The sequence below is a fragment of the Pezoporus occidentalis genome, unplaced genomic scaffold, assembly GCF_034315485.1.
Source record: "Pezoporus occidentalis ecotype Australia unplaced genomic scaffold, CSIRO_AGI_Poc_V1 ctg83, whole genome shotgun sequence".
NCBI lineage: Eukaryota > Metazoa > Chordata > Aves > Psittaciformes > Psittacidae > Pezoporus > Pezoporus occidentalis.
The window spans coordinates 30998-91945 of record NW_026916192.1 but is presented as its reverse complement, the minus strand read 5'-3'; the positions used below and the strand labels follow the sequence as shown (position 1 = coordinate 91945).

Genomic DNA, 60948 nt, shown 5'->3' with positions numbered 1-60948 from the left:
AGGAAGGACCTGGTTTGGTTTGGATTTATTTACACATAAATCAAATTTATCTGTTGCTAAGCCAGACACGTTCCTGCAGAACTCCCTCCCTTGATTTGTCACGCTGCCATTTCAAGCCTCATTGCTGGGAAATGAGCATCTTGCAAGTCTGTGAAACTGCTCTGAAACCTGAGATTTACCAGATGTACTCAACTGGGGAAGCACAGAACAGCCCCCAGCCTTGGATCTGTCTGGAACATGAGCAGAGAGCAACCCTATCTGCTGAGGAACCCAAAGTCAGCACAAACACACATCTAAAGAGGGAGAAAAGATCAGCTTCCATTATGCCGTGGGGCATCCCGGAGACTGCTGAGGCCCTGGGAGCCTCCAAACTGCAGCACAGCACATGGCCAGGGACATCCCATGGGACACCCGAGTGCTCTCAACACCGGGAACAAAGGGGACTGCCTCATGCTAGACTGCATCCAGTTACCCCTGGCCACCCTGTCCCCAGGTCCTGCTGGTACAGCACAGCAAAGGGATGTGGGCAATGACGATGTTGAAGGAATGGAAAACGTGAAGATGTTTCCAACAGCAGTTCAGTTTGGGCTCTTTATTTCCAACTCCAGGCTTAGTAGAGCTTCTGTCTTTCCCTGATTGCAAAGGGCAAATTTCAGCTCCTGCAAAGGCAAGGATGGCACAGCTTCAGTACAGAAGGAAGTGCCAATGAGTTAACATGGAACCATAGACTCCCAGACAGGTTCATGTTGAAAGGGACCTTAAAGCTCATCCAGCTCCAACCCCTGCCACGGGCAGGGACCCCTTCCACTAGAGCAGCTTGCTCCAAGCCCCTGTGTCCAACCTGCCCTTGAGCACTGCCAGGGATGGGGCAGCCACAGCTTCTCTGGGCACCCTGTGCCAGAGCCTCACCACCCTAACAGGAAAGAATTTCCTCCTTATATCCAATCTAAACTTCCCCTGTTTAAGTTTTAACCCGTTACCCCTTGTCCTGTCACTACAGTCCCTAATGAAGAGTCCCTCTCCAGCATCCCTATAGGCCCCCTTCAGATACTGAAAACTGCTATGAGGTCTCCACGCAGCCTTCTCTTCTCCAGGCTGAACAGCCCCAACTTTCTCAGCCTGTCTTCATACAGGAGGTGCTCCAGCCCCTGATCATCCTCGTGGCCTCCTCTGGACTTGTTCCAACAGTTCCATGTCCTTTTTATGTTGAGGACACCAGAACTGCACACAATACTCCAGGTGAGGTCTCACAAGAGCCAAGTAGAGGGGCAGGATCACCTCCTTTGACCTGCTGGTCACGCTCCTTTTGATGCAGCCCAGGATACGGTTGCTTTCTGGGCTGCGAGTGCACACTGCAGCCGGGTCATGTTCATTTTCTCATCCACCAACACCCCCAGGTCCTTCTCCGCAGGGCTGTAGCTGTGCCTGGTTTGGGCAGAGAAGAGATTCAGAGCACCCGATGGCTGATCGATGCCAGGTGACTGGTTAACACCAGATAACTCACCTCAGGCCAGCTGCCGAGCAGCACACGGAGCGCGGCTGCACTGCGCTCCCCTCCGCGGGGCGGGGCAGGCAGAGCCGTTAATGAAGACAGCGCTGATCACCTCGGGGACACGCTGCACGCCAGCACCCGCGGGGCGGGACGGCACAGCATGACGTCGCGACAAGACGTCACAACATGACGTCGCGACATGACGTCACAACATGACGTCGCAACATGACTTCACGCCTCCCCTTGACGCCGCTCCCGCCACTCAGCACCGCCCGTAGCGCCTTTTCCCCGCCCCCGCCCGTGCCGCTCTCCCACGCTCATTGGTCAGGTGAGATGCCAATCGGCACCCGGGGCGGGGCGAGTGGGGAGCGCTGTCCAATCGCGTGGCGCGGCGGCAGCCCGCAGCGGCTGGGACAGGTGAGGAGCCGGCGGGGGCTGCTCCGGGCCGGGGTCGGGTGCTGGGATCGGGGCCCGCTCCCTGCGGCGGGTGCTGCTCGGCCGGGGCCCGCCTGGAGCAGGGCGGGAGGTGGCGGCGGCGCGGCCCGGCCCGGCCCTGCGCAGGCCGCGGGGGTGCCGCATGGGCCTCCCTGAGGGGGCCGCGGCCTCGGGCTCTGGTGAGCCCGCGGTGCCGGTCCTGAGGCGGGGCCGGGTGCCGGGGCTGCGGCCCGGGTGTGTGACTGTGCTGTGCCCCCGCAGCGCCGGGCATGGCTGCGCCCTGGGAGGACGTGCTGCGGGACGGAGCGGCCATCCGGGAGGCCGCGGCCGTGGCTGTGGACGCGGCGCTGCTGCAGGGAGTGTTGATGCGGACCGAGGGGCAGCCCAACGCCTCCGATGTAAGTGCCAGAGCGCAGGCACGGGACGGGGTCGGTCCCGCCGCGGTGTGAGTCAGCAAAGCCGGGGGAGGGCGGGGGGAGCCGGCTGTCATCCTGGGGGCTGGAGCCCGACGACCTGGGGCTTGACTCACCGCCATGGTGGTGAGCGCGTCTCCCTGAGACACAGCCCTGCAATACAGTTCCAAGGAGAGGGGTAGGTCCGGGATTGGAGGGATTGCCAGGAGCCTGAATGTGGGTGGTGGTGCGAGTTCATCCCTCACCCAGCCTCTGAGCACCCCAATGAGCCTTTGAACGAGGGCTTGCAGAGAGTGCTCCCTGCTGCAAGTCAGCCTTCACCCCATACGTGGGATGAGGTGACAGGGATGGGGGTGGCTGATGTGTGGGGTTACTTCTGGTGAATCCCTGGCAACTGGCTGGGGTGAAGGTGCTGATGGGGGTCTTGGCCTGCTGGAGATGGATCTGGTGAAGGGTCTCAGAGGAAGATGTAACCCTGTGCAGGAGAGGTGGGACACTGTCAGGGATGGGTCCCTGAGGAGCTTGGGGGCAAGCAGGGAGCTATACTGGGACCTGGCAGGGTGCAAGGAGGGAGGTCTCCACCATGAGGATTGCTCCTTGATGTCAACCCCATAGTCAGAACTCTGAAGGAACCCAAAAGAGTGAGAGGAAGAGGGAGCTTGGAGAGGCCAAACACATTGCCAGCGTCCCTTGTGTAAAAGTCAAGGGGTGTTGGGAGCTTCTCTCTCGTGTCATATTTTGGCTTTGAGGGTGGGCCTGTGCCTGAGCTGTGGGTTTGGAATCTCCCCTGGGACTCGGAGATCAAAGGCAGTGACTCTGATGGCTGAAACCCAGGACTGGCAAATTCCCCTTTGCTCTGACCCAGAGGCGTTGTGGAGACAGTGCTCTCCAGCTCTAGAAACAGGGCATCCTCCACCGGGAAGCACTCACCCTGCTCGAGCTGTGGAGCAGCTGCTCCTGCAGTCCCTGTGGATGCTCTTCAAGCAAAGCCCTCAAAAGCCAGGGGTCAGCAGGGTTGAGCCATGTGTCTGTCAGGGTGCACCCGGGAGGGCTGGGGGTGGCTTCAGCCTTCACACAAGCAGAGGCAGCCCCTCTTCAGGCCTGCTTAGGCTGCACAGACCTGACCTCTCTGCTGCTGCATCTTTGCAGGTGGTGAATTTCGCTCCCTTCACGCTCCTCCCATCTGCAGTACCCAGTGCCCTGTTTGAACAAGCATATGCTGTTCAGCAAGATTTTAACATGCTGGTGGATGCTATTAGTCAAAACAAGGAATTTCTGGAGCACACTCTGGCCAGGTAACACGCTTTCACGGTGCATTTTAATTACTATTTTAAATGCAAAGCATTTACCACCTCTCAGCATTCCCACCTTCCGTCCATTCATGTCCTTCACCTGAGGCAGGCACTCCTGTCCTCTGCAGAAAGTGTATCCTTTCTTGCATTATTTGTCCTAAGATTAATTCCCATCAAGTCTCTGTGTTTTGAGGTCTTCTTGGGCCTCAGGAGATGGGACATCTGGCCAAGAGGTGACTTGCTGCAGTGATCTTCAGTTTTGCCAGTGCTTCAGGGCTGTGAATTCTTATTGTGAGCTTGATAGCCCCTGGGCCTTAAATTCAAATTGCTGGGTCCAATAACCACCAGCTCTGCCTGCTGTTATGAAGAGGTATTTGTCCTCCTGCCACCCTTCTCTCTGCTCTGACACCCAGTGTCTTCTGCTCTCCCAGCCATGCTGGGAAGGTGACCCACAAGGTGGTGGAGGAACCAATCCCTCACTGTGGAACCCATAATCTGTAGGGCTGATGCTTCCACAAAATGTGTTTCCCTTCCTGCTATCTGTGGGGGTGCTGCTGGTGTGGGGGATGCTGCTGGCTCTCTGGCACTGGAACAGAGCAAAGGAGACTTTTCCAGCATCCTTCTTGTTCTGGCCCCTCAGAGCTGTTAAATGCTTGTGCCTGTTCCAGAGCTGGCTGCAGCCAGAGCTTGTGGGGACATGCTTATACCTGTGGTGAAGGAATGCAGCGCCTGGGGCTTGGGTGCACTTGGGTGCCTGCCTTATCCTGCCTCCTCTGCATTGTCTCAGGGCAGCTCCTTGGAGGTGCTGCTCACCCCTGGCTCAGGGATTTGGGATCCTGAAGAAAAGCCAGACCTTCTCTAGCAGGGCCACTTGGTACCATGGTGTGTGGGATTTGGAACCCAGCAGGATGGGGGTTCAGTGAAGCTTGTGAAGCTTCCTCTATGAGCTGTGCGTGCAGGCCCAGAGGGGCTTCGCATTCCTTTCCTGTGTGCAGAATTCTGCTGCATTCCTTTGCTTTTGCTTGTCTCTTGCCCTGCAAACGAGTCACCTCTGCACATGGTGGTGCTTTTTGTAGAGTGCAGTGCTGAGCAAAGCGGGCTTGTGTTGTGGTTGTACACCCTTGATGAGGAGTGCTTTCATGGTGAGATGCTTAAGAGTGCTGCAGGACCTGGTTTAGGCACAGCCCTGCTGTTGGTGCTGGGGAGTGTCCCAGGGAAGGTTTTCTTTGTGGAGAAGTGATTCAGAGAAATCTCCAGGAACTCTCCAACAAGGTTGAAGTTGACAAGCAGGAATTCTTTACTGCGGCGCCGGGAGACACGGGGGATAGCTCCTCCTAGTGTGTCTGAGCCGAACCTCAAAACAGACTGTGATTATATGGTTGCTTAATGTGCATATTCATTAAACGTCATACATATTCATTAACCATCTGAGAACCGCTTTACAACATTCCACGCCCATTTTCACATGCGCACAACAACGTGGTAGTGATCTTTTGGGGGTCGTTTACTTCTTCCAACAATCTTCATCACTTCTGTCAGTCTGAAGCACACGCAGTAAATAATGCTTACAGCAGCTTAATTGGTTCAGTAACACTGCAGACATAATCATCCTGTCTTACTTATCAGTTAGCTTAGCTGCAGCCCATCCTGGACATCTGCTAGGTTCAGATACTCTTTATCTACATGTCCTGTTTTTCTGTCCTGTTTTTCTTACACTTATTTTTGTACTAAGGTCATAAGGACCTAAAACTATGTCAGCTACAATGGTTTATCTTATACAAGGATTCTCATTATGTTCTCTAGCTGCACTCTGCTATTTTTTCTGTGAAACATGTACCTCAGTTATTTTCCATTGCTCCTGTTACAAAGCCACCAAACTTAACATTACTTAGAACTGATTTTCTTATTTGTGAAGGTTTGTATTTCATTTTATGCCTCCTTGTCTCAAGAGTTAACTTCCTCGCTCCCCTGTGACAGTGTAAGGAGCTGATGTGATGTGTGTTCCTCTCTAGCACCATCAAGGTGGATGACTTCACAGCTCGACTCTTCAGGATCTACACACAAGTTCTGGAGGAAGGCTTGGCTCAGGTACCTGCCAGGAGACCTCAGTGCTCAGTGTCCCTCTGCACTGTGATGGCCTTGCCTGGGCTCTGTCTGCAGGCTTGCTGCTGCTTGGGACTGTGCCCTGATCACTCCTGCAGCACAATGTTGTGTGTACAGCCTGTGAGCTTGGGACTTTGCCCTGTTTGGTGGTTGTTCCCTTTGGGTAGTGTTGCTGGAAGCAGCCAGGCCTTGACTGGGGGGGGTTAATATGTCCTTGTCCTCTGGGAGCCTAAGGAGAGTGCAGGGATGTATTCCACATCAGGACCTGTGCTGGCAGGCTCTCCCTGCAGAACCTCCTTTACTCTAACAATTGTTAACTCCTTGGAGTGCTAAGGAGGGCAGTGGGTCCTAAGCAAGGGCCAAAGCACCCATGGGCATGGCTTGTAGAGGTTTGTATCAGTGTGAAGGTGTCTGGATCTGTCCCAGGAATATTCTGAAGCAAGGTCATCAAAGGGATTTGCAATTAAAAGCATCAGGAGCCCCCACTTCACCTCCCCTTTGTTCCAGTCTGTGTTTTTAGGCATAAATCGCTCTGATTACATGTTTGACTCTGGGGTGGAAGGGCCACCAGCTCTGAAGCAGATAGAAATAAACACCATTGCTGCCAGCTTTGGAGGCCTCACCTCCCGCACTGTGGCAGTCCATGGGTAAGGCAGCATCTCTGGCCTGTGCTGCAGCAGCTGTATGCATGGCCTGCTGCACAGCCTGCCTCTGCATGCTCCCAACCTCCTGCTCCCTGTGACTGGCCAGGGGCTGTCGTGGCATTGATAGGGTTCTTTGTTCCACAGGCAGGTGTTGAAAGTGCTGGGAAAGCCTCAGGAGGCATCACGTCTGCTGCCCAACAACCCATCCAAAGGCCTTGCCTTGGGTATTGCCAAAGCCTGGGAGCTCTATGGCTCTCCAAGGTAAGGAGAGATGAGGTGCTGGAGGCTGCTCTTATCTTGTCTGCCCTGAGGATGCAGGAGTTTGGGTTTGAAACTGTGCTTTCTGTTTGCAAGACAAGCTGCTCTCAAAGCCTGGAACACCCTGGGAAGAGCACTGGATTGTCTTAGTGCACAAAGCTGCTGTGTTCCAGAGGCAAGGAGGGGCAGAGGAACCCTGGAGGAGTTGTGGGGTTCAGTAACCCTGCACAGAGGTTGCTTCTCCTCCTGCCCTTGGGCTCATGCCCTGCACTGTTTTGGTTGTTACACAGGAGCAGTGCTGCCCTCTGTTTGCATGCTGACCCATAGAGGCTGGTGAAAATGAGCAGGAGCAATGCAGGAAGCTCACAGAGGTCAAAAGTTGCCATTCTTGGGTGCACATGGAGTGTTTCTGGGTTCAGTGATGTCCTTGGTGTTTCTTCCAGTGCTGTGGTGATGTTTCTGGTGGAAGAAGTCCAGAGGAACATTTTTGATCAGCGATGTGTAGAAAATGAGCTTTGGAACAGGTAAAGGTTGGATTTTCCTTGGATGGGAAAGGAAGGAGGTGGTACAGGCTTGGAAAAGGGAAGCAGAGTGAGCTGCTGCCAGATAATGGTGTTTCCCTCGAAGCAGCTTTTGGGGTGTCTCCAGGCTCTCCAGCAGGCGCTAGGAGTGTAGGAGCAGGACAGGCAAAGATGGAGGTGCGCAAAATCCATTTGCTTTTAACTTTGTCACCTAATCATGGATAAAGTCAAAACACTTGTAGTTTCTGGGGCTGTGAGAGGCCATGTCTTGGTATGTAACAGGGCAGCCTTTATTTGGACTTAATCTCTGTTCTGTTATGCAGCTCTCTGAGTGTTCCTTCAGTGGCCTCCTGACCAGCCTCAGCACCCACCTTCATCTTCTCACCAGCTTCCTAAAGCCTCTCACCAGCTCTTTACTGGAAATACCAGCAGCATCAAAGCCTCTGGTCTCCAGGGCTGATTCCTTGCTGATACTGAGCCTGTGTAGTCCTCAGAGCTGCACCAGTGGTAGCTTTGCTGTGTGCCCAGTCTCTTAGATGAGACAGTAAGGAGCAGAGCAGGTTAACGAGGGTCCCGCTTGCCTCTGACTCGGGGTTTGGCACAGGGCATTTCATAAAAGCTTAAATAATGAAGCTCCAAAGCAAAAGGAAGCAACGTGGCCGTGGAGCAAAGCACTGGGGAGAAGGAGGTGCTCAAAGGTCTAGCCCCGGAGCCGTGCTGGAGTGGTGGGCGGTGTATCCCGTATCGTGCAGTGTCTCCACATCAGCAGCTCCACACTGCCGCTGTGTGGAGGAAAGCAGGAAGGAGATAGATAAAGCATGGGGGGAGTCGCGGTCTGCAGCTCTTGGCTTGGAGGGCAGCAGTGGGTGAATCTGTTGTGTAGGGATAAAAACCCCAGGATAGCAACTTCTCTTAGAAACGCTTTAGGAGATGAAAGGAGAGATGGAGAAAGCCAGGGGTTCAGGGACACGTTCTGCTTCCTGTAGTATCTGGGTGGGAAACACAGGAGAGAGGTGCTAAAACCTGGGACTGTTTTGCCCTGTAGGATTCCTCTGGCTCTAGCATGAAGCCTGTGAAGGAGCCACCAGCTCCTACTTGCTGGAGCCACTGCCTCCACCTCTGATTCCCAGCTCAGTGCCCTGCTGGTGACTTTCCCACTCCTCTCTTGACAGGGATATCCGGGTCATCAGGAAGCGCTTCAGGGATGTGTTTGAGAAGGGCTCTCTGGATGAGGCCAGGAGGCTGTATATGTGAGTATGAGCCAAGGTGTGCATCCCGGCTCTGTGTTGGGCACACAGGGCTGCAATGGGAATGTTCAACCAAAGCTGGTGGGATATTCTGAGTGTCAGTAGTGCCTTTCTGAGAGTACTTCTCCATACTCCAGGCTGCTGCTGCCCCTTAGGTCTGGAATGATTGTTTGCATACACGCACCAGTCCCTTACAGCTGGAAACATAATTTCCCTCCTTCAAGCAACAGCCATTAGAACTCTGTGGGATCTTCAGTTCCTTCACATACATCTGCTAGGAGAAGTCCTGGCTGTTCCAGAGGCTTCCCCAAAGCTGTTTCCTGTTTGCTGCTCACGTGAGGCTCTGTCAGTGGGGGCTAGGGTGCTGGAGGAGGAAGTATCCCACGTCCTCATGCTGTCTGTTGGATAAATACACACTCAGCATCTTGCTCTCTGCCTATGGAGGCCTGTGCAGGTCACGGGCTCCAAGTGCTGGCCATTGGTCCCAAGTGGGACATTTGTCCTGTTTCCATGTACTGTGCTTGGAGCTGTACAAGCCCAGAGGAAGCTCTGGTTCCATGGCAGTGTCTTTAGGCTGTTTTTCCCTTGGTTTGACCTTTGGTGCTCTGCTGTGTTTAATTAACAAACACATTTGTCATTGCCATACAGTTAAAGTGTATCCACTGCACTTCCTCAGAGCATCCTCTCCTCTTCCTGCTCAATGCCTTTACATTACACTGCCAGCAGGTTCTGTGCTGCTTTCCCTGAGCACATGCTGGGTGGCCCAAGTTTGGGTGTGTGGTGCTGCAGGGGTGCTGGTGGCCCTGCCCTGGTGGGGTGATGTGGTGCCTGGGCAGGTGGTTGAGTTGATGTCCTGCCTCGAATTGCCACTGGAGAAGGACCCTGTTCCCTCCCAGCTTCCAGCATGTCGCAGGCCTGGCTCCTGGTGGCAAAAGCTGTTGAAAAGTAAGGGTCTTCCCTCCGTGCTGGCTGGAGCCTCGGAGGCTGTGGCTGGTCATGGGCAGAGGTGAGGTGTCAGCTCCCTGTGTCTCAGGCAAGCGGCTGGGGCGCAGTGGAGAGGAGCCAGGGCTGGCAACTTCCTCTGGCAGAGCCAGGCAGGAGCAGAGCAGCCTGGGAGAAGGGGCAAATGCTGGAATGTTGCCTCCTGACTCCACTGCAGCCCCCTTGGTGCTGGGGTGTGGGCAGGGGTGGCCTGGTTCTGTGAGTGCCTCTGGTTTGTGTTCCAGGGACGGGCAGGAGGTAGCAGTGGTGTACTACAGAGAGGGTTATGTGCCAAGCAACTACAACGAGCAGGTCAGTGCTGGCCCCTCTGCTCCAGAAAGCCACCCATGCTCTGGCCTTGTCCAGTGAGTGTGAAGTGCCCTGTGATCCCAGGGGCATGTGTGCTGTCCAGGAGGGTTGGGGTCAGTCCTCTCCCACGTGGCTAATGGCATCGGGAAGCTGTGATGCTGCAGTGATATGGGTGTCCCTGGCATACAGTAAGCAAAACGAGTGGCTTTCTTACCGCAGCACTGAACTGCTTCTGTACAATAGGGGTTAGCACAGGTATTAGCACCAGCTTGAAGGGTTTAGGCTTGATCTACAGACCGCGCTGTCCTCTGCTATAGGGCTGTGAGGCTGCGTGATACGGACCGGGTCTCGCTGTAGCCTGCAGGTGGCAGCACTGGACAAGCTGGGAAGGGGGTGATGGCAGAGGAGGTGGACCAGGGGTGGGGGGAATCCGTGTGTGCATCTCCAGGGTGCTGTTCGCATCCCGGGCAGGCAGGCAGGGAGCGGGCAACTCGTGTCCATAACTGAACAGAAAGGAGTGAAGCGTTAAACCTTTGCTCATGGGATGGTCGCTCTTTTTCTGCCTTAGAACTGGGAGGCTCGGCTGCTGCTGGAGAGGTCCCGGGCAGTGAAGTGCCCTGACATTGCCACCCAGCTGGCGGGCACCAAGAAGGTGCAGCAGGAGCTGAGCCGCCCGGGCACTCTGGAGAGGCTGCTGCCCGGGCACGCTGAGGCAGTCAGGAGGATCAGAGCAACCTTTGCTGGGCTCTACTCCCTGGACATGGTGAGTGGGGCTGTGCAGGGACAGAGAGGCGGGCAGGCATGCGCTTGGCCTGTGGGATGTTTCTCTCTGGTTAAGGAGATGCTGTGGTCCCCAAGGGACCCTGTTGATCCTGCTCACAGGGGGGTTCCTGGGGAGCCCCTGCTCCTCCCTCATGCTTTGCTGTTCCATCCTCCCTGACAGGGTGCAGATGGGGACAAGGCGGCTGCTATGGCAATTGCCGACCCCGACTGCTTCGTGCTGAAGCCACAGCGAGAAGGTGGAGGTATGAGCTGAGCCCATGTGGGGCTTCACTGCTGCTCATGCTGGAGCAGGAGGGGTGGTAGCTCTGTGGTGGCTCCTGGTCCTCTGCCAAGGGGGTTGCAACTGGATGATCTTTAAGGTCCCTTCCAACCCAAACCAGTCTGGGATTGTGTATTAGGCACAAGTTCTTCCCTGTGAGGGTGCTGAGGCACTGGCACAGGGTGCCCAGAGAAGCTGTGGCTGCCCCATCCCTGGGAGTGTTCAAGGGCAGGTTGGACACAGGGGCTTGGAGCAAGCTGCTCTAGTGGAAGGTGTCCCTGCCTGTGGCAGGGGTTGGAGCTGGAGGAGCTTTAAGGTCCCAGCCAGCACAAAGCTGTCTATAAAAGATGGGTGGAGGAGCTGGGCTTTGGGGAGCCCCAGGCTGGGTCTCTGGCTGCTGGGGCTGCATAGCTGGGGCCAGGGGTTTCTGCTGTGCTGGGCAGTCCTTGACTTGCTGGTTTTGTTGTCAGGGAACAACCTCTATGGTGAAGAGCTCAGGCAGGTTCTGGAGAAGATCAGAGACAGCCCTCAGAGAACCTCCTACATCCTGATGGATAAGATCAAGCCACGGCCAGCCATGAATTACCTGCTGAGGGCTCACAGCCCCCTGCAAGTGTCTGAGTGCATCTCAGAGCTGGGGATTTTCGGTGTCTATGTCAGGTGAGAACGTGCTTCTACTGCAGGGTGGTTTCCTGCCCCAGCCAGCACTGGGGTTGGGAGCATTCTCCCCTCTGCAGTGTGAGCACAGCAGCAGGGCTGATGTCTGCAGGGTGCAGGAGGTGCAGGAACATCCCTGCCCTGGCAGCAGCTCTGAGCACTGCTCAGACCCTGCACTGCTGCTCTGGCCCCGCTGCCAGTGAGCCGGTGCTGGCAGTGATGGGTGTAACAGGCACATGGAGCTGGTGTGTCCATCCCTGCTCTGGGAACACTGCTCAGGTCCCTGGTGCAGCCACGTGATTCTCCAAAGCCCTGGCTAGTGCAGGAGTACCTGAAGGCTGAATTTTCAACCCTAAGTAGCTGCTGCTTTTGTTTAAAACCCTCATAGGCCCATTGAAATGGTTCCAGAGCTTCTCAGTTCAAGTCTTTCTGGTATAATTTTAGACACAAATGTACTCTGGCAGCATTCAGAACCTGGCACTGTGTGTGCAGTCACCCAAAGCACTGCTGAGGGAAGGCACAGAGAGGGCAGGGCACAGCTCTGCTGTGTGCAGACACCTGCATCAGCCCTAGGGGTTTTACCTGCCCTGCAGTGGGTTGGGGAACACGAATCCCACCGTCCAAGCTGAAATTAGACCAGGTTGGATATAAGAAAGCAGTTCTTCCCTGAGAGGGTGCTGAGGTGCTGGCACAGGGTGCCCAGAGAAGCTGTGGCTGCCCCATCCCTGGCAGTGTTCAAGGCCAGGTTGGACACAGGGGCTTGGAGCAAGCTCTGTGCTGTGCGGTGCTCACCTGCCCTTCCCTTTGCAGACGGGGCTCGGAGCTGGTGCTGAACGAGGCCGCTGGGCACCTCCTGCGCACAAAGGCGGTGGAGCACGCGGATGGGGGGGTGGCAGCGGGGGTGGCCGTGCTGGACACCCCTTACCTGGTGTGAGGAGGTGACCCCGTCCCGCTGCTGCCTCAGGAGCTGAGCTGCCCCAGGCTGTTCTTGGGGTGCGCTTGCCAAGGCCTGACCTGCTGGGGACAGTGAGGAAGGGCTGGGAGGACACCGCTGCTCAGTCGCCCCATGGACCAGCCCCAGCTTCTCTGCAGGACAAAGGGGCTCCCCTGCACATGTCCCTGCCCCTGCATATCCCACCCGTGGCCTCCCAGGACAGCACGGCTCTGGCTGTCCCTTGGGAGCCACAGCAGGCACTTGTGCTGCTCCTGCCTGTGTGCTCCGTGATGCTGTTTCTGGAGACACAAACCCAAAGCGTGCCCCTGTGCCGCACGAGGCAGGCAGCAGGCGGGCTGCATCCGAGACCCCCCAGTGCTGATGAGGAATTGGAGTCTTTATCACTGTGCCCATAAACCCCAAATCTCCAGTGCCTCCCACTGCAAGTCCTGCACTGAGCAGCTCCTGCCCGGGCTGCTGCAGCACTTGCAGCACAAAGGGGTGTCAGGGAGCCCCAGCCTCAGTGAATGGCTCTGTGGGACCTGGGAGCTTTGTGCTGAGGAAGCAAAGGAACTACAGGAGAGGCTGAGCAGGTGCAGCCTTGCTGCCGATGCTTCCCTCTGGGACCAGCATGGGGCACAACGTGTCACCCTCCAGGTTTCATGGGCTGGGAACAGCAGCAGTGCAGGGATGTGAGCCCAGCCTCTCCTTCCCAAAGTCTTACTCTTCCTCCAGCCCCTCTTCCTCCTCAGCTGAGCAGTTCGAGGGGAAGCAATCACAATGCACCTTTCCAGCAGTGCCTTGGTTAAAGCAGCCTCAGCTCTACCCTTGTGGTGACACCAGAGGAGCAGATTAAAGCCACTACTCCTGAAGCCTGACTGTGCTGAGTGCCAGTGCAGCACTGCTGCTGTCCCTGTGCACCTCAGTGGTCACTCCTGTCTGAGGGGGAGCGGTTCGACATTCCTGGGGGTTGTGGCACTGGGGGGGTGATTGCCCCCAGCCACACATTAAAACATGATGTGCAATCTGAGCACTGCTCCTGTGCCTGTTCTGTGTGATGCTGGGTGCAGAGAGCCAGGGGCTTCCTCCTGGGTGCCCGGGCTGCTTTGGGCAGGGGTCCATGTGTGCACAGTCCTTCTGTGTACCTTGAGCTGGGGACGGCTGAAGCCAGCCCATCCCTTTGTGCTGTGGGTGCACCGTGGTGGAGGTGGGTCCTGGCACTGCAGCTGGTGTGAGGGCTGCCTGGCAGGACACATCTCCAGGAGGAGATGCTGAGCCCGGAGCTGGGATGCTGTGAGCTGGAGCAGCAGGGGAAGGGGCAAGGTTGCACCAGTTGTGAGGAGCAGGAGCGCAGCGATGGAGCGTGGCCCTGGAGCTGACACGGGACCAGAGCATGGAGGCAGAGGCTGGTACCCAGTGCTGTGCCCGCATGAGGACCAGGCCTGGTGTAGAAGTGAGCCTTGAGCTCCTGTGGTGCTCAACTGCATCAGTGTCCTGTGGTGTTGGTGTGAGATGGGTGTCACAGTCTTGTGCTTTCTGTGAGCCTCAATGGAATAACGTTGGCTGGAGCCCAGGGAGAAACTGAATCTCTGCCCTTGCCCCAGTGCCCAGCAGCAGCACAGGCAGTCACAGCCTCTAACTCTAGCCCACACACTGAGCCCATTTCCATTTTGTTTCCTTGAACTTTATTCCATAAAACTCGAGCTGTTTCCAGCCAACATGACACAGTGAACAGTAACTGAGGACAGTAACTGAGTGAACAGGAACAAGGTGGCACAATCCAGTGGTAGAGAGTTGTGGGGGACTGCACACGCAGGTTATGGATCACAGACAAGGGCTGTGCCAGCAGGAGCAGCAGGTAAGGAGTCAGCCATAGGCTTTGGACTACAGCAACCAGCCCCAGAGGCAGCTGCCTCACCCACCACACTCTGCTCAGCTGCAGGTAAAGCCTCTACGACTGCTGCAGCACGTTTTAAAGCCCGTTTCTCCTTTGGTTTAAGTGCAAAATCAAACAGCTCACATGCAGTGTTTATACAGACATTACAGAGGAGGTAGCTCAACACAGGGCTGGAGTTAAATGTACTTCACTGGAAGAAGAATGGCTTTGGCAGTGCCCTTGTGATGTTCAGGCTCTTGGGCTATGGGTTTTGGGGTTATTTTTCCGTCTCAACATCTTAAATCCCTGACACGTTTAAACAAAAGCCAACTTTAAACATCTTCCACAATGATCTTCCTCTTGATGAAACACCAGCACTAACTGCCCTGCCTGCCTCGGTGGCCTCTGCATGGGCTCCCTGCCTTGGGTACCACAGCACCCATTCCCACCCCAGGACACAAGAGGAGCATCAGCCCAAGCTCAGCTGTGAGCTCTGCAGAGCACATCACACCAAGGCTTCTCCTTGACCATCCGTGGCTCTGTCGTGTCCACAGCCAATGCAGGACCTTGGGTTGGGTAAAACACAGCCCCCGGCACCGTGCACTTGGGAAGCAGCAGATCTTGGTACCCCATTGCTCTAAGCAAGCTGTTTAAAGCACAGTGCCCCCTCAGCCTTGCCCCACTCCCTCTCAGGCTCAAGGACCTCTGCTAACAGCAGGCTTGGACAGTGGATGCAAGACGGAGGCTCAGCTGCACAGCTGTAATGTGCTTTGCAGTGCTCCAAGGAGAAAGAGGGAGCTCAGCTGGGCCTGTGGGGGCTGCAACTCCCTTCCCTGCCTGCATCGAGTAACTCCAGCTCCACCTCCCCTCCAAACCCCAGTGTTCCTTCCCACTGTGCACAAGGTGCCAGCCCCCCTCAATTACGTAAAGTTAACCAACAACCCCAGCCCCAACTAACTGAAACATCAAGAAGGAGGTGCTGGAAAGGGAGGAGGAGGAGTGCCCCTGTGCGTGAGGCTCAGCCTCACGTGTACAGCTCCCATGCGGAACCGGATGCACTCACTCTGAGGCAGGGACACACCAGTGAGAAGTGGCCTCTCCAGAACCTGTCCCTTCTTCAAACACTTGTACATTCAACTCAATGGGTGAAGGTCCATACCCCGGGGCAGGCAGCTGGGACCTGCTCACAGGACACTGTGCTGCCACAGCAGGGCCGATGCTACTGGCCAGTGTCACATCTGTTGTTGAAGAGTTGGTCTATGATGCTCGGGTCTGCCAAGGTGGACATGTCCCCCAGGTCATGGTCATTCCTGGCAATCTTCCTTAAGATCCGCCTGGTAATCTTCCCTGTAACAACAGCCAGGAGAGGGGAGCAGAGTCAGCATCTCCTCAGCATCCTCAGCACGAGTGGGGAGTGCCCAGGCCTGCAGCATCCTCTTTGCCCTGAGGTTGCTCCCCCCTGACTTTGGGTGGCCCTGGACAAGCAGTTGAGGGCTGGTTTCCCTACCTGAGCGGGTCTTGGGCAGCCCGGGGGCATACTGGATGTAATCAGGTGTTGCGATCGGTCCAATCTTGTCTCTGACTACAAAGAAGGGAGAGATGTTAAGTGCAGGTAGGAGGCACCACACAGCTCCCTTTTGCGGCAGGAAGACCATGACATGCACAGCCCAGCCACGGGGCAGGGCTTAGAGCTGCTGCACCCATGCCTCCAGGCTGCAGGCGGCCATAAGCCCATCCTGCCAAAGGCAGCAGCACATCTTTTCATCCTCTCCATCCTCAGGAGACCTCTCCAATGGCTACAGCCAGCACTAAACATCGTTTTGACAGAGCAAGGGCTGATTTGCTGTTGGGTTCCTCCAGACAGGAGACTGCCAAGGGTCCATTTTCATGTCTGATGTGGCCATGAAAGAAGGGCTGCCTTGAGACCAGAGCACAACCACCCCAGAGCACCCAACAACCCTCTCAGCAAGTCAGGATGTGCCCAGGGGAGCCACTGGGAGCTGTGCCCACAGAGAAGAGCTTAACAAGGCTCTGGGCACCCCAGTCCTTCACAGAGCTGCCAACTCCCCTCCCAGGAGGTCCAGAGGGCATCACATGTGCAGCCAAAGGCTCAAGAACTAATTTTAGTGCTTGCCAGCCGTGCTCTGTGCTCAGAGGGGCACCTTGTCACACTTGTCCTCACTGCATTCCCCACACTCCCAAACCCTGCAGCACCCATCCCGCACCTCCCCGGGCCTGGCTGGTGGTACCTTGCTTTTTGAGCTCATCCTCCAGGCTCTTGGTGAACTCGTAGCCAACCCTCAGGGTGACGAAGCAGTAGAGGCACTCTCCCTTCAGGGAGTGGGGGTGACTGACCACTGCAGACTCCGCGACAGCCGGGTGCTCCAGCAAGGCTGACTCCACCTCTGACGTGCTCAGCAAGTGGCCTGGGAGCAAAGAGAGGCCGAGTTTTAGACCTGCATGGGTGAGGTGAGGTCCTGCAGCCTCCAGCTGCTGGAAGGAGGGGGGAGAAGGCCCGAAACTATGGGTTTGAGAGCAACAATTCCACGTGCTTGAGAAAAGACAACGGCTGGAGAGAGAAACCCCAAAGGCTGCCAGGTATCAGCCACCTGCAGAGCAAGGCCAGCTCCCTTGGCTGTCCCCACTCCCACCTCTGGGCTTCTTGACCAGCCCAGGAACTGCTCACAGCCATGGGAGCACAGAGCACAGGCTGAGGAGGAGCAGGATGCGGTAAGAGACCGGCCCACATGGGGAGCTGGAAGGTGCAGAGGAGGAAGAGGCTGCAATGCACTGCTCAGCTCATGGCTGTGTGGGGATGATGTGATGCTTCACACCTCGGGGCAGGGGCGCAACTCCCTCCTGTAGCCCAGCTCCTGCACTCTGACATTCCACCCTGGAAATGCTGCCACAGAAAACCACTGGAAGGAGATTGACCCCCAGAATGATCAGGTGGAGGATGAAGCACTGCTGGTCAGATAAAAGGATTTAGTTTACTGCAGGGACAAGTATAGCAGCATCTCACAGCCAGCAGCAAGTACCTACAGGCTACAGCCTCCAGGGAAGAAGCTATTAAATGCAGTATATGGATAATGATGGGCTGAGAAGCAGCTGAATCTCAGACTCCCTCAAGAGAGGTGGGACAATCTCTTCCCTCTGTAGAAACAGCTCCAAGCAGCCTGATTCAGCTTCAAGATTGGCCCTGTGGTCTTGCCCAACCTCTGTGATTCCCTGTGCCCCAAAACGCTTCAGCACAGAGGCACTTGGCTGGTTTAAGGATCTCCTCTGAGTGGTTACAGAAGGTTCCTTCCGTGCAGTGCACTGTCTCCAGAGGAAATGGTGCAGAAAGCCACCAAGTCACAGACACGTGTCTCAGAAAGATGACCCAGCAGTCAGATCCACTTGAGGGCAGGTTGCTGGGCAGAGTCATGATGCAGAACCAGCCCCCATAAACCAAGGTGTATTTATAACTAGTGTCAGAATGGACACTAGTTATAAACGGACTAGTGTCAGGATGGATGCGCAAGTGTCCCCCCAAGGTGTCTCTCAAGCAGTGTCAGAAAGCATGTTGAAGACAAAACTTCTTACCAGAAATATTCAGCATGTCATCCATTCGCCCTGTGATCCAGTAATAACCATCTCTGTCTCTCCTGCAACCTAAAAATAGCCAGAAATGCCAGGGTGAGGAGCAGTGCCAGCACCCAGCCACTGCCTGCCAGGACTGAGGCTGCTGTCCCCAGGCCTCTGCAGCTGTGTGCTCCCCAACCTACCATCGCCTGTCACATAGTACCCAGGGAACTTCTTGAAGTAGGTCGCTTCGAAGTGCAAGTGGTTCCCATAGAGCGTGCGCATGATCCCTGGCCAGGGCTGCTTGAACACCTGAGAACACACCTGAGTCAGAGAGAGCAACACCAGCAGCCCAAGCTCTGCCATGCTGAGATGGACACAGGCTTTGCATAGGATGAAACACAGAATCCCAACCTGGTTTGGGTGGAAGAGACCTTAAAGCTCATTCAGCTCCAATCCCTGCCACGGGCAGGGACACCTTCCACTAGAGCAGCTTGCTCCAAGCCCCTGTGTCCAACCTGCCCTTGAACACTGCCAGGGATGGGGCAGCCACAGCTTCTCTGGGCACCCTGTGCCAGCGCCTCAGCACCCTCCCAGGGAACAGCTTCTGCCTAAGAGCTCATCTCAGTCTCCCCTCTGGCAGCTTAAAGCCATTCCCCTTGGCCTGTCCCTACAGGCCCTTGTCCAAAGCCCCTCTCCAGCTTTCCTGCAGCCCCTTTAGGCACTGGAGCTGCTCTAAAGTCTCCCCTTCAGGAGCCTTCTCTTCTCCAGGCTGACCCAGCCCAGCTCTCTCATCCTGCCAATGAACATGCAGTGGTAAAAGATGCCAGAGACAGCCAGGAGCGATGACACCTGGGCACCTGCTGCCCAGTGTAGATCTACTGGGAAAGCCTCACCAGGCACAGGGGAAGGAGCTTGGCTGAAATGTTTTTCCCCTCCTGCATTTAACCATCAGCTGAACAGTTTACTTACAGCAGAAATCTCCCAGCAAGTTATGGCAGTGAAGTTCCTACCACCCAAGAAGTGGGTCCCTTGTGTGGACCCAGAGTAAACAGAAACGTGTGTATGCTACCAGGAAGGCCCAGGGAAGGGACAAGAGAAGGGTGAGATCATCTTTACCAGGTAGCCTTCTGCTTCTCCTTCCAGCTCTTCCCCTGACTCGTTCAAGACAGCAGGGACCACACCGAAGAAAGGTAACGTCTGCCATGGGGACCAGAGAGAAAGGAGACATGGAGGTGAGCCATGAGCCACCCCTGGGAGGCAGAGCAAGGGCAGCTCTGCAGAGGCTGTGGCACATGGGGCCACCTCCCTGCATGTACCATGGTCCCACAACCACCCTGAGAGGCTGGAAACCACCAGGCCATGGTACAGGCAGTGCCAACTGCTGCTGCAGTGCCCTGGGGAGCCCCCCTGCCCCTCGGCGGGGAGAGCAGCAGTACTCACAGCAGAGCCTGGCTTCAAGGGGGTGGCACCAGGGAGCGGTGTCAGCATGTGGCCACCCTGCAAAGAGAGGGAAAACTGAGTGAGTCTGGGCCATGCCAGCCTGTCCCACGCTGTCTGCATCAGCTCTGATCACACCACATCAGACACAGGCTGCTCAGGGTAGTTGTGGAGACAGGGCCTTGCCAAGGATAAAGTAGGGGATGTGGGCCTGTGTCTGGGCACAAAGTTTTGGAGCTGTTGAGGGAGAGAAAAAAGGGCAAGACAGCAGGGTCCAGAACAGACCTTGGCAGGGACCCTATGGAGAAGAAGGTTTCCCCTTGGAGCCTGCGTGAGGTCCAGGAAAGAAAGAGGAGAAGGGGAACCAACACTTGCACTCCAAGCCTGGAGTCTCCTGGGCAAGCAGAACAACCAGTGCCCATAGAACCAAAGAAACAGCATGGCAAAGCTGCCAGCACCCTGCAGGGGGCACAAGGGAAAGAGAGGCCCCAGGGGCACTAAGGTGAGCACTCACTGTCTCTGTCTGCCAGAACGTGTCCACAATGGGACACCTCTCTTCTCCCACCACGCGGTAGTACCAGAGCCAGGCCTCAGGGTTGATGGGCTCACCAACGCTCCCCAGCACCTTCAGAGACTTCCTGCTGTGCCTGCAGAGAGGAGGGGGCTGGCAGGGGCTCAGCAGGCCATGGAGGGCAGCAGCTCTGAGCCTGCTGCACAGCAGAGCCTACAGGAGCCCCTGGGGTACCCCCAGACTGTACTTGAAGCTTCCAGGCATGGTTCAGACCCTTCTCAGCCCTCTTCCATGGGGGAAGAATGGAGACATCTGTGATTCTGGTGTCTCCCACTCCAAGCTCCCACTTGGCTCTGCTCATCCCTGGGCCAAGGAGCAGCTCTCTGCCCAGCACACCTCTGTGAGCTTTGGGTCAGGAGTAAGGAGAACCTACAATGTCTGAACTTAACTGCAGGTTACATTGGAAGAGGACATGCTCAGAAGTGCCATGATGAAGTCAGTGCTGGGGGTACAGAAATATGGCCTGCATATTGCTGTAAGGCAGAAGATCCTGATCTGCTCAGAAAATCTGCTGGGGAATCATAGAATGGTTTGTGTTGGAAGGGACCTTAAAGCTCATCCAGCTCCAACCCCTGACACGGGCAGGGACACCTTCCACTAGAGCAGCTTGCGCCAAGCCCCTGTGTCCAACCTGCCCTTGAACACTGCGAGGGATGGGGCAGCCACAGCTTCTCTGGGCACCCTGTGCCAGCGCCTCAGCACCCTCACAGGGAAGAGCTTCTGCCTAAGAGCTCATCTCAGTCTCCCCTCTGGCAGGTTAAAGCCATTCCCCTTGGCCTGTCCCTACAGGCCCTTGTCCCAAGCCCCTCCACGTTTCCTGCAGCCCCTTTAGGCACTGGAGCTGCTCTCAGGTCTCCCCTTCAGGAGCCTTCTCTTGTCCAGGCTGCCCCAGCCCAGCTCTCTCAGCCTGGCTCCAGAGCAGAGCTGCTCCAGCCCTCGCAGCATCTCCGTGGCCTCCTCTGGCCTCGCTCCAACAGCTCCACGTCCCTCTTGTGCTGCTGCCCCAGAGCTTCTGTTCAGAGCAACCTGGGGCTCCTTCCCCCCACTGCTGTCTCTGGCTGTGCAGGAATCCCTGTGCTCTGGGGACTGGCACTCACTTTCTGACGGGCTCGTCCCCGTACTTCATGAGCAGCCGGATGGCCGTGGGTGCTGTGTAGAACTTGGTCACCTTGTACTTGTCAACGACGCTCCACATCCGCCCGACGTCAGGGTAGGTGGGGACACCTTCAAACTGAGAGGGGACAGGGCAGTGACAGGGGCACCATGCATGGAATCAACCCAGCCCAGGGACCTCTCCTACTGCTTCTTTGGGGTGGATCTGGCATCACCCACCCCAGGTGTCCTAGCAAATGTCACCCAAACCACCCAGCAGCACAGGCACTGTGTTACCACTCACCAGCCCAAATGACCCATGCCCACACGGTAAGTGGCAAGAGGTCTAAACACAGTGACAGAAACACAACCAGAAGTACCAAGAACCCCAAGAAGGACTCCCTCAACAGGACAGTGATTTTCCTGCTCACATTTCCCCAGGGAGCCTAGGACACAGGCCTCTGCCCCCCTGATACAAGTTACAGTAGCACACTGCCACAGGAGATGTTAAATGCAGGGTGTGCCATCAGCGTCAGCAGGGAAAACATCATTCCCTGCTCCTGGTCCAGCTTTCCCATTACCTCACAGCAGCCCTAGCTCCCCTGGCTCCCCAAGGCTTGTACTTCTAAGGGAAAACAACCAGGGAGCACTTGAAAAGTTAACCCCCCAAAAGCACACAATGGCTGTCCCCGAGCTGTCACCATGTCCTCCTTGGGGACCACCACCCTTCCTTGCACATCCCAAGGCACTGCAGGCAAGTGAGAAGCATGTTCATCACAGAGCAATGCAGGGATGCAGCTCAGCACCACCCTCTCCACTTTCTTGGAGTAAAAGCATCCAGCTACCAGTCAGCACTTACTATCACACTGGTTGCCCCGTTGGCCAAGGGTCCATAGGTGATGTAGGAATGACCCGTTATCCATCCAATGTCAGCTGTGCACCAGTAGACATCCTCAGGCTGGTAATCAAACACGTATTTAAACGAGGTGGCAGCATAAAGCATGTATCCACCCACTGTATGCAGCACACCCTGCAAAAAGAAGGCCCACAACTGTCAGGGTTAGCTCCCTGCAGGGCCCTCACCCTCCCAGGCCAAGCTGAGCATCACTGGTCCACTGAGTGATGGAATGACCAGCACAGCTCCTTTCTAAGATTTCTGTGGCTCCTCTTACTGGGGCCTCCCAGCGTGGCCTGGCCACTTCCTACATGTTACTGCAGGCCAGCTCTGGGGGTGAGCTGGGAAAAGCATACCTTGGGTTTCCCAGTTGAGCCACTGGTGTAGAGGATGAAGAGCTTGTCCTCCGAGTCGCACCACTCGGGCTCGCAGTCTGTGCTGGCGCCGCTCATCAGCTCGTGCCACCACATGTCTCTACCTGGGGTCCAGGGGATCTGAGGAGAGCAGAAGAGTAGAAACAGACCCCAAAGCCATTGAGGGTGCAGCCCCAGCTTAATTCCTCTCATGGACCACTGAGACAGATATTCACAGCACAGCTTCTGTCCGAGAGCTGCCTCCTGCAAACCATGCACCAGAGCTGCAGCTCTCACTCCAGAAGCTCCTTTTCTCAGGCACAGCCACAAGGAAAACCAAACAGTGTCTGCACATACCTGAAGCACTGGCACTGCTGCTAAATCCCTCTCAGCAGCCAGGAGAGGGCTGCCCTGTGCTCTCACAGCACAGGCTCCTCCTGGGCTGCAGTGAAGCAGCCAAGCAGCAAACACAGCACAGTCACACACACTGCAGGGGCTCCGATGGCAGCATGGCCCAGACAAACAGGAACACATTGGGCTCACACTGCAGACCCCCCAAAACCTGTTATTTGGATTTTAAGGCAATTACCCTGATAAGAAGTGACTGCTCCATCACTGAACCGTCACCCAGCACTGGCTGCCAAAGGCTGCTGCTTGAAGATGCCAGAGGTGTACCAGAGCCACCGAGGCTTGTGGCTGATGGTTACAGGTCAACCCCAGAGCTGTGCTGGCTGCTACCCCTCCAGGGTGGCACAGGGCAGTGCAAGACCCAGCTCTACCATCTCACCTTCCCTCAGAGCAGTCTGGGGGCAGCAGCTCCCCAGCACAGAGCTCCACTTCCCACACTGACCCTGGGCCTTGCAGCTCCCACATGGGGCACATCTCGTCCTAAAAGAGCTACAGCCTGCTCAGTTGGGTTGTGGGGCATGGAAAGCAGCCATGGGCCACACAGTGACTCTCTGCAGCCCTAAAGATATTCATGGGCCATCTGGAGGCACCAGGATCCCATGGTCCAGCACATGTGGTGCCGGGGATACCAGACGCTTCACAGCCCAGCATATCAGAGCCTGCCTGGAAAGCTCTCACAAATCCCCAGGGCTTTACCTGGGAAAGCAGTTTCCACAAGGCTGTCCCCACCAGCAAGCTCCCAGCAAGGCACCAGGTCAAAGAAGCCCAAGGTAGGCTCCCACCAGCCCATCCAACTGTTGCTTTCTTGCATCCCTCCTTGAAGGATCCCTCCATTTTAGCACCCAAATTCCACTGCCCCAGGGAGGAGGTGAGATCCACAACACAGCACCCAGCCCTGGAGGCCAGGCCTGCCTCTGCCTGCTGCTCCTGGGGTCCTGAGGCTGCAGCTCCTTGGATGGGATGGGCAGAGTCCAGAGGTTGGGTCTGGAGCTCCAGCTTTGCTGCTGCAGCCAGGGAGCTGTGGGTGATCCCACCAGCATCACCACAAAGGGGAGTCTGCTGCAAGAGCTGCTTCAGAAGGCAGAGAGATGAGCATCATGGACACACTGGCAGCACACCCCAGGAACTGTGCATCTCCCCTCCTCAGCACCCTGACGTGCACTCAGGGGGGTTCATGGATGCAGATTTATCTCTGGCAGCGAAGTTGGTGCCACCGCATTCACCCTGAAACCGTGAGCAGCTCTGGCCAAGCAGTGAGTGGTGTCTATCACTAACATGCAACCGCTGGTAGCCTGGTTAGGAAGGCACGTGTGGCTGTGCAGTCAGAGCAGTTAGGAAGGGGGTGCAGAGGGAGATGCCACAAGGAAGAAGGCAGTGCTGGGTGTAAATACCTTAGGATGGAGTCTCTGTGAGCTCTCCGTCTTTTTTCCCTGTTAAAAATCCACAGAGAGGGTGTGAAAGTGGAGAAGTGCAGGATCTACACCAGGAATTGCAGGCAGAGATGCTGGGAAACTATCCCAGCAGCTTGGAGAGCACTTGGATCCTGGGCAGGCCAGGAGAAGCCTCTGAGCAAAGTGCTGCCTGTTGCTATCACCTTCCCTGGGCACCCAGAGACCACCCCTGCACATTGGCCAGCTGGGTGCAGAGCACAGAGCCAGAATATGGCCCACAGAGTGACCTTCAGCATTACACAGGCCAACTGCATGGTGAGAGTGTGCTCACCAGGGAAAGCAACCTTTGATAACCAGGAAAATTAACTCAAAGACACAGGATCTGCTGGACTTGCTGTTCCAGGGACAGACACAGACCACCCCTTTGGAAAGCAGAGCCCTAAGCTCAAATGCACTCCCCAGATACAACCCATTTCTGAAGAAGCAGCAGTCTGGGGATGACCCAGTGCTAATCGTCACCTAACACAGATGGGCAGAAGACACGGAGCTGTGAGGCAGTTGGAAGCAACCTGCCTGTCATGTGGATGGAGGCAGCAGGACTGCACCCCAGGCTCAGGAGCTGAGCAGGCAGCCAGAGCTGCAGGACACCTTCTCCTCCTTCCACCCCCATCTCACAACATGCCTCTGGCCTACATCCTTTTATCTGGTTTCAATTGCAAAGGAAAGCCCCAGCCCTGACAGCTGACACAGTTGCTGTGCCAGCTACAGAGACTGCACTGTTCTCAGTGCACGACTGTTGGGAGGGCTGTTGGACCCACACCACGAGCACAGATGGGTTTTAACTCTCCTAATGTCACTGTCACAGCTACAGTGCAGGAGGGAAGTGGTCTTTGCACAAAAGGGGAGAGAGACACAGGGGTAGGAAGGAAAAGTTCTTCATTAGGTGGAGGAAAACCAGCATCTTGTCCTTGTCCTAGTGGCTTCAGAAGTTCATAGAATCCCAGCCTGGTTTGTGTTGGAAAGGACCTTAAAGCTCATCCAGTTCCAACCCCTGCCATGGGCAGGGACACCTTCCACTAGAGCAGCTTGCTCCAAGCCCCTGTGTCCAACCTGGCCTTGAACACTGCCAGGGCACCCTGTGCCAGCTTCTCTGGGCACCCTGTGCCAGCGCCTCAGCACCCTCACAGTGAGGATGGACCTGCTGTGCTCTCAGGGGTCCTGCAGCTGGCAGCTATTGATGGTGTTAAAGGAAGAAGCAGGGAGAGGATCTGGTTAAGACAAAGGAACCATTTCCAGACCATTCTCAATGCAACAGCCAGGAAGGAGAAAACAGGAACAGGAGTCAGAGAACAGAAGCATCCAGGGAAGCAGTGTGGTGGTTTTACACTGATTGATTTTCTGGGCTCAGGCCCATAGCAATAAAATCTCCCCTCCCAGCCCCAGGAGCATACCTGTACATCCTGGCACACCCTTTTGAGAGGGGGAGACTTGCTGCATGTCCCAGCCACCGCTATCTCTTCCCTCCCCAGATGCTTCACCACAATGCACTTCTTCAAAGGGCAGCCCCTGTTAAAAGGCAGGAGCTGTCAGATCAGGCTGGTCAAGAGCTAAGTCTGCCCTTCACAGGCAGCACTGGAGGCAGAGCAGGGGCTCTGAGCAGCTTTTGTTGAGCTACAGCATGTGCTGCCATGCAGGCTCCAGGCACCATGAACTGCCAAGGGACAGCAGGCACAGGAGCAGGACTTGGAGAAAAGGAAAGGTCTGTGCACCTCACTGGGGATGTATCAGGAAACGGGATCCCACAAGCACCTCTCACAGGTCAGTGCTGGGGAAATTCCGTGCAGATCCCAAATTTGCCCATCTGTGACCATGAATAAGACCTCCCACAGCACCCAGGAGATAGGAGGTGGCTGCTCCCATCCCTAAGCATGATGGACTGAGTCAGAAGGAGGAAATGCTTCCAAAGCCACATTATACATCAAGGAAAAGGGCAGACATTTGTCCCCTCAGGAGGGCAAACAGCCTACCTATAATGCAAACAAAATGCCCTTATCTCCCTCCAGCCCTTTCAACGTACCATCATCCTGTCCCCATCAGGTAACTGGCAACTTCAAAATCACCCCTGTCTTCCCAGGTCCCTACTTTTACAGACATACAAACTTAGGTTTTAGTGTTTTAAATGCTTTAAGAGTTTGAATTTCTAACATGCACAGACTATTTGGCATAGATGTCCATGGTTGATCTAACTTACCAGACCACATTCAGTCTCATACACGCTATGCAGATACTGTCTATAAGCACGGCAAAGTCATTTCACCATGATCATTTCCCTTTCTGTAAGATCTGATGGTAGATGTGTCTATCTCTGTATGGTTACAGGAGCTCAGTGAAGATGTTCAATAAAATAAAGCAGCTTCACCATAGGCAGGCACAGCCAGGCCCAGATCCTGCACACACATTGTGCATGAGCCACTGGAGTGCCTGTTCCTGTTCACACAGTCAGTTCCCAAACTTGCTTTATTATATTATTATTGAATTAGTGGCTTTGGAGCAAGATTTAAGCCTCATCTTGACATGCCCCAAGGCACTGTGTCCATCTGTTCACAACTGGCACTGCATTATTCCCTCCACTCCAAGAGCTGCTGCTGCACAACTGGGCAATCTGCCATAGTATCATAGAAGGGTATTGGATGGAAAGGACCTTAAGATCATAAAGTTCCAAACCCCTGCCAAGGGCAGGGCTGTCTCACAGTAGACCAGGCTGCTGAAGGCCCTGTCCTACCTGGCCTTGAATACTGCCAGGGATGGGGTATTCACAAAGGTGAATAAAAGTCAGGAAGTTGAACAATGTTCTCTTGGCCTCCCTGATAAAGGAAGGCAGGTGAGGCCATAGGCTGTAATGACAGTGGATCAGTTTGTCTTCAGCACATCCCCTCATCCAATATGTGGGCCTTGAGGTCAGAATGAACAAGAGGAAAGTTAAAAGATGGTAATTTTAAGATGAGGGAGTTAAAGCATTGTATTGCTTTCAAAAGACTCATGAATGTAGCGCAGCTCGTGTCTGAACTGCTGCAGAGTCTGCCCTCTGCCCATGGTGAAGGAGCAGATTCCACAGCAGCAATGCCCTTCTTAGAAGGGAATCATAGAACCAGAGAATAGTTTGGGTTGGAAAGGACCTTAAGATCATCCAGTTCCAATCTCCCTGCCATGGGCAGGGACACCTCACACTAAACCATGGCACCCAAGGCTCTGTCCAATCTGGCCTTGAACACTGCCAGGGATGGAGCATTCACAACTTCCCTGGGCAACCCATTCCAGTGCCTCACCACCCTTACAGTAAAGAATTTCTTCTCTATATCCAATCTAAACTTCCCCTGTTTAAGTTTTAACCTGTTACTCTTCCTATCCCTACAGTCCCTAATGAAAGTCCCTCCCCAGCATCCCTAAACCCCAGAGTCCAAACTTACTTGTCTTTACATTTCTGGAGGGCTTCATCTGCAATTTGCTTCAAGCTGATCAACTTTTCCCCTCGATAGAAGGCATCTGCAAAATGGAAAGGAGAACATTAAAGGGGCTTCAGCGCCAAGGCAGCCTAGGACAGCTGGAAGCAACAGGCAGCTCCAGGAGGTCAGAGCAGAGTTCATGTACTGAAGTGAGGAAAGCAGACAGGCAGCTGAAGGGAAAGGTTTCTAACATTCCCTTTTAGCCTAGAAAACAAATGGCAAGAGTAATGGTGGAAACTCCTTCCCTGAGAGAGGTTCCTATTTAACCAAACAAGTCTGCTGGGAATATTCTGTGGGAAATAATCCAACACAGCCAGAACACAGACTGCATCTTAGTGGGTCCTTTCCATGCCATGGATCTATTAATAAAACCACTATTTCTTGCAGTATTGCAAAAACCAGTTGGGAAATGCAGTTGGGCTTACATGCAAAACTCCCATTTTCTTAATCCCTTGCTTTACAAGATTGAGAAGTGCAGCATAAATATCCCTGAAATTGGGAAGGGAGGGAATTCTCACATAAGGACTGCTCCATAAAAGATACATCTTGCAAACATCTGGCTGGTTTTGCGAGGCACATGGATGAGAAGCATTTGGAAACACGTTATTAGCAGCTGGTGACATCATGCTCTACAGGCCCAAGTGGGCGGGCTGCTCAGTGCTTCCCTGTGTGTTCAGGGAGGAAAGCAGCCCTTGAGCAGAGCTACAAGCAGCACATCCGCCCTGTGGTGGCTCAGCCACATCGCTGCCCCTTCCTCTGCCAGTTCCACAGCATCTGGCTTTAAAGTCAAGTCCTTTCAGACAAGCAATGGTAGAATCACAGAATGAGCCAGGCTAGAAAAGCCCTTTAAGCTCATCCAGTCCAATCCTTACCCCAGCACTGCCAAGGCTACCACTGACCCATGGCACTGAGGCCTCGTCTCCATGGTGTGTGAACACTTGCAGGGACGGTGACTCCAGCCCTGCCCTGGGCAGCCTGTTCCAATGCCTGAGCACCCTCTGGGGAAGCATTTGTTCCTCAGCTCCACCTAAACCTCCCCTGGTGCAGCTTGAGGCTGTTTCTTCTTGTCCTTTGTTAGGAGCAGAACCCAGCCCCTCCTGGCTCCATCCTCCTCTCAGGCAGTTGTAGGGAGCCATCAGGTCCCCTCTGAGCCTTCTCTTCTCCAGACTGACCCCCCCAGGTCCCTCAGCCCTTCCCCATCACACTTGTGCTCCAGGCCCTGCACCAGCTCCATTGCCCTTCTCTGTACCTCAACAACAGTGGCTCAGGGGCACAAATGAATGTTTTACCTGCTGTGATGAGGAGACAACAACTGCCGTCAATAATCCGCTCGCAAAGGGAGTCTGCTGAGAAACCTGCAAACTGACAGAGAACACAACCAAGTCAGCAAGGACACACAAAACCCCCAACCCAGAACACCCAGCAGCAGCTTTGCATTTCGTCCATGGTAAATGATACCACCGGCATGGACAGAGAGAGCTGAAGGAACTTATTCCACAGTTAATGCAGAAAAAGGCTAAGAAACAGCAGCACCTTAACCTAGTTTCCATGCATCTATCTCATGGTCAGCACCCATCCCTGCAGCTCCTCTCCCTAAAACAAGAGCTGGTGCCCCCTCAGAGAGCTCAGCACCGAGATGAATGCAAAGGGCTGGTTCCTACCACAATGGTGTGCAGAGCTCCAATCCTAGCACAGCCGAGCATGGCTATAACCAGCTCCAGGATCATTGGCATGTAGATGGAAACTCGGTCTTCTTTCTTCACACCTGGGAAGGCAAAAGGAACGTGGCTTTTGTCAAAATGAACATGTCACGTCAAAAGAACAGGGTATAGAAAGAAACTGATGATTTAAACTCAACAGTTATATGCACACAATAAAGCTTCAAGTTCTAGAGCTAGCCACCCTTGGGTTCTGCCTTTCAAATCTAATGGTTGTTGTAAGAGCCATTGTAAGAGCTCAGTGAAGCTCTTGTAAGAGCCATTAGAGGTAACACCTTTAAACTTAAACAGGGGATGTTCAGGTTAGATATAAGGAAGAAGTTCTTTACTGTGAGGGTGGTGAGGCACTGGAACAGGCTGCCCAGTGAAGGGGTGAATGCTCCATCCCTGGCAGTGTTCAAGGCCAGGTTGGACAGAGCCTTGGGTGACATGGTCTGGTATGAGGCAACCCTGCCCATGGCAGGGGGTTGGAACTGGATGATCTTAAGGTCCTTTTCAACCCAAACTATTCTGTGATTCCTGTGATTCTATGATTCTACGACGACTGCAATGACTCCATGTTCTCCCTGGACACAGCCCCTTGAAGAAGGCAGAAATGTAACCAGTGCCTGCTGCTCACTGGAAATCCCAGAGCAGGAAGTTTGGAGCACAGATCTCTTCCTTGTACAGCTGCCATAACTACCAGCGATCAGTTTTCACACTCAGAGCCAGAGATTAACCTCCAAAAGTGTGTTGTGGAGCAAACCTGCACCCATCAACTGTGGGAGCAGAGAGAAAAGCCATTGATCTTGCATGAAATGACTCAACAGGCTGGCAAGCACACCCAGAATGGGTGCAGTCTGCTCCAAAGCCCCACTCTGATGCTTTCCGAGTAGTCAACACAGCGTACCTTGGCTGCGGAGGACGTTGGCAAACTGACAGACCTTGTGCAGCAACTCACTGTAGGTGATTTTCATGGAATCCCCAGGTTCATTCCCTTCCCTGGGAAAACAAGGTAATATTTGTTAGTGTACAAGCATTACAAGGTGAGAGGGACACTGCAAAGTCAGAGGTACTGCTTTGGGCAATATGTATGTCCTCCCCTGCCCTTCCAAGCACAGAGTAACAAAAGCCCAGAAATCCAATCCTGGACTAAAGTTCTCCAATAGTAGGAAAATTTAGTCCAAAGTCCCCATCCCTGTGTAAATAGTACACTTGAAAGCAACTGAGTGGTGCAGTGGAAATACATGGGATTTTCAGAGAGGCAAGAAGGGTCCCAGAGAAACAAAGAGCAAGCTGGGATTGATGACACAGCACCCTTGCTCACATGTACTTGTGCCTGCAGATATGTCTGCATGAAACGTGGGCCAACATTGTTGTGCAGCAACACCCAGCCCTTAAATACCTCCCATCTGATTGACTGGGATGGGATGCCAAGGGCTGGCTTACTTTCCAAGGTCATATATAAATATACCCCTGTACCTCTGTCAGTGCTATGCCTGCTCTGCATCATTCTCTCTGTGGTTCTCCATGAACCAGCTCTGGCTCCTGCAGCCCTGGTGCTAGTTCAGCAGGACCTTGCCATTAGACACACTGATGGGGAGAAGAGCCAAGAGCTGCACATGGAGACGGCCCTGGATGTCACATCCCCAAGGAAGTAGTTTGCTACCAAAGTAAAAAACAGCTGATTTGAATGTGACACCACACTTCAGCCCTGCAAACAAGGCAGCACTGCCCCAGACGAGGAAATTAACAGAGAATGTGAGATGATTTCATTCATTGGGTCTCCCACATGCAGGAAGGAAGGAGACACCTTCCCAGGTCTCTCTCCAAGGCAGCCAGCACAGAACCATCAGTGATCCATGAAAGAAGAGAGGTATCACTCTCAGATAATGCCCCTGGAAAAGCGTTCCCTTGAGTATGTGCAGCCAAGTGAAACACAACACGGGTGCTGGGGAGGAGCCAGGAAGCACCTCCACGGTGTGTCCTCCCTTAGGACTGCAGCCAGGCTCCGGCTAACCCAGGAACAGCAACCTCACTTCTTCAGCATCTCAAGCAGCCCAGAGCATTCACAGTATGTACTGCACTGTAGCTATAACTAACCACGGCTCTCCCTTCCCCCAGCAACACCATCAGGAGGGCTCCTGTGATGCAGAAATGCATAAACACCCCCCCCCCCCCCAATTTCTCATGTAATTCATAGAATCATAGAATCAACCAGGTTGGAAAAGACCTTTAAGATCATCAAGTCCAACCTTTAGCCCAGCACTGCTGCACTGCCAAAACCACCACTAACCCATGTCACTGAGGGCATTGTCCACATGGTTTGTGAAATGAAGGAGATCCTGGTGGAAACAGCATTAGAGTTGGGACACCCCCACTGCTACAAGCTCTGTGCCCCCCGCCTTGTGTAGGACAGGGGTATCAGAACTGGTGGTTACATTTGGATCATCCCATTCCAAAGTTACTCATGGATCTACTGCTTACAGACTTGATTTATCTCACCTGACACCTGGTTACGCTCCTGGCTTCCCTGGTACTCTGCAGCGAGTCCATCCATACCTGCACTGACATGCACAGGGAAGTGTTCCTTCCCACCAGTCGCTCCTGAAAGGGAATTCCCTGCTTGATCCTTTATGCAAGTTGGAACTCTTTTAAGTGCAACAAGGAAAGAAACAAGAATACAAAGAAGGAAAGCACAGGAATGAGAACCAGCACACAGGGCGGCTCTGCCCTGGCGTCCAAGCAGTTTCCTCTTTTCCCCATCATGAGCAAGATCATCACTTTGAGCTATCTGCCATATGAAACCGTGAGACGAGGTCCCTTACAGCAGGAAATCAGAGAGCTTCCTCTTTGCTTTCATTACTTGAGGGTCAAAGAGCTGATTTTGCTGGACTGAGCAGCTGGAACTGATCTGGCTCAAAGGAAGAGCATCTGCTGCTGTTGCATCTGACTGCATGCCGAGTGCCTTCCCTCACCATGCAGAGGTCTTCCACACTGGATCCACACTGCAGGTGCAGGAACATGAAGGCCAGTGCTGTGCAAACCTGCCTGCAGTATCATTCCCAGTGCACCTCTACCCTCAGCAATGAGCCTTGCTATGAAATACCTCCTAAAGACAACTATAATGCTTCCAAATACAAGTTGGAGCAACCCAGCCCACTAATCCCTGCTCTGAAGATCTCTGCGCTGTGTTTTGCTGGGCACTGTGGGCAGGCCCTGGTTGTACAACCCAGCCCTCAGCCCACCATCAACCTACAGAGCAGGACAGGGAGGAGGGACATCCTTTGCCCATGCGCTGCTGCAGCCTGGGATCTACTTCCAATCTTTACCAAGGGAGAAACGCAACAGGAGGAAAGACCAGCACAGGCTGTCCCATCTGGAAAGCTTCCCATATAGGGCAGGCAGGCAGCCTGTGCTGTGTGTGCCGTCTGGGGGCTTGGCTCTGTAGGTGAGCTGCTGCTTTAGCCAAGGACACCACAGAAGGCACACTGGTCCTCCATGCCAGGAAAATCAGGTTTTCCCATCGATGTGGTAGTGCCATACCTGCTGAAGGAGGGAGGGGAAGGCTCTGCTTTGTGCACTAAACCTGAGAATCCTCCAACACAAGCAATCCCAGGAAAACTCAGCTCGTACCCATGAGGGACATGGACCTGCCCAGAGCCATTTACTGCTCATGGCCCTGCTGTCCCTGCACCCAAGAAGCGCATCTCAAACACTCCAGGTCCTCCTCAGTGCTGGGCTTCAGGAGGGAAACTCAGGCCAGGGAGTGTGCCCAGGCTTGTCCTCAAAGCCAGCACACACAGGGCACTGCAGGAGAAACGTCAAAGGGAAGTTAAAACTCACAAGGATTTTCAGAGGGCTTTCAAAGTCCTTTCCACTCATTGTCGTCACTGCAGAATAACCTCACAAGCACCAGCGGTGGAGACCTCAGGCTTCGGCTTTGAAGCTGATGTTTAATGGAAAGCAAGTCACATCCACCCTTCTGCAGGACAAGCTGCCTCCTTTCACCTCCTCTCCAGCAAAGGCCTCCGAGCAGTCTCTCAAGAGCAGGCCATTGCTTTAAGCTTCTTCCTCACATCTGAAAACAGTGCGGAGTGCCCACAGCTACACTCAGCAGCACTCAGATTGCTCTGTCCTATTCTCCGGAACAAACATCCAGAGAATGATGGATTTTAAGCAGGGCATTTAAAGGAATGCCCACTCACACGCTACCCAATCCTCTGGGCAGCAAAAGCAAGCCTGCAAATCCCTGGGGTTGGTTGTGCAAGCAGCATCTCCCCTTCTTTGCCCATTAGATGTAAGAGCTGTCAGTGCTGAGCCTCTCGCATGGACTCACTTGTGCAAACTCAACTGAAAAAGAACTAAAAATGAGATACAAACCCTTGCATTCCTGAACCCATTTTACAGCACTAACCTTCCACAGCCCTGCAGAATCCAGCACCCCCAAACACAGCCTTTGGTAAGAACTGCTGCGATTGCCAGCGTGCCACCTGCGATCCTACACCTGGGTCAGAGGAATCCCAGACACAGCTACAGGCTGGGCAAAGAAGAGATTCAGAGCAGCCCTGCGGAGAAGGACTTGGGGGTGCTGGTCGATGAGAAAATGAACATGGGCTGGCTTCAGTGTGCACTTGCAGCCCAGAAAGCAACCGTATCCTGGGCTGCATCAAAAGGAGCGTGACCAGCAGGTCGAAGGAGGTGATCCTGCCCCTCTACTCTGCTCTTGTGAGACCTCACCTGGAGCATTGTGTGCAGTTCTGGTGTCCTCAACATAAAAAGGACATGGAACTGTTGGAACAAGTCCAGAGGAGGCCACGAGGATGATCAGGGACTGGAGCACCTCCTGTATGAAGACAGGCTGAGAAAGTTGGGGCTGTTCAGCCTGGAGAAGAGAAGCTGCGTGGAGACCTCATAGCAGCCTTCCAGTATCTGAAGGGGGCCTACAGGAATGCTGGGGAGGGACTCTTCATTGGGGACTGTAGTGATAGGACAAGGGGTAACGGGTTAAAACTTAAACAGGGGAAGTTTAGATTGGATATAAGGAGGAAATTCTTTCCTGTTAGGGTGGTGAGGCACTGGAATGGGTTGCCCAGGGAGGTTGTGAATGATCCATCCCTGGCAGTGTTCAAGACCAGGTTGGACGAGGCCTTGGGTGGTATGATTTAGTGTAAGGTGCCCTGCCCATGGCAGGGGGATTGGAACTTGATCTTAAGGTCCTTTCCAACCCTAACTATTCTATGATTCTATGATCTAACAGGGAAAAGCCATTTCCAGCTCTCCAAACTTCCTAGAGACATCATGAGATGAAGCACAGTTTGATGTTTTTCTCATCTCCCTTAACCCAAGTCATGCATGTAGCAAGGAGTAATCCCAAATTCCATAGTATCATCTGGGGCACAGCAGGAATGTATTTGAGACCTTTTAGCACTTGAGCAGCCCGTGTTTTACACACTGCGTGCTGAGTGCAGGCTCAGCAGGAGAAAGGCAGCTTTTGGCCATATGGTCTCAGGGGAACCACCCATCAACTAAGTACATGCAAGCCCTTTAAATGAACCCACCAGATGCACAGCTGGGGACCTTCTGTGGCAGGCAGGCTCCTAGAAAGTGGTGCTTTGGTGAGTAAGGCATCTTATGGAAAGGTGATAACCTCCTAGCTGCTGCAGCCATTCACACAGCCCAGGGGCACTGGGGACCATCACCACAGTGGTGTGCAGGGCGGTAGTGCCCAGCTCTGTGCAAAACAGATCCCTGTCAGCATATTAAAAGGAAGAACAGGCTCTGCAGAACACTTATCATACCACCAGCAGTTAAAATAATGGGCTCTTCGCTTCTGAACAAGCACTGTGATGCACAAAAGCCCCACGGGACGTATGTCTTCAGTGGCCCTACCAGTATCTCAGCAAGAAACAATCCCATGGAGAAGTTACCCTGGGCAGGAGAGGAAGAAAAGCTCAGGTAGGAAACATGAACACTGTCACCTCTGAGGTGCAGCCATGCCTCCAGGAGCCTCACAGAATTCCTGCCTGCTCAGCTGGAGCTTCACCTTGAGCTGCAGAGCCATAGATCTGTTTCACCCAGGGCCCATGGACCTAAATCCAGGTTAAGCTTCCCTGTTAGTTTAGTGAAAGATTCAGTGTTGTGAGCATGTTGTGCAGTAGGGAATGTGGTTTGTAGGAGCAGAGAAGCATTTCTTTAGAGGCACATTAACTCAGGTTGACCCGGTGGAGCAGTCAGGGCTGTGGAGCAGCAGTGTGGCCAGATGTGCTCCTGCAGAGCTGCACCGTGCTCTGCTCAGCATCAGGGCTGACTACAGCACTTGTCCTGAAGCTCTGCTCCAAGCACCCATCACACAGCCAAGCCAGGCTCAACGCTGCCATCCATGCAAGCAGAGCCCACCTCAGCTGGAGTATAACAAGCAGGAGGGAGGGGTGGTGGCTTCTTAGCCTTCTACTCAGTGGCCAAGGACATGCCCATGTCCCAGAGCACCTGAATGGGCCAAGCAAAACTGACCTGAGAATAAACCATCAATGCTGTTTGGTTCCTCTTTCACCAGATTCCTAAAGGACAGTTATGTGCATCAGCTGCTGGAGTACCAGCTGAGCACAGCTTCCCTGTGTACACTGCCCCGGCACTCGCACAGAGCAGCAGGAAGCACAGGTTGCATCAATGGGAATTCTGGTTTTCAAGGTAATTGCTGATGATCATTGTGGTTTCACCACTAAGGAAAGGTGGTGTAAGAAGAAAATGCTGAAATGAAGCCAAGCAAGTGAAGTGTGACGCGTTTCCAAGATGTGCCAGACCATCTGCAGCTCCACAGACAGTCAGGAACCGAAAATGGACAGACCAAAGCGAACTGGGGCACAAAACCAAGCCTATGTGATGCCTGTAAATGCTCCCACTGATGAGCAAAGGGGCTGAAGATCCTTCAGGCTTTTCCTCGAAGCTCCTGTTTCCACATCGCCCTCAAATAAAAGCATTAACCCGCGGTCAGGAAGCCCTGCTGGGGTGTGTGGGCCACCTGGAAGGTGAGTTTTCTGAGCAAACCAAACCACCAAGTTTCACTCCAGGACCAGCAAAGGCAATGGCAGCTCTTAGAGCAGTTTTGCTTAATCCACATCTTAGCTACAGAAAAGCACCCTTAAGAAAACAGGGATTTGCCATTTGAAAAAGGTACTGGAAGAGGGAAAGGGCCCTCTCCCAGAGGGTGAAACACCACAGGAAGGATGTGCACAGTGGGGAACCACGGAAAGCCTCCAGTGGAGCAGAGATGGGGACTGTGGGAATGTCCCAAAACATCTTTGGTACCATCTGAACTAAAACACACTCAGAGCCCCAAATCCCTCCTAAGCACGGGACCAAGCTGGCGCCAAGGATGGAGACGGCAAGTTCTCCAGCTCCTGCTCCACCAGCAGCCTGTCCCCAGGGCACAGTGCAAGGCAAAGCACGTAGCTTTCCCCTACTACAGGCTCCTGTATGGTGGCACCTCCTCATACGTGAGGTTGCTGGGGGCAGGGCTTCCCGATGTGTTCTGCATCCCGAATTAGAGCAGCCGAAATGCCAGGCAGAGCTCCTGCCATCTGGGAATGGGCTCACGTGCAGGCCGCATGGGCAGCGGGAGCCCAGCATTCCCGGGCTGCGTGCTCAGCTACCACGGCCATCAACTGCTCCCAAACCTCCTGCTGCTAGAGGCTCAGGGAAGCTGTGGCCTCAGGAAGGCTCTACCTGGAGCCAGCTTGGTAGTTTGGGAATAACAGCTGCTAAAACCGGGAAAACCACAATTTCTCCCTCCACCTCCAGCCTTGCTTATCCTATCTGACATGGGAATGGCACCGGAACTGAGAGCACCCTGTAACATCTGCCCTGAGAAAACAGATTATGTTGAAATGTGACATTTGGAGAGACCAGCTGTGCAAGATCATCAGAAAAAGACACCATTTCAACAGGAAAAAATGCTTGTATTTGCATGGATCGTTCCATATGGGAGCCCCTCCCATACAAAGACAGGCTGAGGACATTGGGGCTGTTCAGTCTGGAATAGAGAAGCTGCATGGAGACCTCAGAGCAGCTTCCAGTGTCTGAAGGGGGCTACAAGGATGCTGGAGGGGGACTCTTCATCAGGGACTGTAGTGATAGGACAAGGGGTGATGGGTTCATGATTCTATGTTCCTACACAGACTGCCCAAAGCAGAAACATCTCCAGCAGTATCAGCACCAGGATTTCAAGAGGGAGCTTGCGGGGTGGGGCTGAAACGGGCTTGCAAGAAACTTTCATGACAACGTTTCATACTAACGACTGACTGCCCAGCCCTGGCCATGCTCAACGTCATCCACTTCCCACCACAGCAATCCATGGCAGGAAATAACCAAAGGAGTTCTGGAAATGCCGAGAGGCTTCCCAGAAAGCTCAGCCTCTGCAATCATGCTCGAATCCCGTTGCATCATGACAAGGATCAAAAAGGAAGAAGTTGCGCAATGATGGAACATAAAATGGGAGGGGTTGGTGGAAAGGGTTTCCCAGCATGTTGAGAGCTACCTGGCAGCACTGAGGGAACGCTGGGGAGTAAACCTGGCACAGGAACCCCAGGGAAAGAAAACTCTTCACCAATTTAACAGCTCACCTTCTAAAGCCATACAGTGAATTGAGACCTGCATTAAAACCACTCTCCAGTTTTCCTCTCATACACATAGGTAGGGCCTAACAAAGCTCCATTGTCAAACCCATCTCTGAGCCAAACCATCCCAACCGAAAGGTGACCATGTCCCTAGGATGAACAGGCTCCTGTTGCTGTAAAGAAACCCAAAGCAGATGGCAAACAGCACTGTGCAGTGCCAGAGCAGGAGTCCTGTGCCCCATCATGTTCTGTGTCCAGCCCAGCCTCTCCAGCCCAGCTGACTCAAGTACAGGCATTACTGTGCCTGTATTGCACAAAGCAGCTAAAATGGAGCTGATTTCTAAAGGGTCACAGGGCCACCATCTGCTCTATGAGCAGGGCATCAGTCTTCTAATCATCTTTAAAAACAGCCATATGGAAGTACAGCTTACAAAGCAAACAGCCAACACCCTGCATGGCTGCTGGTGTCCCACAAGAAAGACTGCATCAATCTTTGTCCTTCCTTCTCACTACACACACTCTCAGCTACTCTATCTGGAGCCTTTCAGATCCTGAATGAGTACCAGGGGCATCTCAAGAAATAACCTTTATCTTACACAGTCCAATCACTGTTCGCTTCACCATCCCCTGAGCGATGCCTCCAGCACAGAGCCCAGCTGGATGTGGACACTGCTCCAAAATCACTCATCATTCACTGAACTTCCAGAATTCCCTTCAATTTTCCCACTCACCTGCCAGGCTACCCCCTAAAATTTACTTCAAGCCCCTTCCTCTGGACTGTGGGATGCTCAGACATCTCTGAAGGAACCAACACCTCCTGGCTTACACTGCTGCCAACATCAGCAAGTGGGTAAAGTAAGTGTGATGGGGTTTGTGCGTACTGTGTTCACACCTGAGAGCCACAACACTGATGGGTAACAGGGAAATTCAAGGGAAATTTACTATTGTTTTGCTACATTTGATCAAATAAGGCAGTTTACAAGTAACACAGCACATGTAAATACCCCAGTGCTGGTGTCAGCAGCCATTCTGTGCTGCCAGGTATCTGCTCAGCAGCAAGGGGAATGCTGCTCCTCTGGGGCTTTGTGTTTTTCCTACTCACTTGATATGGAGCATCAAGACAAGAGGATATCCCTGCCCATGGCAGGGGGTTGGACCTGGGTGAGCTTTAAGGTTGCCTCCAACCAAAACCAGTGTGGGATTCTGTGATTATGTTCTTACTTCAGTGTTGTACAGCACAGGAGCAGAACCAATGCATCCAATGACAGCTTTATACCAAGTTTAGTGAGAGGAAAGTTTAAGATTTTGAAACATAAAGATTTTAAGGGTTGTTTTTATTAAACAAAATGTTCCAGTGTTAAAAGAGAGCTCATCGGCGAGACTTGCACAGTAGGTCACTGAGTCTGGCTGCCCTCAGCCAGCACTTCTAGCCCTGCAAGCTAAAGTCATGCTGTAGAAGAATGCAAGTTTGAGAAGAGAGGTACATTGCCTATCATGAGCAGTATTTTCAGAGAAACAGAGCCCACCGGGGGAGAGCCCATTTCCTGCTGATTCCTTGTTCTAACAACTTGCACTGAGGCCACAAACACATCCTGGATGAAGCTTCTGCAAGTCAGGCAACAAGCCACCTACAGTTGGGAAACACCCCTATTGGGAAATGCTGTTTCAAGACCTTCTAACAGTGAAAGCTGATTCCAGTGGGGGCTCAAACAATATCCATCAAGGCTATGACCTGCGAAGGGGTGATGGACTCAAACTAAACCAGGTGAAGTTCAGGTTAGATATAAGGACCTCTTTACTTGAGGGTGGTGAAGCCTAGGCACAGGTTGCCCAAAGAAGCAGTGAATGCCCCATCCCTGGCAGTGTTCAAGGCCAGGTTGGACAGAGCCTTGGGTGACATGGTCTAGGGTGAGGCATCTCTGGCCATGGCAGGGGGCTGGAGCTGGATGAGCTTTAGGTCCTTTCCAACCCAAATCAGTCTGGGATTCTATGACTGTGATTTCTGGTGTACATTTCAGCTTTATGCCTCAGACACCTCTACAGCTGATGGCCAGATGTCACCTGCTGGAGTGTCATCTCAGTGGTCACCGGCAAAAGGAATGTAAAACATGCTTCATTAGCAGATACCCAGTTGTGAAGAAGTAATCAAGGCGGCCATGGGTTTCCTCAGGGATTCCCCTAAAGGGAAGTGCCATCTGTAAAAATTATAAGCTTTGAGCCTATGGAGAACTGCCAGGGCTTGTGATCTCATATCACACCACATTTCACCATCGTAAGTGATGTGCAGATATGCAAACAAAGAACTGAAACCCTGCTGTGTGCAATGGCTCTGATGCAGGGCTGGCCACAGGAGGAAAAGGAAAGCTCATTGTGTTGGGGGAGTCAAAGAGGTCTTGTCAAAGCACTGGCAGCCAATACTACGGCCTAACAGCTCTTCAGCCTGTGAAGAAAGCCCACCAGGCACAACGCTACACAATGCTCCAGGCTTGGGGAAGAGCGGCTGGAAATCTGCTCCTGGAAAAGGACCTGGGGAGGCTGACTGGCAGAGCAGAAAGAACATGAGCAGCTTGTGCCCAGGCAGCCAGAAAGCCACCAGCATCCTGGTCTGTACCAGCACCGCTGAGGCAGCAGGGCCAGGGCAGGGATTGTGCCCCTGCACTGGGCACTGGTGAGGCTGCACCTCGAATCCTGTGTTCAGCTCTGGGCCCCTCGCTACAAGAGAGACATTGAGGTGCTGGAGCAGGGCCAGAGAAGGGAACGGAGCTGGTGCAGGGCCTGGAGCACAAATGTGATGGGGAACGGCTGAGGGACCTGGGGGGTTCAGTCTGGAGAAGAGAAGGCTCAGGGGGGACCTGATCGCTCCCTACAACTGCCTGACAGGAGGATGGGAGCCAGGAGGGGCTGGGTTCTGCTCCCAAGGAACAAGGGATGAGACAAGAGGAAACGGCCTCAAGCTGCACCAGGGCAGGTTTAGACGGAGCTGAGGAACAATTCCTTCTCCAGAGGGTGCTCAGGCATTGGAACAGGCTGCCCAGGGCAGGACTGGAGTCACCGTCCCTGCAAGTGTTCACACACCGTGGAGACGAGGCCTCAGTGCCATGGGTTAGTGGTGGCCTTGGCAGTGCTGGGGAATGGTTCAATCTGATGATCTTAAAGGTCTTTTCCAACCCAGCTGATTCTGTGATTCTATAACAAATGCAAAAACTCAAAGGAGAAACACCATACCTTGAACAAGCACCCACTCCCACCTCTGCTGGCAAAGCCTGATCACTTTGTCTCCTGACAACACCACTACTTGAAGCCAGTGTCATCCCCATGGAGCCCTTGTCCTCTTCTGCTCCACTCGCTGCAAGGTGCCAGGGAGGACACAAGCCATTCACATAGCTAAAATAATCATGTTTTCTAGTCCAAAGAACAAAGTGAAGGCTCTGACCTTCCATGTCCTGGATCCATACACGGTTCACCTCCTCTGTGTCCATGAACTCCATTTATCCATCCCACATTTCAACTCTCCTGCCAACATTCACCATGTGCTATCACTGCAGAACCATGGTTTCTCTCTCAACAGTTTGCAAACTATTCTTAAAACATAGCAAGGGGCCTGTAATAGCTGCCAGTTACAACTTTCACATGTGAGAAGCTCCAGGAGCTATTGCCTGGGCTCATTCCTCACTACTCCCCCAGGTAGTGATTGTGCAACCACACACTCAGAACCATCCATGGCCACAGCAGCTCCGCCAAGAGTGTCCCAGACAACAACAAAACACTGTCAGAACCAAGGTGCAGGGTTTTGCCCCCTGGAGCAGCTGGTTATGAAGGGCACATGAGCCTGGCCACCACCAGCAGTTCAGTTTCAACACTGGTCCTTGGGAGACCTGCTGCTGGTCCTGAAAAGTGACCACTAAAAGTGAGGAGGTGAAGGGGAAGCCTAAACCAGCTCCACAGAACTTCCTTGATCAACCTTTTTGTGGAAATCCTCATGAAGGCAGCCTGAAAACAGCTGTATCTGTGTGCTCAGTGCCACACAACTGCACTCCTACAGGACTCAATCACCTTTTCCATGCACAAAGTGACCCGATTCCACTGTACCACTACAGATGCAGGGGGGCTGGACTGGATGATCTCCAGAGGTCCCTTCCAAACCTAATGAATCTTTGGGATTTACCAGTTCTCAGGACCCCTCTACTGCCCTCTCTAAACAGAGTGGGGCTGGCAACCTCCCAGTCCTTGGCACAACAGCCCTTTGCAAGAGCACACAGCATACCCTGGCCAGAGCTCTGCAATTTCACATTCAAGTCTCTGCAGTCCTCTGGGGCACATGCCATCTAATCCTGGGCACTTATTGCCATCCAACTTGTTTATCTTCTCAAATACTTCCTGGATATTCCCTTGTATTTATATAGATGGATGCTGTATCCCTGCCAGTAAGCAGCTTCCAAAGGTTTCAGAGCAAAAGGCTGGGAGCAAACAGTTCTGGCAAAACCCAAATGAAAGTTGCTGCGAGTGTTCCCAAACTGGAGAGCTTACACAACCTTCTCCTCGCTGCTCAGCCATGGAGCTGAGCACACAAGTGCTGCCCGAGTCCTTACAGACGTAACAGAGAAGAGCCCCAATTCTGCAGGAGCAGGATTGCAGCTCATTTGAGCTCTGTGAAAACTACTTCCAGTGAATATCTTCAATAATGCTGAACACCTTCCACACGGAAGCACAGCTCCAGGGATGCTTCTGAATGGGCAAACCACAGGAGACTACAGGCAGTGTCACAGAATCCCAGACTAATTTGGGTTGGAAAGGATCTTAAGCTCATTCAGTTCCAACCCCCTGTCACAGGCAGGGACACCTCACACTAGACCATGTTTCCCAAGGTTCTGTCCAACCTGGCCTTGAACATTGTCACCAACCTTCAGTATGCCCATCCTTTGTTGCACTGCAGAGCACCAGGGTGACAGCACTTGCCCTGCATCCTATGATGGAAAAGGCTCTGCACAGCAGGAATATGGCTTGAGATCTTCAAAACATTAAACCAACCTCCTGGCATCTCGCTGCAAACCAGCATGAGTAGCTGACAGGGATGACTCAACCTCCTCTTCCAAGTCAGAAGGGAAAAATAATTCCAAGTGCCTCTGCATCCACCAGCTGTCTGAGTAACATGCACACAGATCCCTGACTCACAGCAGCCGGGAAAGCACACTGGAAGCCCACAAGAAAATACCTGCCTGAAGAAGCTATTTGCTGCTCTCACATATTTAGTTCATCCATTTGTCACAACCACTCACCTGAAAACTATCTCAGACTTTCACTAATCAGGAAGTGGATGTAGGATGCAGCAGGCAAGTGCAATCCACTAACAGAAACACTTGGGACAGGAGAAAACTGGCAGAGGTCTCTGCATACAGATAGCCTTGGGAACAAAGCTTCAGCCCACGATCCCTGTTTCCCAACCCCTCAGGCCAAACCAAGAAGCTCCAAACCCTTGCTTGCAGGCATCACCATGCAGCCCTGGGGCAGCACCATCTTCTTGAAGATGGAGACTTCAACCATCAATGGAGAAAAGCCAGAGAGCCACACCAGAGGACAAGCTGTGAGTGCCTGCTGTCCCAGTTTGCACTTACGTACAAGGAGCTGAACACAGTGGTGTTTGCACTACTGCCACAGCACCAACCATACTGGCTGGTGACTGTCCCAGAACTGGGAGTGGAAGAATTCCAAAGAATTGAGGAAAGTGCAATACTTGGACTTTATTCCTTGATTTTAATACCAGATTCCTATTGATGCTCCCACCCTTCCCACTCCTGCACTACCAATGCAGCTCAGAACCAGACAGGACTCACAAAGCAGAGATGCTCCTGTTTGGAGATTCCAGGCTGTTGCTGTGTGCGTTCCCAAGCTGTGGGTGTCCTGAACCCTTCTCCTTCCTGCTCAGCCAGGGCTAATGGGGGTCACCCCACTTCCCATGGAGACCCCATCAGGGGAATGAGCTGTGCTGAGCCTGGGTATTGCTGCAAGCATAAACACTAAAACTGCCACAAGGCTTCTCACTGCTCTAGAGGTTAAACACATTCCCCTGTGGAATGTTCTCTCTCCACAGTAGCATCAGGGGAACAGCAGCTTTGGGTTTTGCTGTTTGGTAGCGCCTGCAACACAGCTTTGACTGCTCTCAGCAGCCTGCACACACAGGCCTGCAAGTGTTTATCAGTAAAAACAACCTTCCCAGCAGTGAATCTTCACTCTTTAAACACCCTGTGTGATTCAGGCCTATGCTTTCACTGCCAGAACAGTGTTGAAAGAGGCTGCATCACTGCAAATGTAACAAGTCATGCAGGAAGTTACTAAAGAAACAAAGCATCAGTTTGGCATGGGACATCCTGAGTCCTGAAGGCAATGGAGGAGCAGAGCTGAGTGCATGGGGCGTGAGCTGGCTATGGTTAACACCTCTGAAGCCTGGGTGGTAACAGCCAGCACCCACAGCCACAGCATCTCTGCATATGACAGTACTGGACTGCGAGAGCAAGCACTTGGCTCTCAGCAGTTCAAGGCAAGATAATTTCTGCAATCAGAAGAGATCCAGACCTTTACAGGAGAAATTCAACTGAAACAGCTTAATCTGGCTTCAGTTTTGACTCTGGGATGGCACAGCCCAGGATAAAGCACTCCATGGAGAGGAACAGCCATCAGATCGAGGTGCATGGGGAGCAGGCAGGTCCCAGCACATGTGGGCTTGTCCCATTTATGCTCAGCAGCATCCTCACACCAAACCTTTATCTGATAAGCCTCTCTGGAAGGCTGCTGGACAAAGCCTTCCAGTTTCCTAGTAAAATCCTCTAAAAGGGCTTTGACACTAGGTTGTTGCTTTGTTATTTTAGGTTTTCGTTTTTGTTTTTGTTTTTTTTTTTTAAACAGGTTCTGTAGTTGTTTACTGACCTTACAGAAGGAGTCATTAGAAGAAATGACAGAGCTACAAGCCCCCAAATCCTTCATTACATTAAAAAAAAAAACAAAACACAACACACCTTCTCCATCTTATCTTTGCATGTCATGTTTTTTCTAGGCCCAGAATGGGACCACAAGCAGTTGTTCTTCAGTTTAAATCAAGCTCCAGTAAGCTCTGGCAGCCTTTACCATCTGTTTCTCCTCTGGATGTGTTATTTCATATGCATGCAGAAGAAAGATTATCAGTCTCCCGGTGATGGCAGAAGCCAGCATCTAGGTTAGTAACAGCATCCAAAGCTCTACCTCCTTCCCTGCTCCCACTAGGCAGCACCAGTGCTGCAGGTGGGGTGAAACAAAGGCAAGAACTTCATGCAACCCACACACAGCTGAAACACCAAGAACAGGCTTCATGCAGGTCCCTTCCCACCCCAGGGTCTCATTAGGGAGGGTCTGTAGTAAATGCTGTGCTATTTGAATTCCCACCTGGTTCTGTTTTCCCTTCCACAAGCTGCCCAGGCTGATGTTTACAGGGGATTAACAATAGCTCTTCAGCACAGAAGTACAGGTTAGTCCACATGGCACAGGTATGCCCAGAGCATGGCAGACACACTGTACTCCTCCTCCAGTTTACACTGCCCACCATAGACCAAGTCCTCAGCACTCCTGCAAGTCCCCTGAGTGTCCCAGCTAGTTTGTTCATTCCAGCTGTGAGCCCGACAAAGTAGGGATCTACCTGCACAGTAACCACAGTGTTACTGACTTCGGCCTTTCCCTGCCATTATGAAGCAGGTTGCACTTCTGAGAGCAGCACTTTCACAGAAACATTTCCTGGAGCTTCTGTTCCTCTTTAGGCCAACATCAATACCACAGAAAGAGGAATCAAAAGCAGCAGAAACAGAAATACTTGTAACGTTCATAAGCAGCAAGAGAGACCACAGTGAAACAGGTCACAGGCAAAATGCAAGTGTTTCCTACCAACTCAGGATGGTCATTGTGAACTAAACACACCTAACAGCACCAAAGGAGGGTACCACAACAGGAAGTGTCACCTATATACAAGTTCTGCAGCACAAAGCAGTGCCATGTACCACCCTTAGTGCTGAAAGAGCAATTCCATGTGGCTTGGGATGAGACCCTCTGAGTAGAGCCAGTCTGGGCAATCCTGGACTGCTAGTGGTGCAGGAGCCTTCAAAGCAGTTTGGCCAGAATACATCCAGATGAACTGCTTGTTCCTTCCTGTCCACACAACACTTGAGACAGGCCCAGTCAGGGCCATGCAGCAGCTGAGCTCTGCCAGGACACATCTCAGAGACACCAAGCAGTGCCTTGAAAAATTATTCACCTCTTCCCCCAATATTTCCTCTCTGAAAGCAAAGATCTCCTCTAACTTGCAAAGTTCTTGTATCCTTTCAAAGCTCTCGGAGGTGGGCAGTCAGACACCTTGGTACAACACCAGCCCCTTCCCCATCCAGCAAGCTACAGATTTTCTTAAAAGCAAGCAGCCAAGGTATTAAACCCCCCAAAGCCTTCCCCAGGAATCCTCTTTGGCTTTTTGAGGCTCTCATTTCTTTTCTGACCTTCCATACAGTGTGACAAGTTTCAAGTGGTTTAGGAAAGTGGGCTCATTCAGCAGTGTCAAAGCAAAATGTGAAAGGCCAAGACAACAGCAACTACACTTTGTTACTGAAGAACATATGTCCAGAAAGGCACATGCACGCTTCTAGAAGATTAATTTTATGAGCTGCAACCTATAGCCCTGCTTCCTTAAGACCTCAGTGCCACAAGCTCACAGGTCAGTACCACACACATCCCATTTAACATGCCTCCTCCATCCCTCCCCATGACATTCCCAGCTAACAGCTTCAGACACCCCAGTGCCAGGTCGCTGGTGACAGAACCACGCTAGAATTTATCCTGAAGTAGTCAGGGGAAACTGGCTGCTAAGGAGGAAGAGACCTTGGTTTTCAGCTCTGTGAACACCATGACTGTCCACACCCACCCTTTTAATACCCACTCCAAGCTTTGCTCAGCATCACAAACACCCCTCAAAGGCTGCCAGAGTAACTACCAAGCTGTAGGCTGGCACCAACGTGTCACCCAGAGATTTACAGGCAAGAAGAACAATGCACTCGCTCCCTCCATAAACTCCAGCCCAGCTACCAGCACTGCCAAAGGGCTCTGTTTGCTGGCACACCTGCATGAGTTTACAAGGGAGTTTTCCATCAGAAGCTGCAGTCACTTTACAACCAGGTGAGTTAGAGAACATATTTAACTAGCAGGGAAGGAAGCAGCTGCCACCATTTCACCTGTGGCAAGTATATCAATATGATTATTTGCCAAACAGTACATGTAATTCTTTTACTTAAGTGGTAGTGCTATGGATGGAAACTCCAATGTGAATCCAATTTTACAGTCACAGCCAGAACCCCACGGGTATAAACATGTTCCTTCTGTCTGTAGGGGGGTAGCTCCTAGTCCCCCTTACACCAGGTCACTGGTACCCTTCAGCTGCACAAAATCACTTTGAGCAGCACAGTTGTTCATCATTAGGGGATCTGGCATTCTTACTGCAGCGACAGTAAGACTTCTCCAGCTGCTCTGCTGAAAGGACTCTCCACAACCCAAGTTATTGCATCCCTAATGAGTGGCACATTTACTTGTGCTTCTCTTCTACCACATACAGTCATACCCAGGCTAGGTCAACAAGGGAGCATTAGTTCTGCATCTTGGACATCACTAGGGAAGCCTATTTTGCATTAGTATGAAAATTCCAAGTTCCACATGGCTTTTAACGCTAGCAACTATTCCAGTAAAAAAATACACACATCCTTAAGGCTGGAAGTTAACTTTTCCTCCCAAAAGGAATACAGAGAAGCCAGCCTTTCCAAAATCATCAGTGTTACATGCGTTCAAGTGCAAGGAATCATAAAATCACAGAACAGTTTGGCTTGGTAAAGACTTTAAGGTCATCCAGTTCCGACCCCCTGCCATAGGCAGGGACACCACACACTAAACCATGTCACCCAAAACTCTGTCCAACCTGGCCCTGAACAATGCCAGGGATGGCACATTCACAGCTTCCTTGGGCAACCTGTGCCAGTGCCTCACCACCCTCACAGTAAAGAGCTTCCATATCTAAATTAAATTTCCCCTGTTTCAGTTTGAACCCATCACCCCTTGTCCTATCACTACAGTCCCTGATGAAAAGTCCCTCTCCAGCATCCTTGTAGCCCCCTTCAGACACTGGAAGCTGCTCTGAGGTCTCCTCGCAACCTCTCTTCTCCTGGCCTGATCACTCTCATGGTCTCCTCTGGACTTGTCACCAGCTCACCCCTCTCATCCTGCCTCCCCAGATGGGATGGGGAGGAGAATCAAAGGAATGTAAGACAAGATCAGTCCCAACACCGATGCCTTTGACTTGGAGGATCAATGAAGAAAACTATCTGAGCTCCAGAACCTCTAACCACCTCTCGCAGGGCTCTGTAGTTCTTAATGATTCCCAGGCTACTGCTGTCAGTAGCACAAGCACCCACATGGACCACAAGAAGTGGATAAGTCAGTGGGACTTATGAGACCAGGCAGCCTCTCAGCAACACCCCTGATCTGAGCCCCTGGTAGGCAACACACCTCCCTCAAGACTGGATCAGGCCGACAGATGGGTGCCTCTGTGCCTTTCAAAGTAGAGTCACTTACTACTATGACCTGCCACTCTTTCCTGGAGGCACTTAGTAGTGAGGGCTATAGGGATGCTGGGGATGGACTATTCATTAGGGTCTGTAGGGATAGGACAAGGGGCAATGGGCTCAAACTTAAACAGAGGAAGTTTAGATTGGAAATAAGGAAGATGTTCTTTACTGTAAGGGTGGAGAGGCACTGGAATGGGTTGCCCAAGGAAGTTGTGAATTCTCCATCCCTAGCGGTGTTCAAGGCCAGGTTGGACAGAGCCTTGGGTGACATGGTTTAGTGTGAGGTGTCCCCGCCAATGGCAGAGGGGTTGGAACTAGATGATCTTAAGGTCCTTTCCAACCCTAACTATTCTATGATTCTATCCTCTTTACTGGTGCATCAGCAGGGTGTTCATTTGGTGCGGTATGCATTCCCTTATTAGTACCCTGCAGAACTACAAAGCAGTTCTGGGTGGGGACAGTGGATTTTGGAGGAAGCCCCTTGCTTTTAATTGTTCTCTTCCTCCTTTTTTTGTTGGGTTCTCTTTTTAGTTACTAGTTCCCAGCTTCCTGCATTACTGCCCTCCTTTTCTCCATGCGCTATGGTGGATGCTTTTGGCCCCTGCACAGTTTGGTTCTGGAGCAAGCAGTCCAGCTCCCTCTCAGCTTCCCTGGTATCTCTTAGCCTACTGACAGTCTCCCACAGCTCAGCCACCTGCTGCACAAGCACCTCCACCAGGAGCCCCTGCACCAGTGTACCCTTGCCCTAAGAGACCAGTGAAGGAGCTTTCTGCACCCAGAGCTCTGCACTGTAGCCTCTGCTCTCATGAGGTCTGCCTGCTGCCAGAACCAGGGCAGGCAGAGCAGAGCTCCCAAAGGGCAGTACTCACCACCCCCCTGCCTGCACCAACTGCCACACCACACCCTGACTGTCTGCCCTGGCTGCACTCCCCGGGCCATGCTTTACCCACTCAGGGCTGGTGCCGTCCCTCAGGCTTCAGGCTCCCTCAATGGCTCTCACCACTCAGTTCTGAGGCTCCTGGACACCGTTTCCCCTCACTCTGGTGTTGGAGGCTCCTCTCTGGAGCTACTCACCACAGTAAATGAATCAATGGATACACTCAGGTTTTAGGAGAATCTTTCTGCCACAGAAGAGTGCCAGACCCACAGAACATGAAGACAGAAAACATGGGGTTTATCAGCTTTTTGCTGTTGGGTGTTGTTGCCTCATCCCATTTCTCTGCCTGCATCACAAAGGAGTTGTGGTACCTGCCTCAATAACATCTGACTTTAGCTTTTAGCAGGTTCAAGTGCAAAGGCAGAGCTGGAAGTCAGGAGCTGCCCGTGGCTATGCGGGGCCACTCCAGTTCACCCAGGGTGGGCAGAGAAGCTCTATTGCACAACTCCTCTCAAACACTGAAAGCAAACACCTGCCGTCCCTATCTAAAGGTTAAAGCCCCTCAGGTTTGACCATGTTTTAATTCACCTCAGTGGGAAGCAACTCTGTTTAGACACTTCAGCATGCCACACACCTTCTGCACCACAATAAAACCAAAACTTTACCAGTAAAAAGCAATTTTGTCCCCAAGTTTCTTCTCGTTGACATTTCTATCCAGGACGTTGTAACAGATGTTAGTGGTCGCCCCTTTCATCCACTCAATGAAGACCTTCCCCTTTGTCACATCGAAGTTGTACTTCAGAAAGGGCCCCGTGTGCGGAGTCTTCCAGTAGAACTGTTTAGCAATGTCACCCCAAAACGCTGCAAAGGCAACGGCCAGAGCTCGTGACCCAGAACCAGGCTCGGGTAAGGAGGACAGCGCTTTCGGGAACAACGCGCGGCAGCCCCGCACTCCCGCACCCCACGCTTGGAGGGCTCAACACGGCCTCACCCCTTCCGGCCCGCCCGGCACCCCCGGCCCCGCTGCGGCCCTCCCCGGGGCTCCCGGCGCGGCGCTCACCGTGCGGGTCCTCCACGGAGCGCCGGTACAGGCGCTCGTACTGGGCCAGCGACGGGACGTGCGCGGCCGGCAGCCACTCGGGCCGCGGCGGGTAGGTCCGGGCCTGCTCCTGTCCCATGGCGGAGCGCCGACGGCTCTGAGCGGGCAGGAGCTCTCCGAGCCCGCTTTAAACAGCCGCGGAGCCGGGGGCGGGAGCGGCGGAGGGCGGGGACGGCCGAGGCAGCGGCCAGGCCTCCCGCTGCCGGCGGGGGGGGGGAGCAGCACCGCCCGCAGAGCGCCAGAGCCCGCCCGCTGCGGCACGGACCGCGGAGCACGGGCGCGCTGAGCCCGGGGGGGCGCGAAAAGCGTGAGCACACGGGGGCTCGGCAGCACCCGGCTGCGGGGCCGCGGCGAAGTGGCCTGGCGGCAGTGTCCGTGTCCCCATGGCGGCCGTGTCCGTGTCCCCATGGCGGCCGTGTCCGTGTCCCCATGGCGGCCGTGTCCGTGTCCCCATGGCGGCAGTGTCCGTGTCCCCGTGGCGGCAGTGTCCGTGTCCCCCTCTCAGCCGTGTCCGTGTCCCCCTCTCAGCTGTGTCCGTGTCCCCATGGCGGCAGTGTCCGTGTCCCCCCGTCAGCCGTGTCCCCCCGTCAGCCGTGTCCCCCTGTCAGCCCTGTCCCCCTGTCAGCCATGTCCCCCTGTTAGCTGTGTCCCCATGGCAGCCATGTCCCCCTGTCAGCCATGTCCCCCTGTCAGCCATGTCCCCCCGTTAGCTGTGTCCCCCTGTCAGCCATGTCCCCCCGTTACCCGTGTCCCCCTGTCAGCTGTGTCCCCCTGTCAGCCATGTCTCCCTGTTACCCGTGTCCTCATGTCAGCTGTGTCCCCCTGTTAGCTGTGTCCCCATGTGAGCCGTGTCCCCCTGGCAGCCGTGTTTACCCCCACCAGCCATGCCCCTCCTGTCAGCCATGTCACACCTGTCACCCCCATGACTGGCATCTCCCGCGTCAGCCGTGACCTCCATGTCAGCCCTGTCCTCTTCCCCACTGCTGTCTCCCCGTCAGCCATGCCGCCTCCATCACTGGGGTCTCCCCATCAGCCAAGTCCCCTCGTACCAGTGGTGCCCACCCATGTCCCCCCCATCAGACATGTTCCCCTGCGCCTGCAGTGTTCCCCCATTGGCAGTGATGCCGCATCAGCCATGTCTCCCTCGTCAGCAGTGTGTCACAGGGGGACACTGCCCTTGCAGACAGTCAGAACCAGGCAAGCCGCTGACCGACCAGCCCTGTTGGAGCAGCAGGTTGGACCTGGCGTCTCCCAAGGAGTAAGGTGATTCCATGAGTCTCTGGCCTGCCTACGGTTGTACCTCCAGCAGCAGATCCGTTGTTGGCTCAATCCATAACATTTCCTTTGTTGAGGAGCACCCAAAGGATAAAATCCATAACCTTGAGCTTGGCAGAGTATTCCTCAGCTGGGAAGCAGTGGCCTGGTGCCAGTGAGCAGGTACAGCTCACTCTGGGATCCATGGTATTTTCCATGATTGAATGCACGCCCTGGGACTGTTATTAGCTTGCTGTACACTGCGGGAGATGCAAACCTGTGGACTGATGAGCATCATCTGCCACTCCATGTAATGTTCTCGTCAGCAAAGAGGCCACAAACAGTTCTTCTACAGACATAAGTGGCTGGTCCTGGTGTGTATTTTCCATTAAGGATGCTCCCTAGCCTAGCTTTGAAGGGCACATCTGTGCTGCAGCTCCCCACTCTGGTGTTAGTCTGCCCACACCGCTGGAGGGCAGAGGTTCTTCTGTGACTCCATCTGGGAGAACATAGCTTTTTTCCTCCAAGATGAAACCCGGGAGGCATTCAGATGACACCTCCCTCCATGGGCTGTATCCCGTGGGCAGCAGGGATGCCCTCTACACCTCTCCAACATTACTCAGCAGGCTTCACACCCAAACCCGCTTAAGCACCCTCACAGCACTCTGCAGCACATGTAACAGAGCTTCCTTAGCCATGGGGTATAAAATCACTGTTGTGGAAAGCTGCAGCGTGGCATCGTTATTAACCAAAGAGTCACTGGAAGGCATAGTCAGATCTTGCAGTGCAGGGACTCAATCTGCACTACTAAACCACACGGATGAAGGTGAAGTCTCCAGCAGAAGCCCACATCCATCCAGATGCCCAATTTGAGCATATTCCCTGTTGGAGTTTCAGTCTGGGACCACCAGTCTCAAGGCCAGGCTCACTCTGTGGACACAGTATAGACACAGTCAACCCTTCATGGTATTTCCCTCTCCCAGCCACCATTATCATCGCTTCCAAGTCCCCTATCACAGAAAGAGTTTCTGCAGAAAAAGCCGTTTTGTCCGTGCATCCTGGGCTCTCTGACGCAGGTAGCTTTTAAGCTCCTCTGGAGCTACAGCAGCTGCACTCCTCCAGCACTCCCCTCAGAGCTGTGGTCCAGGCACAGCCCCATGAATTCTAGGGTACACGTGGCACATCATGAAGAACCCCAACTAGAAATCACACCAATCCTCCCCTGAGCAGTGGGACAAGCCCAGCGCTTCCACAGTCCTTCAGAAGCCACCTTACACTGAAAATGTTCTATTACGAGTCGCCAAGCCTTAGTTTTAGCAGTCCCTGTCTCGAGGAGTGTGCATTCCCCAGCAGGGCTTCAGAGCTCGCTACCAAACCCGCTGTCCCCGAACGCCAGGCAGGGGCCTATAGTTCATCCCACTGCTGGGAAAGGGCTTCGTTGCTTTCCATGTCATAGGGCAGGTGCCCCAGGGCCAGCGAGGAGGTGGTTTGCAGACCTGGGAGGCACCCTCTGCTTTCCTTCCCATTGGCCTTTGGCTCTCCCATGAAGCTGAAATTCCCCCCCCCCCCCCAGGCTCAGTGACAGCATGATTGCTGTGCAGCAACTGCTGTGGGCAGGACATCCCAAGCCACCAGGCCGGGGCAGCACCATGTCCCACCAGCCCATCAGCTGCCCTCCACCCAGCATTGCCCAGTATGGGCTGCCGCAGCCAGGGCATTTCCTTGCTGGGCTTCAGCTGCCCACAGGAAGCTGCCTGATGGGAAGAGGCTGCATCGCCTCTCTCAGTAAGTGGAAAACTCAGGACAGCCTCCTGGATGTGTTTTCCCATGCTCTCTCCTCTTGCAGGAGTTTTGTAACCCTCCAAGCACCTGTGTACAGGGCTGCAAACTGCATAGTTGGTACCATCAGTCACACCCCCCATGGCATAAGCACAGTCCTTCCTATGCGGTCATTTCAGTGGTCCACAGCTGAAATAGCATAAAATCCCAGAATCCCAGCCTGGTTTGTGTTGGAAGGGACCTTAAAGCTCATCCAGTTCCAACCCCTGCCACGGGCAGGGACACCTTCCACTAGAGCAGCTTGCTCCAAGCCCCTGTGTCCAACCTGCCCTTGAACACTGCCAGGGATGGGGCAGCCACAGCTCCTCTGGGCATCCTGTGCCAGCGCCTCAGCACCCTCACAGGGAAGAGCTCCTGCCTGAGAGCTCATCTCAGTCTCCCCTCTGCAATGGGCATGTCCAGGGCTCTCTTCTGTGATTTTATAGGCTTTAGTTGAAGTGCTCCTGCTGCATGACCACACTTTGCTTCTCCAGCTCTGTCCGCCCCACAGCAGTTTGCGCTCAGCTGGGCTCCTGCTCTGGTTGCTGGTGTGTGGTGGGGCTGGATGCTGCAGAGTTTGCTCTGAGTTTGACTCCAGCTCTCCTCCGAGCTCACCAGGAAAACCAGCTGTATTTCAGGCTCTTTCATTTTCTCCTCCTGTAAAGTAATAAAGAACATAAAGGGTACAGGTTAATGTATATTCTGGGAAGAATCTGAAGTGATACTAGCAAATTGTCTCAGGACCTGCAGAGCAGGCGTGAGAGAAGGAGCAGGGTGGATATGTGACAGCAAGGGCCAGCTTATTGCCCAGCCAGTGCTGGCAAAGGGATGTGCTCAAGGTTACCTATATTAACAGGGGGCTGTGGTACTCATGCCCCAGCAGACACCCATGCTGGAGATGGCCCGTGCATGGGAGATGACACCGCAAGCAAGCAGTAGGACTGCTAGCAGGGAGCCAAAGGCTGGTGCTGCAGGCTTGAGGGACAGAGGGGAAGGCATTGTGCAGAACCAGCACAGCTCCACTCCTGGGCTATGCTGCAGGCATCCCCCTTCTGCTATGTGTGATTACCCTGCGGTGTGATCCCCAGAGCACTGAGGGCACAGTGAGCCAGAGGAGATGTGGAGGGAGGATGTGACCAGGCTGCAGATCTTCCCACTGGCGTTTTCTGTGCTGCTTTCAGCACTCGGGCTGGCAGGGCAGCCCTTGGCTTGTGCTGAATGAATCGGCACCCAGCAGCAGCAGAGTTAACACCGGTGCCGCTCGTCTCCCCGCTGCGGACACTCCTCCTCCGTGCTGGCTGCAGGGGGAGGTTTAATCAGCGCGGAGGTAGCAGCCCCGCGGCCCTGCTGGGAGTTATCAGCTCCTTTGTTTGTAAATGTAAGTGCTCAGTACGGACTTCCAGCGCACGCTGCTGCGCAGCAGCCTCCCTCCAGCCCTCTGCTCCCACCTCTCTGGGTACGGGGGAATTAAAACAGGCCAGGTTGTGCTGAACACAGCATCAAGCCCGAGCTGTTTCCTTCCCCGCTCTGCTGCCGCTGGGAGACAGACCTCTGAGTTTCAAGCCGCTTTAAGCTTCAAAGAGAAGCTGATGAATGTCAGAGCCTGGTTAATTTAGCCCTCTGCAGAGTACAGGCATCTATTCATAATCATTTTACATGTAGATGAGCTAATAACGCCATCAGGAATATAAATCAAGCCCAGGAGCTATGCTGGTGCTGTTTGCCTGAGCTCTCTGAGCGAGGCAGCCACAAGAAAATGCCTGTCTCTTAGACGGGGCCAGTTAACCTTATAAAGATGCACTCTCACAGCAGCTCATTTGTTTACTTGGGCTCTGCTGGCTGCTGCTATTTGCATTCTGGAAGAGGGGCCCAGGTCGGTAGGAGCCTGGGCTGCAGGGGAAGAGAAACCTGGATCAGGAGAGAAGGTGCTTTCAGCAGCAGCATGTGGGGGAGGCTGGGGTTTAAGAGCTGGCTTCCCTACGTGGCTTCATAGCTATCCGCAGGCTTCAGAGTGTGCTCACACACCCATGAATCTAACGGCCTGCTTGTGTGCCTGCTGTATTCGGTGGTGAGAAAGAGCCGGAGCTCTGGGGCACTCAGTATCTGTGGCCCATGGGGCAGCCACGTCTCCTGCGGGTATCTCGGGTAGCAGGCTCACACAGCCCGGGCAGGCAGCAGGGCTGTGCCCTCTGCTGATGAACTGCAGCCATGCAGCAGTGCCGTGCCAGAGCCCATGGTGACAGCAGTGCGGTGTCAGCAGTGCCAGCCATGCAGCAGTGCCGTGCCAGAGCCCATGGTGACAGCAGTGTGGTGTCAGCAGTGCCAGCCATGCAGCAGTGCCGTGCCAGAGCCCATGGTGACAGCAGTGCGGTGTCAGCAGTGCCAGCCATGCAGCAGTGCCGTGCCAGAGCCCATGGTGACAGCAGTGTGGTGTCAGCAGTGCCAGCCATGCAGCAGTGCCGTGCCAGAGCCCATGGTGACAGCAGTGCGGTGTCAGCAGTGCCAGCCATGCAGCAGTGCCGTGCCAGAGCCCATGGTGACAGCAGTGCGGTGTCAGCAGTGCCAGCCATGCAGCAGTGCCGTGCCAGAGCCCATGGTGACAGCAGTGTGGTGTCAGCGGTGCCAGCCATGCAGCAGTGCCGTGCCAGAGCTCATGGTGACAGCAGTGCAGGGTCAGCAGTGGCAGGGATGTGGGGTCTGTGATGCTGGCAATGTAGGGCCCACAGTGCCAGCAATGCAGGGCACACGGTGCCGGTAGTGTGAGGTCTGAGGTGCCAGTGATGCAGGCTCCAGGCATGAGTTCAACGCAGCCACATCTCATGGTGCAGCACATTGGCTGGTCTCATCCCAGCCATGGGGACCGGGCATACTGTCCCCACGCTGTCCCTTGGCACCATCTGCTCCTCCCGTGCCCAGGAGCTTCTCCAGTACCCAAGAGCAAGAAAGCCATTACTTACCTGCAGAGGCAGAGGGGGTGCCTGAAGCTGGTGTCCAGCCCTGCACCCCAATACCAAACGTGGACATGAACCCCTGGTATGTGGGCACAGGAGCATGTCCCACACTCAGACAGCCTGGGGGGGGGGGGGGGGTAGCAGGGCTGCATAAGTGCTTGGTAGGACTGCCAGGGCTGGTGACAGCACCCAGCAAAGCAAGTCTGCTTTACTCTTGCTCTGCTTCCTTCTGGCTTGGCTATGTCCTGCCCCACGCCATGTGGGGATGTCCATATGCTGGAAGTAGGAATGGGATTTGGGGTGGTGCAAGGATGCTCTGGTAGCCAGGCAGACCTGGGAGCAAAAGGACACGGCTGGAGCAGGACAAGCACGGAGCTGAGGTCGGTGCTGACACCAGAGGGTGGTGTGGGCTCATGCATCCGCAGCACCAAACCCTCTGAGCAGCTCAGGTCCGGGATCTGGCTCAGGGACTGGCCATTTCCTGTGGAGCCCTGTTGGATTGCAGCTTCACGGGCAGGGGGAAAGGCTGCTGACCACTCATCCGGGAGCTGCTCCCACATTCAGTGGGGACATGCAGCAGCATGTCCCATCCCAGCCACATCTTCGGTATCCAGGACCACAAAACTGGGCTCCAGGCATTCAACTGTGTCCTGCCCCATGGTGGGGACACAACTTTTGGGGACCCAAGGGGGTCACTGACAAACACCCCATGCTGCTTTGCACCAGGGGCTCAGGCTGTCCACAGGCAGGCAGATGCAGTGAGATGGGGGCTGTTTCCTTCATCACCCAGGACATCACCAACCACAGGAGCTGCATCTTCACCATAGATGGTGTCCCCAGGGGCTGGGGCAGGCAGGGCTGGGAACAGGAAAGCCACCACTGGCGACACATCACTGCTCTGACCCATTTGGAAGAAAAGGACTTGGAGACACCTTTATTTTTTTTTCATAGAGATTTTTAATGTTAATTTTTTAACAGACTTGGTTTAATTTTTTGTTTTTTCTACAATAATTCCATGTAAAAATCCCAGTACAATATACAACAGTTTGAACAGTTGGAATAAGAAACCCAGCTTGGGGAGACACAGAACTTCAGCTAGTTTCTAACACAGGTAGCAAGTTCCCTCCACCCTCCCCCAGTTTTCCCAGCCAGGAAGGCATGTGGACAGGAATGCTTTAGAAAGGTCACCCCCAGCCCACCAAGACACTGCCTGTATTGCAGGGGGATGGTCCCTCAGACACAGCACCTTGGAAGGGGCAGTGTCCCCTCCATGGGATGGTTGGGAGTCTCCAAGGCAAAGTCTGCAGTCAAGGGAGGCTGCTGGTCTTTGTGCGTGAGTGATGTGGGATGCTCTCAGGAGGCCCTGCAGGCAGGTCCCTCAGGTTATGGGGCTCCCTTGGGATGAGAGGAGACCTTTTCCCCCCTTGGCAGCAGCCCTGTGCCCTCGTGCAGCCATAAGGTCATTGGAAAGGGATGGCCATGGCCCCGCACGGCCCAGCCCCAGGGAAGGAAAACAAAGATGACGCAAGTGTCCCTGGCTTTAGGGTCCAAGGGGTCATGTCACAGATAGCTCTCTGGCCTGGGATCTGGCAGTCTTTCAGGAAGCCACTTTGGCCTGCCCCATGGTACTCAAGCAGGCTGGACAGTCCTGCTTCAACAGCCTGGAGCGGTCCTACTCAAGCTACAGGGGCTGGTCCTGCTTGAGCAACATGGGCAGGTTCTGCTCAAGCTAACTAGAGTGATCCTGCTCAAGCAGTGTGGAATAGTCCTGCTCAAGCAGCAAGGGATGGTTCTGCTGGAGCAACAATGGGGTGGTCCTGCTTGAGGAGCATGGTCCTGCCCAGGCAGGCTGTGATCCTGCTCAGGACGGAGAGGGTGGCCTGCTTGGGCAGCATGGGATGGTCCTGCTTGAGCCCCATGGAACAGCTGCATGTGGCAGGAATAGAGCCTCATGTCCTGCAGCATCCCAAGTGCTGCATTCAAAAGCCACCTCTCGCCTTTCTTGCTCCTCTTGGAAGTCCTCCACTGCTCAAGGAGTCTCCCAGACATGTGTGTGTTTGAATGCATCCCAGGGGGCTCTGGGCCAAGCTCTGTGTTCCAAAATAGTTATTGCTATGCTAAATCAGGACACTGGTGACTTTATCTGGCTGAATTAAACCTTCTAAGGGCAGGGATCCTCCCACTTCCCCAGTGACCAGTTCCAGCTGCACCAGCCCTAAGAAGGGTTTCTTGGTGTCCAGCATGAATGTGCAAGCTGTGACCATCACCCCTGCTGTGAAAGTGCCTTGAGTTGTGGGGATGGGGTGGGAGGCTGATTCTCCAGCTAACCCAGCCCCACATCCCATAGTGCTGGTGGTGGCTTTGCTAGGTTAGTGAGGGATGGGAGATGAAGCAGAACAAGAGGAGAAAGTAACAGGAGTCAGATGGGCTGGGAGTAAAAGAGTGAGGGGAGGAAGGAGGAGAAGAGGATGAATGGCAGAGGTCAGGCTGGGAGAAGATGGGAGGTCAAGATGCAGTTGGGATGTGAGAAATGAAAGCACAGTAAGAGAGGGAGGTGTGAGGAAGGGAGGATGCTTGGGGGTAAGGGAGGGTGGCTGGAAGGGAAATCTGTGAGGTAGGTGGGACACTTGGAGAATAAGGAGGGATGGGGAGACTTGAGAGGTGGAGGAGTACGAGGGAGACTGGGAGGTGAACGCCAAGAGATGGGGAGAAAGCCAGAGGTCAAGTATGAGGAGGGACAGCAAGAGGTGAAAGAGCGTGGAAAAGGAGGAGTAACAATGGGAGGTGGAGGTTCACGGGAAGGAGAGAGAGACTGAGGTGGAGGAAGAAGAGGTATGAGATGGAGGACGAGAGAGAAGGTGTGGAATACAGTGGGAAGTGGGGGACAATAAAGAAGAAAAGAGGTCGGAGGAGAACAAGGACTGGGCGGATAGAAATGGAGAATAAGAGCAGGAAAACAGTGGGCAGTATTGAGGCATAAGGAAGGATGGGGGACAATGGGAAAAGTAGGGGGATGAAGATGGGCAAGGGGATGCGGGGTCCCTGTGCAGGCTGAGGTGAGCTGCTGGGCAGGATGGGACATGACAGGGGAGGCATGAGCAACACCAGCATCACAAGAACAATGCAGAGCCAAGTGGTGTGGTGACAGCCCTGGTGGAGAGGCCATGGAGGGCCCATAGGTGATGACAGAGACCATTTGAGGTCAGCACACAGGGATGGTGGTGGGGAGATGGGTGGGTGAGGAGAGGATGTGATACAGTGCGTGGCTGGGCAGCTGACAGGGTCTAGGTCCTGTCCCTCTGTGACAGGCTGAGGGGTGATGGTTTTAAACTAAAAGAGGGAGATTCAGGGTGCATGTGAGGAAAATTTCTTTACAGTGAGAGTGGTAAAAGACTGGCACAGGCTGCCCGGAGAGGTGGGGGATGCCCCATCCCTGCAGCCATTCCAGGCCAGGCTGGACGTGGTTCTGGGCACTCTGAGCTAGTTGAAGATGTCCCTGTGCTCATTGCAGGGGGCTGGAGCTGGATGAGCTTTGAAGGTCCCTTCCAACCCAGACTGTTCTGTGATTCCATGATCCTCCATCTCCCCACCCGTGGGTGCCAACCTCCCCCCCACCAGCAGCACCAGTGCCCCAGGCAGGACAGGCACCCCTGTCCCTGCAGCAGGGGAAGGCAGCACCAAGGGCAGGGCTGAGGGGTTGCAGGGCCTTTATTCATCACACGACAAGCAAGGGACAGGGGCCTGTCATCGGGGCAGGAGGAGCCCTTCATGCGACCTTGGCGAGAGGAAGCAGGACAGGGCAGGGGCAAGCGTGGCTTTGCCCAAAGCAGCTTGGGCTTCGCGCTGGCGCGGGGGGGACGGGGCAGAGGCTGTGAGGGGCTGGGGCAGCACCAGCCACCTCCCCACCTCCAGCAAACCCTCCCCATTGCTTTTGCAGCCCCATCACCAGCACGAGCTCAGCCCCCACCCCGCAGGAGACACCAGCACCACTATTTACAGTCAGACAGAAGCGACCAATATTACAAATCATTCAAAGGCAGGTGTAAAAATGAGAAACCACATTCTGAAAGTAGAGTCTTTAAAAAAAAACAACCAACCAAACCAAACCAACCCCCCTGTTACCAATGAAAATGCTAAAAACCACCCCAACAGGATCTATGTACAGCAGGTTGCCCATGGCAGTGCAGGAACCCCACTTCCATGGCAGGAATGCTGCTGGTGAGGGTGGGCAGCACCTGCCCCATGTGTCCCACAGCCGGGGGTCCCCCAGGGGCTGGCCAGGTGCCCCAAGGAGCTAAAGGCCTCCAGTGCTGGGCCTGCTGGCCCTGGCTGATGCTGGTGTGTCCAGAGACACAGGCAGTGAGCGGCTGGCCCGGAGATGCTTGCAGAGGCTGTGACCTGGCAGTGATGCTGCTGTGGGGCCGGAGCAGGAGGGGCAGCAGCTGCAGCAGTGCCTCTGAGGCCAGGCTGCAAGATGACAGCAATGTGCAGAGGCCCTAGAGCAGTGTACAGAGCAATAGAGCTGTCTGTGTACAGAGCCCCAGAGCAACGCACCGTGCCCTAGAGCAATGTGTTGAGTTCTAGAGCAGTGTAGAGAGCC

At 53.9% G+C, this 60948-nt stretch overlaps 3 protein-coding genes across 5 annotated transcripts in view; 1 reads left to right on the top strand and 2 right to left on the bottom strand.

Annotated features, from left to right (window-relative positions):
- Positions 1–1835: 1835 nt before the first annotated feature.
- Positions 1836–13358, top strand: GSS (glutathione synthetase). The gene is made up of 13 exons (XM_062604097.1): positions 1836–1909; positions 2189–2325; positions 3490–3635; positions 5645–5720; positions 6243–6382; positions 6524–6640; positions 7081–7161; positions 8331–8408; positions 9632–9698; positions 10264–10458; positions 10639–10720; positions 11208–11397; positions 12205–13358. The coding sequence occupies exons 2-13, from the start codon at positions 2197–2199 to the stop codon at positions 12326–12328; spliced, it is 1425 nt and encodes a 474-aa protein (XP_062460081.1). The 5' UTR covers positions 1836–1909; positions 2189–2196; the 3' UTR covers positions 12329–13358.
- A 632-nt stretch (positions 13359–13990) lies between these two features.
- ACSS2 (acyl-CoA synthetase short chain family member 2) lies at positions 13991–50449 on the bottom strand. 2 transcript variants are annotated; one of them, XM_062604095.1, is made up of 19 exons: positions 50287–50449; positions 49892–50087; positions 30029–30120; positions 29083–29186; positions 28711–28783; positions 27386–27461; positions 25370–25484; positions 23919–23957; positions 22123–22260; positions 21731–21901; positions 20877–21010; positions 19723–19855; positions 19212–19268; positions 18888–18968; positions 17972–18080; positions 17790–17858; positions 16454–16630; positions 15712–15786; positions 13991–15551 (listed from the first exon to the last, which is right to left on the bottom strand). In XM_062604095.1, exons 1-19 carry the CDS (start codon positions 50402–50404, stop codon positions 15424–15426), a joined length of 2085 nt encoding a protein of 694 aa, XP_062460079.1. In that variant the 5' UTR covers positions 50405–50449; the 3' UTR covers positions 13991–15423. The 2 variants fall into 2 exon arrangements, with proteins under 2 accessions (XP_062460079.1, XP_062460080.1); XM_062604096.1 differs by lacking the exon at positions 23919–23957 and having other exon boundaries at positions 50287–50448.
- Positions 50450–60923: 10474 nt separating this feature from the next.
- The window catches only part of MTCL2 (microtubule crosslinking factor 2), a 25277-nt gene continuing 25252 nt past the window's right edge, over positions 60924–60948 (bottom strand). For both annotated transcript variants that reach the window (XM_062604139.1, XM_062604137.1), the window contains exon 15: positions 60924–60948. This exon is cut by the window's right edge and continues 1563 nt beyond it. The gene's annotated coding sequence lies outside the window, so the exon portion shown is untranslated.

Bases quoted from the DNA above. Each gene is read 5' to 3' on its own strand.
- GSS (XM_062604097.1), top strand. From the start codon at position 2,197: ATGGCTGCGCCCTGGGAGGACGTGCTGCGGGACGGAGCGGCCATCCGG. The intron at 7,162-8,330 runs GTAAAGGTTGGA...CTCTCTTGACAG, and splicing joins GAAAATGAGCTTTGGAACAG to GGATATCCGGGTCATCAGGA. The intron at 8,409-9,631 runs GTGAGTATGAGC...TTTGTGTTCCAG, and splicing joins GAGGCCAGGAGGCTGTATAT to GGACGGGCAGGAGGTAGCAG.
- ACSS2 (XM_062604095.1), bottom strand. From the start codon at position 50,404: ATGGGACAGGAGCAGGCCCGGACCTACCCGCCGCGGCCCGAGTGGCTG. The intron at 23,958-25,369 runs GTATGCTCCTGG...GATTTTTAACAG, and splicing joins GGGTGTGCCAGGATGTACAG to GGAAAAAAGACGGAGAGCTC. The intron at 22,261-23,918 runs GTATTTACACCC...TGCTCTCCTCAG, and splicing joins CACAGAGACTCCATCCTAAG to ATCCCCTGGACCCCAGGTAG.